The sequence below is a fragment of the Harmonia axyridis genome, chromosome 7, assembly GCF_914767665.1.
Source record: "Harmonia axyridis chromosome 7, icHarAxyr1.1, whole genome shotgun sequence".
Lineage (NCBI taxonomy): Eukaryota > Metazoa > Arthropoda > Insecta > Coleoptera > Coccinellidae > Harmonia > Harmonia axyridis.
In genome coordinates, this window is record NC_059507.1 from 33,075,318 (window position 1) to 33,147,406 (window position 72,089).

General features: G+C 34.1%; 1 protein-coding gene across 1 annotated transcript; it reads right to left on the reverse strand.

The window, feature by feature from the left end:
* Positions 1-7,010: 7,010 nt before the first annotated feature.
* LOC123684922 (achaete-scute complex protein T8-like) lies at positions 7,011-30,942 on the reverse strand. Its single transcript, XM_045624440.1, has 2 exons — positions 29,689-30,942; positions 7,011-7,247 (listed from the first exon to the last, which is right to left on the reverse strand). Exon 1 carries the CDS (start codon positions 30,712-30,714, stop codon positions 29,701-29,703), a length of 1,014 nt encoding a protein of 337 aa, XP_045480396.1. The 5' UTR covers positions 30,715-30,942; the 3' UTR covers positions 7,011-7,247; positions 29,689-29,700.
* Between the last annotated feature and the right edge of the window lie 41,147 nt (positions 30,943-72,089).

A 72,089-nucleotide genomic window follows, 5' to 3' on the forward strand; every position in this document is an offset into this window, starting at 1 on the left:
TTTCTAATGGTTGGATATCAACCTCATCCAAATATTCTTCAACAATTTTTGCTATATGCGATCTTGAATTTTTGTGCATTAAAATCAAGTCATATCCAATAAATGGAGCATAGGGAACTACAGCTTCCTGATGAAGAACGTCTTGTAACGGGTGTTTTTTTTCGAGGTATATAACTTTAAGTTGGCATTACTATTCAAGATGGCAACCGATTTAACAGCTGTTGAGTGATTTATTCTTAGTTTGGTTTGGCAATTCATCATGTATAGACTCACGCCTGAACAACGCTTGAAAATAGTGCAATTTTATTTCGAAAATAATGGGTCTGTGCGGAATACGTACCGCGCACTACGTCCATTTTATTTTGTTCAGCGATGAAGCGCACTTCTGGTTGAATGGCTACGTCAACAAACAAAACTGCTACATTTGGAGTGAAGCTCATCCTCAAGTGTATGTCGAAACACCGTTACATCCAGAAAAACTGACTGTTTGGTGCGCTTTATGGGCTGGTGGAATTATTGGTCCGTACTTCTTCAAAAACGATGATGGCCAGAACGTTACAGTCAGTGGTGATCGGTATAGAGCCATGATTATCAACTTTTTCATTCCTGAATTGAACAACCATGATGTCCAGGAGCTGTGGTTCCAACAAGACGGCGCAACATGTCACACAGCTCGTGCCACATCGATTTATTGAAAGACACGTTTGGTGACCGCCTAATTTCACGTTTTGGACCTGTGAATTGGCCTCCAAGATCTTGTGATTTAACACCGCTAGACTACTTTCTGTGGGGCTATGTAATGTCAGTGGTTTATGCGGATAAGCCACAAACCCTTGACCATTTGGAAGACAACATTCGCCGTGTTATTGCCGATATGCGGCCACAAATGTTGGAAAAAGTCATCGAAAATTGGACGTCCAGATTGGACTACATCCGAGCCAGCCTTGGCGGTCATATGCCAGAAATCGTATTCAAAATGTAATGCCACAAGATCATCTTGCGGATATAAAAAATTCATGTCAATCGAATAATCCGTCGTTGTTTTATTCCAATTTGAAATTCAATAGCTCTAAAAAAACACCCTTTATGTAATGTTGAGCATTGAGAGCTCCGTTTTTAATGAATAATAATTCGTACTGCTCTTGATATACCGGCCCATACAATAACAGAAGCCATCTTTGTTTTTGTTCCTTAATAGAGCTTTGCGTGTTTAAAGAATTCCAGGTTTTTATTGAAATACGTGTATCTTAAAAAAAAATCAAGATATCAAGGTGAAATAAAAACTGGAAGATGGCAAAAAGGATGGTCCTTATAATGAACTGAGCGTTAACTTTACGAATTTCCCGAGCTGTTCCACAGGATGATTACAAATACATGGTTTATTCTCACCCTGTGTAAAATAGGCCAACAAGATTTTTGGAAAACTTTTCTTGAGTTTCCTTCAATTACCAAAGAATTTATCTTCAATTTGGCGAAGAAGTAATTGAAATCGATGAAAAATTACGAAAGTTCTTGGTCAACGAACTTCAGCAAAATTTTAGGTGGCCGAGTTGCCGATGAGATATTATCAAAATGAAATATTTCCTATTTCAAGAACTAAGGGCATACATTGGAAACATTATGTAAAAATTCAAACAGCAGAATAGTTATTTATAATACAAGTGCAGAAGGCATTGATATTCTTCCACGAGTTCAAAATTCAAAAACGAGCCACGAAGTGGCGAGTTTTTGAATGAACGAGTGGTAGAATGAGCCTTCTGTACGAGTATTATACATTATTTTCTCTAATTCATTGCATTTTTATTGAAATTAATGAAATATTTCCATAAATATCATTTAGTGATTTTTGCATTGAAAAATGTTGGTTGGCAGAACTGATTTCTTCAAGGCAAATTGATGAATTGACAGATAAAGCCGTTGCGGAAAGTTGGGAGTACCAACATATAATAATAAAATATAACCATGAAAACTGTGCGTTTCTGATATATTCTCGCACGATTTTGTTCTACAAGATGTGTAAGAATGAACGGAATAACCACAGAATGAGAAATAATATTTTCCGAACCACGTATACCAGTTACGGTCACAGAAAACACTAATTTATAATTTTACGCCATAAACTCCGAATTTACGTCCGGTGGTTTACTCATTTGAAGGGAATTACAGACCGGGGAGAAACACGTGTTGGGGGTGTTTCACCACCGTAAAGTTTCGCTTCGAAAGCCGGAAATGCATTAATGAACTGTGGCACACTTCAATCAGGAATTATGAACGCCACACGTTCGGCATATTATTAACGTTGCTACCAAATTCCTTCCTGCTACCGCTTGGTCGGAGTGGAGAGAGAGTTTTTGCCACTTTTCCGTCAATAACCATGGGCTTCCTGTTGAAAAACTCTTGTAGAAAGTCGAGAGGGCCAAAGTGGGTTGGTTTTTTTAAAAAGGAAATAAGACGTTTGTTAATAAACTCACGGTATATTCTTTGTTGGAGAGCTAAAGTTGAGTTTTGACTAGAGATGACAAGTTTAAATGTTGTCAATCTTTCTGAAAAATAATTCAAGTCAAATCAAACTGGAAAATGGCTACAGGTTTGAAAATTCAAACTGTTTGTCAAACTTTTTTGAAAAAGTTTGAAAAATAATTCACTTAGTGGATATGCCTTGAATGGGTAAAATATTTATGTTAAATATAGTAATTAGGCACAAAAATACCTACATTAGTCTAAAACAGAAAAAATACATTATTTCAAACTTTTTTCAATCAACACCAACACAATTTTTCATGAAAAGTAAAAGTTCTTACTTCAGATCGTCTTACAAATTAAGTGAATATTGTGAACAAGAAATCTGGCACTAGTCTCTAGAGCACCCTGATAATAAACATTAAAAGTACAATAAAAGAAACCGCATATTTTTAACTTTAAGAATAAAGGAGCTGCCGTCCAAAAACTATTTTGACACTTTTCGATACAACTTTTTATGTTATTTCTACCACAAGTACTACTTGATCCAGAAAGTGGTGCTTCCTGCGGAAACTCTTCTTCATACAATTTGTTGTGACTCTTCATCAAATATCGTTGAAGAAGTAGTTCCACTATTGGCATTTTATACCGTTGTTCTTTATTTTTACATAATTTGCACTTTTCAATTTTCATTGTTTTGGAATCACCTGCTGCAACATCAAAAAAATATGTATATTTCTTTTATTGTTGATAAATTCTGCCTCGTATACAGTTTTTGCAGGGAGGGGTATCTTCCAAATGAGACTCACTTTATTCTGGATCGTATTCCGAGCTGCATTAGTTATTTGAAAAAAATTCAGGGTTCAAACATTTCGAGTTCAGATATAACGCACAACAGATGAAATAAGAACTATAACTAAGTTAAGACACGTTGGGCAATGTGATATTCAAACTTCAAACTGTTTAAAGAAATTTGATTTCAAGCCAAACCTAAGGATACAGAAATCAAGTCAAACTTTTTTCACATAAAAAGTTTGATTTTCAAGTCAAGTCAAGTTTGTGAGTAAAATCGAACTAGTTTGACTTGAATGCATCTCTAGTTTTGACATATCGTTTATATTCTATTTTACAGGAAGGCGCTATTTAAACATAAATTGTTTGTGTAACGGTATATACATATATACAGGGTGTCCCTATACTTTTACGGAGATCGTCAGGTACGATTTTAGTCAAAATTTGGTTTCTTGGGTGGTAACCACTGCTCTATCGATCTAAAATATTTTCAACACTGCCGCTCATTTCGAAAAGTACTTACAACTTTGATATTTCAAATAGAATACTCTGTATATTATTACTTTTTTCAGTTCATCGTAGCATCTTAATTATTTATGAATTAACTTTCTTCTCCTTATCTTCATCAGTTTTCGAGTAATTGATTGATTTATTTTCTTTTTTGCAAAACATAGCTCCACTCAAACATTCATCACTTTGATACTTGGAATCCTAGAAAGCTGAAATTTCGGGTATGGACCATCAATATTCCGTGTACCATTTACGTGTAATAAAATACATCCCTAATCATATAGAGTTGTTCAAAATCACAGACCTCAACGAGACAAAGTAAGTTGAATTTGACAAGGTAGAATTATAGTTTTTGTATTAAAATATTTCAATGCTTTCCTCCTCAACATATGTTTTTTTCATGTCAATCAATTTTTATTAGGAAAAAAAGACTTTTGAAACAAATAGTTCCCAATATATTATTATCTACGTACCTACATATAAGTAATGTCATAATGAATAAAATATTGAATTTCTCCTCAAATTTATCAAATTTTGCATTTACTTTCTCAATAAAGATATTTTTGTCACACCATTTCGGTAATTATCGAAAATGGAACCAAAATTACTTTAGGATGAATTATTAATGGAACAATTCTTGTCTTATGGTTTATTCATTCACGAATCGGGATATGGTTATTAACTTTGAATAATAAGTACACGTGGTCAAATATGGTGCGTGTGCGGGACACCTTGCACAGGTGATTGCATAAGATATTTTAATTGGTAGCCAGCCACCCTAAAAGCTTGTCCTGACGTAGATATTTCGTTTCCGGGTCAGACGAGAATTTTGTTACTGAGTTTTTCAATCGTTCGAAAACATTCCTAGACAGAAGAAATTCGGAATGGAAATTTGACCAAATAGTGTACCAAAAAAAAATTACAAAGATTCGAGTTCTTATTGAAGATTTATAGCCTTAAAACAATACATCTATATCTATGAACAATATACATCTATAATTCAAAAGTTGAGGAAATCATTTAATTGGCTTCTGAAGTTCTTGAATGAGCCTTCATTAAAGCGCCATTGGAGACCACAAAACTGGCGGTAGGTACATACGAATTTTTCATGATTTATCATGATTTATTTTCATGATTTATCATGATTGTAGGTTACTTCATCTAGATAAGGGGTTTAGTTGATCCGATATTTTACATATGCAAACTAAATCTAATGTTACGGAAGTATTGGCTTATTTTTCTATGGTTTACTTGAAGTCCTAGTGAAGTTATCAACATGCCATTTTGAACACAGCTTGAAATACTTATTATTCTTCCACATTCAACAATTTAATTCGGTCCTATATGTTTCAATTTGTTTTTAAGATATTCTGCCTGTGTTATGTATGGTTTGGTGGTTGATGCGATCAACAATAAATTTTGCATCAAGCTCTTCAAATTATCTGGTTCTTTATCTGCTCGCTAAATCTCAATTGAAACAGACCCATAAAATTGAGTTTTATCATACTTTTCTAGAATTTTCTCCGGTTCTATTTAACCTATCAACAAAAAATTTGGCAGGATACTTGAATTTTTTATTTTGCAATTGCAAAAACTATCGTTTTACAGTTATTCTTCAATAAAATTTCATCTATAACATGAACGACAAATTCTTGTTTTGAATTAATTGTGATAGTCCATGGTCTTCGACAATTCAATGTGACTGTCCAAAGCTTTGTCTCTCAGTGTTTTAAATTTTTAAAATTTTTTCATGCAGTTGAAATTTGTGCCGAGACTGTTGAGACATACGTCATTACGTTATAAATAAATTCAATTCTAAAAAAAAAGACCATCAAAGTAGATCCTAAGATATCATTCCATTTTCGGATTCAAACTATAGGATCAAAATACACTTTGTGAAATATATTAAGTTTTTGATTATTTTCACTACGACGGGTAAGCTAGTGATATTGAGTTGAGATATATTGAGTCGTTGATCAATTCCTACTTCCTTATTTATACCTAGGCTATAATCTGATACAGGGAACAATGTATCGATAAATTTTATTTTTAGTGTATCTGAATGAGGTTCACCCCTCTTTGAATTGTGTATTAATACGATCTCCTGTGAACTAGATCGAAAGAAGGGGTGGAATATAGCATATATTGTATTCCCATACAGATTTTTAACGGTTTTTCATTAACAATTTAATCCTACATTTGTACTACTGGCGCTATTGGTTGTACTTGATGAGATGCTTGAAAGGACATGAAATTTATTTCAATAAGAATTTTCGAGTTATTAGGGCATTATATTATTTTTACTCCCTTTTACTATTTCGTCTCGAGTGAAGAGGTAAAATTAAAACATAATGTTGTAGAAGATAATGTATTTCAGGAAAATATAAAAATATAAAGGAATATTTACACAATAAAATATTTATGAATTTGCGAAAATTAAGAACCCTTTGGAAGATTTTCTAGAAATCAAAGCATTGTGTTAGAGATGACTAATTATTATAAGTCATCAACAGGAATATTTCAGAATGTTTTCCAGACTTTATATCTCATTTAGAAAATACAATAAATCATTCAGAAATATTCAATGCATTTAGGTGATTTATAGAAAACCTTCAGTATTATATGTATATTAGCACAAACATTGTGAGAAAAGGACTATAAAATGTTGCAGATTCCATAAATAAATGAAAATTCACACTAATAAAAGAAATTCATGTTCGAAAAGCAATAAATTTTTCAGGAAAAATCTTTTATGATAAAGGCACAAATATCAACAGCCATACAGTAAGAGATGAGCTACAAAATTATTCTGAAACTATAAATCTGTTTGTTCAATCCATATTGGAAAATTATATACCTATTCATTCATAAGAAATTCCTCATTTCATCATTTCCATGAAATCACTCAACAAGTTGAGAATTCATAGCTATGAATGGATGAAACTTCACTATCGAATTTCAAAAGAACTCGGTTTTATGGTTTCTGATTGCAATTGATATTATTCAACTCAATCATTGAACCTCCAGAGGTCATTAATGAAATTGGAGTAAGGTATATTGATATTTTATAGGTGATTCCTAAAGTAAAGTTTTCTAATTTCTAATCACTAAAAGACTGAAATTATAATTTCTTCTAATTAAATCGATTTCCATTCAATATATGAAGGAATTGTTTATAGTTATATATTTTAAAGCTCATCTCAGTTCAACTTGGAAATATATCTGTATTTTCAGAGTTCAATAATTAACACATTTTCAAAGGATAAATTCACAAGCATTATTGTTCCGAGATCATATTTGCGAAAAGTCCATATCAAGAGGAAAATCATTTTTCACCTATCCTAATAGTCATTTTGTTCAGTTCCAACATTTTATATATTAATTCAAATTTAACTATTCAACAACAAATATACATTTTATCCTAAAAATACATCACAACGAACTCTTCGTTTTAGACTGGATTAACAGCTGTTGGACTCGAAGATCTGAAACAAACAGAAAATTACATCAGAAAAGTTGAAAGTAGTAATAGGTATTCAAATATAAAATAGGCTAAAAATTAAAAATAATTATCTCATCATCATATTAATTTTTTATATTTTATTTTATATTATTCAAGTAATATATACACACTAAAATAATACATATTTATTGTTCCACATACGAAGAAGTGGTGAAATAATGAATTAATTACTACCAAAAAATATAAAAATAAACCATAACTCATATGAAATTCATAATTTGAAATCGTTTATTTATTCACCTTGAATATTTACATAAATATAGAATATTCAATTTTACCCCCTAAAATTGAACACTCGGCCAGTATAATATGTGAGATCAGAGTCTCAATTAGACTCTCGGAATAGAAGAATCGTATTACAAGAAGTGGTACCTGGCACCATCAACTGGTAGTCAACAGTGTCTACACCTCCACTGTGTAAATTCACTTAAGTTGACACTTTTTAGATACATAGTAGAGGGTTTAATTACTCTAAGATAAAATAATACTTATTCCATTCAACTCAGTGGTTTCAGATATACCCGAAGCATAATTCTTCCATATCTTCCTCCGACAGTGAGAACTTACAATTAAAAATTTAAATTCGACTAATCAATTCTTCACACGTAAAATTCTAAAATATGTATCTTGAAGGTAGCCGTCTGAAGCAGAGTATCTTTATAACCTCCCATATATTGATAGAACGCTCGAAATCCCTAGGTTCACCCACGATGGATAAGATATCACCAACGCTTATTTATCAAATGCTACTAGGTACTAAACTTGAGATTATTTTCTTCTTTCGCTAAGGACCAAAGATAATACAGATGAGGGACATAATGGACTTAATGGGAGACCGTTTGGTTTTGTAATCGTAAAAATTTAATAGAAGGTGCCGAATGAGTGGTTCCATTTGGATCAAACTTGATAATGTTGAGTAAATTGTCTACAGTAGAGGTTGAATGGTCATCTAGTTGTCTGGAGACTCCAAGAGTGGGCAGGAAGCAGTTGATTACTTATGGTGGTGGTATTTAAATGCTGAAGATCGAGAAATCATATCTTACAATTGACAAAAATGTATCGATTTTTGTATCTTGAGTTTGAAGTCGGAAAAGCGTATATCCAAAGTTGACCGGAACTATTTCGAATATAGAATGTACCATACCAGAGATTCACGGCTTGACTTGATTATCAAAATGAAGAGTGTTTTTTTTAGAGCTATAGAACTTTGAATTGCAATAAAACAACGAGGATTATTCGATTGACATAAATTTTATTTTTCCGCAAGATAATCTTGTGGCATTACATTTTAAATATGATTTCTGGCATATGACCGCCACGGCTGGCTCGGATGTAGTCCAATCTGGACGTCCAATTTTCGATGACTCTTTCCAACATTTGTGGCCGTATATCGGCAATAACACGGCGAATGTTTTCTTCCAAATGGTCAAGGGTTTGTGGCTTATCCGCATAGACCAATGACCTTACATAGCCCCACAGAAAGTAGTCTAGCGGTGTTAAATCACAAGATCTTGGGGGCCAATTCACAGGTCCAAAACGTGAAATTAGGCGGTCACCAAACGTGTCTTTCAATAAATCGATTGTGGCACGAGCTGTGTAACATGTTGCGCCGTCTTGTTGGACCACAGCTTCTGGACATAATGGTTGTTCAATTCAGGAATGAAAAAGTTAGTAATCATGGCTCTATACCGATCACCATCGTCGTTTTTGAAGAAGTATGGACCAATGATTACATGAGCCCATAAAGCGTACCAAATAGTCAGTTTTTCTGGATGTAACGGTTTTTCGACATACACTTGAGGATTAACTTCACTCTATCTTCTTGTTTGTTGACGTAGCCATTCAACTAGAAGTGCGCTTCATCGCTGAACAAAATAACATGGACGTAGTGCGCGATACGTATTCCGCACAGAACCATTATCTTAGAAATGAAATTGGACTATTTGCAAGCGTTGTTCAGGTTTGAGTCTATTCATGATAAATTGCCAAACCAAACTGACAATAAATCACTTGACATCTGTTAAATTGGTCGCCATCTTGAACAGAAATGCCAACTTAAAGTTATATACCTCGAAAAAAAACACCCGTTAGATTCGTCGCCTAACCTATTGCTGGTTTTTGTAACTGTAAGAACAGCTCTGGAAAATTGTCTTTCAACAGGAGCTGAAGATGCTGGCGTTGATAAAGAATCCTTGACCATTATGGCCAACTCTGGAAAGATATTTCTGAAAAAACCAAAATCTACCAATAGATCTAATAGAAATGTGAGTACACTACTAACAAAGTCACACTGGCGAATTCGTCAGTGGTACCATGGTGCTAAGCTTTAAAAGTAATAAACCAACATGATCTGTTACAATGGGAGTACCTCAATAGAGGAAGGAATATAGATAGTGTTGTCTGCAGGGTTTTTGCTTTTCTAGGGTCATATTAGATCCTGAGTTTACGACAGTCCTAAGATCTCATGAATATTCGATTAATGTAAAAGTTGAAAAACTGAATGAGACAGGGCCAAACAGTTTCAACAAGCCTTCTTGGCCATGAATTCACCCGTAAATTAGCAACATATTTACCCCTTGCCCTCATACCTGCGCACCTCAGTCGGCAATGAACAATCACTAGGTTCTCATTAAAGTAGCATTATTAAGAAACCGGTATTTTAACTTTGCTCCACTACTTGATTCGATCATAAATAACATGTGAGAACCAACTTCTTAAGCAGTACCTCCCCGTGTTCACTTAGGACCTTCCGAAAAATTATCATATTTTACACATAATGCAATGAGTAGTCAGTTGTGGATCCCTTGGTTTGAAGCCTTATAGGTACATGTGTACGGTAATATATCTTCGAAATGTTACAAGTAACACGTCCTCGACTCCTGGGTATCTTTTTTGCGGTCGCATACTGTATGGCAATTGATTTATAGGGAACATGATTCAAACAAATCAGTGTATAATTTTCATTCCGAAAAGTCGTTGATGTCGCAAATAGGAGCAGACACCAATTCATCCACTTTTTTTATGTTGCTTGTACTGGTTTGGTAGTCGACTGAACTTTTTGTTGACATGGGGTTTTTGCTTCCGGCAGAGCTGCGTAGCTGAATATTATGTTTTTATTTCGAGTAATTCATTTTTACGAGTTGCAGCCTTTAAAATTGATAGATCGTGTTCTCGAGATCAGTTGATGAATGCGACGAAAATATCCGTTTTCTGGGAAAAGTTTGGAATGACGGACTGAAGAATTTTGAGGGCTCATTTCCTAAATGGAGCATTATATTATTTCGTCGTGAAGTCTATGTTTGTCCTATTTTAGCCGAAAGTATTCTCGATTAGGTTCGATTCAATGATGACGAATCTGTGGTCAATTGAATTATGTTCTTTGGCTTAAAAACACGCTAATTGTCAAACAGGATAACCCAAAAATGATTAGAAAAGGTTATACTTTTCTGTTGAATCTCAGTCAAAATCAAATATATCCGTTAATAGACAAAATCTGACTTTTCTTAAATAAATGGCGATTCGGAATTTGGTTTTCTTGAGAATCTCAAACAGACAACAGATATGACCACGTAGAGATTTTGCGAGTAGCTCAGTGATTCCCAAACTTTTTTTTTCGTATGGACCCCTTTCATAGCTTTACTTCTTTCGGTGGATCCTCGCAATATGCAGAGTTAAAACTATTTAGAGGGACACTACAGGGATATCGAAAACCGTTATAAATACAGGGTGGATCAAGTTACAACAAAGTTGCGTTGTTTAGTGTGTTTAGTGTGAGTGTATTGGTGCGAACAGATCCGAAATATCTCCAATGGTTTCCAAGATATCTCGAAAAAACTAAAAATCGAGATTTTCTTTTTTTTCTGTATAACTCATTTGTTTGTGGGGATGACTTCACGAAATTCGGTCCGTAGACATTATTTAATATGGAGGTTCCAATGGTGTCCTCAGGTTTTTTTGTTTCCCATTGTTTTAGAGACGCGATAGTCAATTTTTTTTTGGACGCCATATTGATTCTCCTTATGGGGTGATGGGGAACGTTTTTTTTCATTTTCTTGTTTAAGTAGTGAGCTGGTTCCAGAATTGTCAAATAACTTGTTACTTTCTTCAGTTGTTATGTGAAATCATCACTTGAGTTTTGTAAAAACTTGAATCCTGTTTGATAAGTAACGTCCTATTAATTACATAATCATGCTGATACCAACACTCCACATAGCGTAAAACTGGCAATGTTAGTAGAAATTGTTTTACATTATTTAAAGAAATCAAGTGATGGTTTCACAAAACAATTGTCAACAAAGTTATTTGATAATTATAGCTCCAGCCTACTATTGAAAATTATTGGAGCGTGTATCTTTCAAGCTTTGTGCACATTCTCGAGTTATTGCGCCTTCTCATCTCTCTCTCTCATCTCATCATAGCAAATTAGGGCTTAACATCGAAGAACAAACTGTTAATTCAGTGAAAACAGATAAGTTGAAATTTTATGACGATCCTATTTTGAGAAATATAAAATGCAATCAAAATATCGAAGAATTATCCGATTTTTTGGTAACAACAGATCCGACTAGCTTCAAATTCAGTTTGTATTTGTGAAAAAAAAAATACTCGAATGAAACAGCCAAATTTAAGGAGTATCGTATCCCCATCTAGATGATAATGACATCATAACATATTGTATCTCATATACGCAGATGATTTGTTTTTTCGGGACAAAATTGGCGCACGAATGAACAATCTCTCAAAAGCTCCCGACTCCAAGTCACTACTTTGTTCAATTTTTTTGTCCATTTAAGTTTAAGATTCCACATATTCTGAAAATCGGTAATTATAGATGGTAAATATAGTATCATAGTTTTCTCCTCAAACTATTGCAAAGATCTAATAATTCAACTAATAAACCAATAATCGGTCTACAGAGTGATATAATAATTCGAAATTGTATCAATTTCAAACTAAAAATGAAATGGATATTGCTAGAAAACTATACAATAAGCTATTCATAATTGCACCTCGATATATCAAATGATATCAAATTTTTATTAAGAATTGTTAGCCATAATAGTTCAGAAGGTATAAAATTTGAAAATTCTTCTCGTTATTCAGAAATAATGCAATTGCTGTAAGAGCTGTTGCTGCTGCATAACTATGAATGAGGTAAAGTCGGCCTTAGATTCATCCCTAAGATTTACATGAATTTGAATCAGAAACTTTAAATGAATAATTGGTGCTAACAACCTCGCGATATTAATATTTATTATTGAATCTTTCCTATAAAGAAGAGAAATATTTGGTGCGATTCGAAGAAACAATATACTCCTGCTGTGAAGTTAAAAAAAATTAGTGTGCTAAATCATGAAAAAACTTTAGCCAACACGAAATGTAAAAACATTTTTCATGCCATTATAACTTCCGATTTCCAGATCTGTCGAATATCCGTATAATCTAACTATAATTTATTTCTTTCACGGCCAAATTGTCGACCCAAAAAAGTACTTAATCCACTTCCCGCCTCAACGGCCTAAGCTTCAAATTTGTACGGAACCGAGCAAAAAAAAACTTCCCCTTTCCGGCAATACAAAAACCAGATCCGGGGATTTGTGAAAAAAATTCAGAATCATCGAGGCGCGACCAAAGCTCATATGAATTTTAACGGTTTTTCCACCTAAAATACGTCAGATTTCACGTTTGTGTCACGAGGGTGAGATCGAGAACCTGCCCTCGAAGGGCCATAAGCATATAGGTGAGGCACAAAGGTCCCATACGGGAATCTATTCCCACGTTTGGCTGGTCCGAAAACTTGTTTTTCGCTTTACAGGTAAATTCGGTACGTCCTTTATATATGTAGATGTGCTCTCACTTGATCTATTTTTCTTGTGAATGACGGGGATTTCTTAACGGAATTCGAGAACGAGATTCTTTTGTGTTCGGGATTCAAAGCGATTTTTCAGTCTTATGATCGATCGACAAATAAACAAGTAGCCTGAGAAAATAAGGGTGAATTTCAATTTTCATGGTTCTCGAGAAAGTCATGTGGGAATTTACATATTTGTGTGCTTTGGAATAAGTCCAAATCCTGAATGATATTAATTATTGGATGTGAGAAATATATGGAGAAATTACCTTTATGTGCAAGTTGATTTTCGAAAATGCAATGAGAAATGTCTTGATGATTGGATCAATCTTCAGTTTTTGTATTTTATTTTGAAATGATAATACTTTCAAAGCTATCCAATGAATTTGGATAAAAACATAGGCCCGACGGTTTTCATGGAACTTTGATTGACCGATCAACTCTTTGATTGTAGTTTGAAATCGTGGAAAGTCTCAAGAATGAACTGAAGATGTACCTAGAAATGAATCACTTGATCGGGAAAATCACCACGATGAAAGTTTTAGGGATCCCGCCATTTGTGTTTTATTCCTAGAACTTTTTGGACATAAATTTTTAATTAAAATGTGACAAATTTGAAAAATATGAGAATTTTAATGAGTGAGTTAATTGATGCTTAGAGGTGATATATTTTTTCAAGGATGGTTCAATTTTAAAAAATGAATCAAAATGAACAAGGATTAACATTTTTGAGCTTAACTTGACTTCTAGTCAAGCTCAAGTCAAGTAGTAGTTTTTTAATCTCAAGTCAAGTCAAATATTTAATTATCGAGTACTTGAATCATATCAAGCTACCTGATTTGTAGCAGTTTTATTGTGCAGGGTCACGTCAATAAAAAAATGATGAAATGAGAAGGAACCTTGCAAAAAACCTTTTCATTTATTAGACTCATTGTATAAAACAATCGAAAATATCAACTTTTTTGAAATAGAAACATAAATTGAATCACTATAAATCACAACCAAATAAAAAATACTAAAAATAAAATTTCTCAATATTGAGAAACAACCAGGCTTTTTTTGATTTCATAATTTTCCATCCAGGATCTTAGACACATGAGGCATCTTATAGATTTGTCGCCTAACCTTTTGCGGGTTTTTGTAACTCTAAGAACAGCTATGGAAAATTGTCTTTCAATAGGAGCTGAAGATGCTGGCGTTGATAAAAAAATTCTTGGCCATTTTTGCCAGGTTTGGATAGATATTTCTGAAACTACCAAAATCTACAATAGATTTCATAGAAATGTGCGGAAAACTACTAATGAAGTCACACTGGCGAATGCTTCAGTCTCTCGGCGGTCGAGGAATCCCCTTATTTAGTCTAAGCGCGGACGAGATTGCAGAAATATATGCCGTGCCACGTGTGCTCAAGTAATGGCAAGTAGCTTGATAACAAGTCAAGCAATAAATATCTAAAATCAAGTCAAGTCAAGTTCAAGTATGTAATTTTACACGAGCTTGACAAGTCAAGTAGCTGATTAAAATGTCAAGCTACTTGGCTTGATGAATCCCTAATTGACATCATGGTCGATGATATCAAAATCAAGAATCATCGACATAAAATCAGGAACTTTTGAGCGCCAATTACACCTTTGGAGACCACATCTAAAGTTAAATTGTCTCACAAAAGCTCCTGACTTCATGACAAAGTTTCCCCATCTTAACTTTATGGATCAAGATGTTAATTTCAATCATTGAAAGTAAATTTTATGAATCTTGGTAGAGTAGGTAAGAAGCATATATCAACTTATATTCTTTCATAGGAGATCAGTGATTGAACTAAGGACTCTACTCTTCGACACACAACAGAACATTTTCTCATGTTTTCCTATAAAATCTTCTATAGATTTACCTCCATCATATTAGACAAGCAATCATAATGCCATTCATCTGTTAACAAATTGAGTCAACACATATCTGAAGGTTTTTGTCATTTTTTATTTGGAGGAATGATGCCACATTCCAATAGTTTTTGTATAATCTGCCAGTCTTATGCATTTTTATTTGGTCCCGATAAAATCTTCCAAAGTTGAATTAAATAACTTGACCTACATCCAACCAATCAATAGTTTAGCATGCGAAAATGAAATATATTGTTTTTATGAAAGGGATTACATTTTTTTGAATTCCTTAAAAAATAAATGTAATCTACTTCCATTAGTATTGAAAGAGATCAGCTAAAAAAGAAATTCTAAAATTTTACCTATACCTGTACTGAAAATCAAATAATACTTGAATGTTCATATTAAAAGACGTGAGACCAACTAACAGCATCTTGAGAAAGTATAATTTCATAGAAACACCGTAATATCAACGCCAGTCTCTGACATACCTCAACAACTCATTCGATATGTAGTAAATTTCCGAGAGAGTATAAAAGAACGGAGCGATAAATTCAGATTATGAATGAATCAAAGTGAGCGTTACTAATCCTTTTTTAATAAAGATATTCTCGAGAGTCTGAGAACATCCTATCCGACCATGAATAAAATGACGGCCATCAAAATCGAGTTTTTCATATGTATATGAGGCTGCCGAGCATCTCTTATAATTTAGCCATTATGAACATTATGAAAAGATCAGAAGGGCCGATGAAGACTTTTGTGTTATCGCCTCAAGTCGCTGGAAAGTTCGAAGCGTCTTCGTTGGCGACAAAATCGGCCTAAGTCTGATGTATGACTCAAAATGTTGTGACAGGTCTGGAGTGGGTGAATGTAATACAATTGTTAGGCATTTCTAAGAGATATTATGTGTGGTTTTTTTTCTACATTACCTTATTTATGGCTCAATCGGATTATATTTTCTATTGATAAACCTTTGAAGCGTTTTTAGTAGTGTATAGTCAGAAAATACGAAATATTTGAAGTTAACAGTGGAATTTGTATCTACAATCTTTAATAGTGTTCAACGCATTTTCGAACATATAAAAATTAAGAGTTACTGGGTAAATTCAAAAAGATTATGCAAGTAGAAATATTAGGCTACTCCTATTACACGATTTATGAAACTATACTCTGACTCTTAGTTTTCTGATAAATACAGTAACAATAATGAATTCAATATCCTTACTTTTTAACATTTTCACACCTACCGTTATGGGTAAATACTTAAAAACATTTGAAGTACTTCCTCCTTCAGAAATAAGGGAGTTGGCAAAAAATATTGATTGTCAGATAATTTCGAATGTTTTATTCCCATTGAGATTAATCATTATGCTTCCTAGGCAGGAAAGTCGTTACTTTGGTGCCTAGGCAGAAAGAGTATGCTGCAAGAAGTTGCTGATTGATATATGTGTTTGCTAAATTAATATTCGTTGTCAATCGGAAAAAACTATTTTTCTGTAAGTTTTGAAAATATATTTCCCAACTAACGAATGAATTCCTATACTGGATGGTTTTTCAAGAATAAGAATTTGACTTTCAAATTTATAAAATCAAGAAATACTTAAAATAAAGAATTAAGAAATTGAAATGGTGGGAACTTTTTTTTGGAATCTGGAAAAATGTATTTAGGGAGCAAAATAACAATAATCAGGTTTCTCAGACATTGAAGCACATCTCTAATTACCTTCCTTGGCAAGGGGAGAAAACTGATTTTATCTAATTTCAAAAAGGAAGGACGTTTCCATTTCACCTAGTTCCCCAGATTTCACTGGCTTTATCTGATTGGGACGCATCCCGAAATAACTTGGAGCACTTGTAGGTAATAAATAAACGGAGACTGTCTGGAATGAGCATCCAGTGTCTCAAGGTGGAAGACACTTGCGGTTGTAACTGCCCCTTTTACTAAGGACTTCCGCAATAATAGAACAGCAACAAGTCCCATGTGTTCTTGAACATCATAACATCTGGCACACTTCACCACTTTCTTGCAGATCGGCTTAGGAACTTTGCTTCCGTTCCGTTTGTTATTTGCTGGTAATATCATGGTTGGCCGATGACGAAATCCGGTAATTTTCTGCAAAAATTGTTTACTACTTCGCCTTTCAACATTATCAACTGCGACTTAATAGTTATTTACTACATAGGCATACAAATTTGCTTCCGCCGTTTTTTTTTTCGAAATTCGAGGCTTTATTGAAAGAAACTGATCATACATTTATGATTCAAAGTATTGTCCATCGCTGGCTACTACTTTCTCCCATCTTTCAGGCAGCGTACAAATCCCGCGTTGAAAAAATTGGTCATCTTTTAAAGCGACCTTCGAATCGATCCACTTTTTACTTCTTTATAAGACCGGAAGTGCTTGTCAGCATTAAAATGAAGTCAGCCCAATAAATAGAGTAGAGGAAACTACACCTTCCAAAAATAAATAAATAATAATTCGGTAAGTGCTGTTCTTGATATACTGCCCTTTTCCTCAATTGAGCTTGGCGTGTTTATAGAATTCCAGGCTTTCATTTGAATATCTATGTGTATCTACAAAAGAAAACAAGATATCAAAGTGATATCATATAATGATATTCATAATAAACTGAGCGTTAACTCTACAAATTTCTCGATCTCTTCTACAGGATGCTAGGAAATTGGACTAAAAATACATGGTTTATTCTCACTCTGTATAAATAAGCTATCAACATTTTTTGGAAAAATTTTCTAGAGTTTGTTTTAATTCTAAAGAATTTATCTTCAATTTGGCGTACCAACAATTGAAATCGATGATAAATTACAAAAGTTCTTCCACAACGAACATAAATAAAATTTTAGGTGGCTGAATTTTTTTGGCGGTAATGATGAATTTTCACACATGTATAGTACAAAATACTACGTTTTATCTACAACTGTCTATAATGAATAAAAAACACAACTTTGTGATTAATGATTGTGAAACGGAAATTAAAATATCTAAGTTGATTTCAATTGTCTTGAGATCATCAAAATACGTTTCTCTATTTCAGTATCGTAATGAGTTAATTACAGTTCTAAAAACAGTGCTGTAATGAACTCATTACAGCATTGTTTTCAGTTATATTTTTCGTTCTGTGGTTGTCTACACAGACATCCAATCCTATCAAAATTCAATACACGTCAAATTGTCAATATAATATAATTTGGATGTAGTAAAATGATTTGCAACTTTATTCGAAATTTCTCTTGAATCTGTTGTTGTTAAATCGATTTCGTCAGACATAACTCACGAATTTAATGCGTAATTATAAATTATTTTAAAATTCGAAACGTACGATTCAAATTGAAATTCCGTAATCTGTCAATTTTCGTAACAGTCACACCAACTGCCAAGATACAATACAAATGTCACTAGGATGTTTAATCTGAATTTTTTAATCGAATTTCGACTATATTTCACGAAACTTGAGGTCTATCAAGTTTTTATATGGTATTTTATATATTTAGTTGATATGACTGATTTAAAAAGACTTCCATCCTAAAAAGAAGAAGCAGAACCAGTTATTGTTCAAGTATCTACTCTCTCTGAGACCATCAAATCTATTTTACTGCATTCTCAGATGTGTGAATAGGAATATTGAGTAAATATACCCTTTAAATCCAATTAATACCCATTCAATGAAAGAACAATTGGAAAATATATTTTATGAATTGGAAATCAATGAGTATCTATTCGTTCACCAATATCCATTCATCTCTATGTCCCAACCAGAGAATCATAATATCCTATGCCAGTAAACATAATAAATTCTCATCATTGACGATTTATGACAACAGCCTAGTGCAACTGTAGCAGCGTCTTCTATGGTCGTTAAAGTAAAAGCGGATCTGTGGATCCGCTTTGTTTTTTGTTCAACTAGGAGGCAAGCTCAGGTATCTGATACGTGATTTACCGTACAAGACGCTACGGTTGTCTTCATGGTCTTCATTAGAGATGATTTATTGCCTGATTGTTCAACGGAAGGTTATTGAAAAGAAGACGTAGTTATTAAAACCAGTGAAGAGAATATGCCTTCAATGGAATGGAAGTTGATTCGATTAATATTGTTTTCCAAAGCTACGACGAAAAATCATTTAGTGTCACTTTTTCATTTCTCAAATTACAGTTTTTTCTATTTCCTTTATTTTTACCAATGTTAAAGGTCACTTCACATGGATGGTTTCACTATAACAGGTTTAATTTTGAATAGTCCGCTAACTGTCTCATTTTTAATTTGACAAGTAAAAACTACGACATTAATAAAACTGAAACGTTTATAGCGTTTATAATTTCAGAGAAAAGCCTTACTAGGTAAACAGCCCAAAATAGGGATTCATCAAGCCAAGTAGTTAGACATTTTAACCAACTACTCGACTTGAAAATCAAGCTCGTGAAAGATTACATACTTGAGCTTGACTTGCCTTGATTTTAGATAAATATTGCTTGACTTGATATTGAGCTACTTGATATTACTTGAGCTTGATATGCACGAGTCGCACGGCATACTTATATAGGGTCTTTTTTTTAGAGCTATAGAACTTTAAATTGCAATAAAACAACGATGGATTATTCGATCGACATGAATTTTTTTTATCCGCAAGATAATCTTGTGGCATTACATTTTAAATATGATTACTGGCATATGACCGCCACGGTTGGCTCGGATGTAGTCCAATCTGGACGTCCAAATTTCGATGACTTCTTCCAACATTTGTGGCCGTATATCGGCAATAACACGGCGAATGTTGTCTTCCAAATGGTCAAGGGTTTGTGGCTTATCCGCATAGACCAATGACTTTACATAGCCCCACAGAAAGTAGTCTAGCGGTGTTAAATCACTAGATCTTGGAGGCCAATTCACAGGTTCAAAACGTGAAATTAGGCGGTCACCAAACGTGTCTTTCAATAAATCGATTGTGGCACGAGCTGTGTGACATGTTGCGCCGTCTTGTTGGAACCACAGCTCCTGGACATCATGGTTGTTCAATTCAGGAATGAAAAAGTTAGTAATCAGGGCTCTATACCGATCACCATTGACTGTAACGTTCTGGCCATCATCGTTTTTGAAGAAGTACGGACCAATGATTCCACCAGCCCATAAAGCGCACTGAACAGTCAGTTTTTCTGAATGTAATGGTGTTTCGACATACACTTGAGGATTAGTTTCACTCCAAATGCGGCGGTTTTGTTTGTTGACGTAGCCATTCAACCAGAAGTGCGCTTCATCGCTAAACAAAATAAAATGGACGTAGTGCGCGATACGTATTCCGCACAGAACCAATATTTTCGAAATAAAATTGCACTATTTGCAAGAGTTGTTCAGGCGTGAGTCTATTCATGATGAATTGCCAAACCAAACTGACACTTGACAGCTGTTAAATCGGTCGCCATCTTGAACAGTAATGCCAACTTGTATTCCAAAAGGGAATGAAGAATGAAATGTGTTCATCCAATAAATTCTTTCACTTCATCTGCCCATAGATTAATAACGAAGTACAGCATATGCACCTTTCTTTTAGAGGCTCCCAAACGGGTCTTATGGAAGCTGAAATTAAAATAATGGACCACTACTACGTTGTCATTACTCCGAATTACAGGAATATTCAAATTAACACCTCCGGAAAAGCTGCTTTCGTCGAGGTGTTAAGAAGTATCTTGAAAATTACTGTTCTGAGATTTCTGAGCATTCTTGAAACGAATACATCACATTACGAAGTGCCGAAAATTTTAAATTCTAGTAATTATCGCATTTTATTATACAGATTTGGCTGAATAACAGGAAGATATGACTATAAAATGAAGAAAGTGCCCAAGTGCTTCAAAAAGGTGAGAAAAAGCTAATTGGCTGGTTGCATATAAGGTAAGTAGGCTGTTCATTATATTATTGGGTAGCTACTGCTATTTTGAACTGATGGTTATTAATGACTAAAAACCGAGGATTACAGAGGACCTAAAAAGTTTTATGTCGTTTGGTAAATCTAATTTGAATTCACGAAAATGAGAATAGTTATTTATAATACAAGTGCAGAAGGCATTGATATTCTTCCACGAGTTCAAAATTCAAAAACGAGCCACGAAGTGGCTAGTTTTGGAATGAACGAGTGGTAGAATGAGCCTTCTGTACGAGTATTATACATTATTTTCTCTAATTCATTGCATTTTCATTGAAATTAATGAAATATTTCCATAAATATAATTTAGTGATTTTTGCATTGAAAAATGTTGGTTGGCAGAACTGATTTCTTAAAGGCAATTTGATGAATTGACAGATAAAGCCGTAGCGGAAAATTCGGAGTGCCAACATAGAATAATAAAATATAACCATGAAAACGGTGCGTTTCCGATATATTCTCGCACGATTTGTTCTACAAGATGTAGAAGAATGAACGGAATAACCACAGAATTAGAGAAAAACTACTATTGCAATGAAATATAAGTATTCAGTAATATTTACTTAAGAACACAATCCATTCAAAGAATGAGTTTGTTCTCGACAGAACAACACGCTTGACAACTTTTTTTGTTGTTGTCTGTGAACTGAATAGAAATTTCCATGTGAACGAAAACTCTTTGTTCAAATATTCGACTCTGAATGTACGGTGATCTTCCGATGAACACAGGAACTAATGTCGATATATCCTAACCAAACAGAAGTAATAGCGCTGTGAGAAATCGAAAAGAAACGTTTTGTCAACTCGAAGAGACTTTTTGTATTCTTCTTGTGGGTTTATTCAGAGCAAATATTTATTTCCGCATGCCTAACAGCCTAAACATGTGTGAGATTCTAGCTTCTACGTACACGGAAGGAAATTTTATATTCGATGCGAAAAAATTTCAAGGCAAATTTTAGAATTCGAAATATGTTCGATAATTTTGAGTATACAATACAATATTTGTTGATTTTCTGATTATGCGAATATAGGTAGTACCTACGAGTTATAACTCCTTCATTCAATTTTAATAAAGCCGGTTCTTTCACCCAGAATGGCGAGTTGCTTCAAACTTTACATACATAAAATCTAAAGTGTGTTTTTTTTAGAGCTATAGAACTTTAAATTGCAATAAAACAACGATGGATTATTCGATTGACATGAATTTTATTTATCCGCAAGATAATCTTGTGGCATTAAATTTTAAATATGACTTCTGGCATATGACCGCCACGGCTGGCTCGGTTCTAGTCCAATCTGGACGTCCAATTTTCGATGACTTTTTCCAACATTTGTGGCCGTATATCGGCAATAACACGGCGAATGTTGTCTTCCAAATGGTCAAGGGTTGTCTGCATAGACCAAAGACTTTACATAGCCCCTCAGAAAGTAGTCTAGCGGTGTTAAATCACAAGATCTTGGAGGCCAATTCACAGGTCCAAAACGTGAAATCAGGCGGTCACCAAACGTGTCTTTCAATAAATCGATTGTGGCACGAGCTGTGTGACATGTTGCGCCGTCTTGTTGGAACTACAGCTTCGGACATCATGGTTGTTCAATTCAGGAATGGAAAAGTTAGTAATCATGGCTCTATACCGATCACCATTGACTGTAACGTTCTGGCCATCATCGTTTTTGAAGAAGTACGGACCAATGATTCCACCAGTCCATAAAGCGCACCAAACAGTCAGTTTTTCTGGATGTAACGGTCTTTCGAAACACACTTGAGGATTAGCTTCACTCCAAATGCGGCAGTTTTGTTTGTTGACGTAGCCATTCAACTAGAAGTGCGCTTCATTGCTAAAATGGACGTAGTGCGCGAAACATATTCCGCACAGAACCATTATTTTCGAAATAAAATTGCACTATTTGCAAGCGTTGTTCAGGCATGAGTCTATTCATGATGAATTGCCAAACCAAATTGAGAATAAATTACTTGACAGCTGTTAAATCGGTCTCCATCTTGAAGAGTAGTGCCAACTTAAAGTTATATACCTCGAAAAAAAAACACCCGTTGGAACTTTTACTTTCATTCTGGAAGATTTCACAGTTACTGTTGAGGTGAGATCCAATATGTATTGCTTGATGCATAGAGTTTGCTTACAGAAACGCCAGCAAACTTTTTATAAATCTATATCCTTTGAAGTAGTCAAGTGTTATTGGTGCCAATAATTTCTCTGACATAATGAAAACTATATCTATGCCTCTGAAATATCTAAATCTCACGAATTAAAAATGGAGAAGATGGACAGTCAACATATAATATCAGTCCCATAGAAATTTCAACACGACCAAGAGTCGACCAAACAGTGAAAATAATTAACATTCGAAAAGAAAATAACCTATCTGATCAGGCCCGAAAAGGTGCGATACTACCTACCATCACAATGAACTAACCAACCTGAAGATAATGAAGAATTTTCGGAACAAGAAGTAGGGTCAGGGAGTACCCAAATTGCATAACGGAAATTCTCACATGAGTCGTAAAATAAAGTCTTCCCGACCTGGCGGTGTGCTATTATTCTAAGTGCTTCAAGCGACTTAATTCATTTAAGGTACATACTTGAACGGTTCCGAAGATCTTCCGTGCCTTATTGTCCGCCGAAAATCCAATCCGAACAGTGGCGGAGGCCAAAAAACGAGTAAAAGAAGAACCGAAACCTCTTCTATGCGAACATCTGTGATCATTTTCAGTTGAGAGAATTCTACATATTCTTTTATTTCTTTTATCGCTTTTGTTCAGTTTGAATAAGAGAAGGACACTGACGTGAAATCAGGAGCTTTTAAATGATTGTTCGAATTCGAATTAATGATGATTATAATAATAATCAAAGTTTTTCATGTTCCCAATTTGTAGCGAAGTTTAATTAAGATTCGATGAACTGGTATAATCATCACAAGAAAATAGGACTGCAAGAAACATATTTTACCTACAACTGCCATGAAAAGTAGCGTATTCTGCATAGCTTACTCATTTTCAAAACTATGTAGTGCTCATACTGTGGGAAATATTATTTCTCACGGCACTTTGCCCACACCTCGCTTGGTAGACCAATGAAATTGGGCTTTTTAGTCGTTTTTATGGATACGCAATAAATTAGCACATACTGTCAACGAAGGCCATTTTGATTTTAATCAAGTCCATTACTTGAATTATTGAAATTTGTGCAGTTGTAGGAAAAGTATAGTGTGCAACATGTGGAGAAAGTCCTTTTCTCGCTCGTGTGTTTGCGGCACTCGCCTTTCAGGCTCGTGTCATAAACTTCCACACTCGCGAGAAAAGTTGGACTTTTCGCACTTGTTGCACGATATACTATTATCTTGAAAACAGAGCGTTTGCGGGTCCATATTCATAGCACTTTTTTTTCTTTAAATTATCAAAGTAATTTCACATTTTCCTTTGTAACCCAAATTTGGGGACATCCTGTGAAACTCCCATTCATGAATTCAATTGAGATATTTGGACTCTGAACCTACCTTGAAAATTTCAAGAATCTAGACTTTTCTATTCCGAGAGCCCATTCCGAGATGTCAGATGGACAGACATAATCAATTCTGAACTTGAATTGTCCAATAGTGATGAAACGATGAAAGTTACCTTCAAAAAAGTCCGCAAAAAATATTAAAATTGAGCTGAGTATTTTGATGGTTTCTTTTTGTATTTGACTATTAAATTCGTCGAACCGAAATTTATGTTTTGTTTTTCTTTGTACCTTTTTTTTTGCAACCGAAACATAAATGTGGTGAATGTGGAGGTAATAACTAGTGGAATATTAAAATAGAATTGCATTGAATGGGGAAATTTTCTACTTTGCACTGTTCCTAATGAGTGAATTAGAAACAAAATAATTTACAAATTGAAACCTTACCTATATAGGAAAATTTAATTTAGATATTATGCGATGAAACCAATGATCATTGAACTTGACTGTCCTACCCGTCACTGTTCTCTATATGGGATCATTATACAGATTGTACTAGTTGTGAAAAGATTGGCTTGGCCCGAGATGAACTTGAAAAGTTTTATTCAATTCGCTTTCGTTCTAATTGTAGGTCGTAGACTGATTCAGACTTAATCTATGCCAAAAAATCATATGGATCTTTTGAACATCAAAAGGGACAAGGTAGTCCCAGTTTTATCTTCAGGTACCTCCCAGTTGAATAAAAGTGAACTGGATGATTGACGTTAGGGGGTATGTGACAGTGAAGATGGAATCAAAAGTAAAAAGTTACCTACACTCCCATGTGACCCCAGAATGAGGATATTTATTCATGTAACTCAATATTCAACCCTTTGGGCTCACAGTTTGTTCGGTTCTAACCTCAAACATATTGAATTACTCTGCTCTCAAGGGCCTAAAGTGAATCATTGCATTTAAAATCCTGTGATAGTTGGGTGAAATAAGAGGGACCCAAATTTAATTAAATTCTCCAGAAAATTTTTATTAAGGCTTTTCAGACAGTATTCAATATCAGGTTGACTGAGGGTTCAACGAAATTTGATGGACCGATTAAATTACTGATTATAGATTTTATTCTATGCTGGATCCAAATGTGAATTTGAATCGAATTAGAAATGATTTGATACTGACGATTTACACACCGATAGTTTTGTAAATTATATAATTAATATACTAAACCTTTTCACAACTGACATATAAAGTTCTTAAGTAATCAAAAAGAACTACTTTTCATCGAAAATCCCGGTAATAATTTCTGCAATGCATATTTCAAACTTGCATGTTTGTGCTTAATTCTCTTTTCGAAAATTGAGCTTGACTTAATGAGGATGATCACTAGTCGTGTAGTTATGGAAGGAAAAAAAAATCACCTCAGTTTATTTATCTTGGAGAGAGTCAATAAATTAATTATTTATGTAGTGAAGAGAAAAACACGCGATGTAAAGGCGGTGGCAGAGCAATATATGCACGCTTTTTAATGACCTAGACATGATCTTTCAACAGTTTTCATGATAATATGCAACTAATTAACTAAGCAGTTACTGTACAATAATTCCATATTGAGAAAATTATATACATATACAATGCATATTTTCTATTTTGAAGATACTAGATATTCAAGTTGTCATTTTCTGTTACAATATTATCATCATCAATATGTCAAGAGAATAGAGATAGAGAACATATTTCTTTAGGTTTTTAGTTTAACTCCCTTTTAGAGAAAACAAGTGGCCTAACCTAACCTAACTCTTTAATATGGCGATGGAAGCTTTGGGCACTATAGTTCTATATATTATTATTAAACTCCATCTACTTTGTCGCTTGAAAATCTAGGTACAGAGCATGAAAATCAATATTTCAAATTCAAATAATTATTTCACAATATACCAAATCATCAATAGCTCAATTCTGGTTAGAGTTATGTTGCAATGTAGTTTTCCTCGCTACAATTTTCTATTATTTATCGATTTAATTATTTCTATTATTGTTACTACAAAAAATTCTTCATTGAATCTGAATTTGAGAAAGAGAAGTGAATATCGAAAAAAAAGTTGATATTTCATTGACAACAGATCCCACCGAATTGTTATTATGGATGAACCATTAAGATTTCAAGCTATGTACGAAATTTTATGTTGTTTACGTCACTAGACTCTAGAGTCAATAATATGCCATCAAAATCTCGAAAGAAATTCCCAATATTTCCGTAGCAACATAGATTCGATTCGATGGAAATTCAGTTAGAATGCAATATGTAAAATATAAACTGGAATGTTCATGCAAAATAATATCTTACGTAGGTATACCTCTTCAATATTAATAAAAGAAAATAAATAATCAAAACACTTTACTACACGTTTCTCAATTTTGAATAAAGTTGTATAGTCAGTAGTTTTATTTATTTTTTATTAATATTGAAAATATGTTTCACCAAGGAATATGCGAGGAACCAATTTCGAGTATACATCTTCAAGGGAGCTCAATAGCTCCTGATGTCAAGTCAGTGCTTTTGTAGCATTTTTAAGACTGAATCCATACTATAAACCTGAAAAAACTTTTCAGATATCACAGGGTTGAGTTTTTCCAACGAATGATCGCAAACGTATAGCAAATAATGACCCAAAATCGGTCTCTCTTCTTGTAAAAAGCGGTAAAGCACATAATGACTGACGTACGATAATATCGTTTGCTTTATTTTTGCAGTTGTTTGCAAAATAATCGTACCGAGGCAATTTCTTCCAGCAGCGTACTTTTCAGCGAAATTATAGCAGAAAACAGTTACGATGTATTTAAGAAGCGTAATTATACGCTGTACAAGAGACTTTTTGCCCAATAAAATACGTCCAGAAGCAGGTTGAAGCGGGTCAAGGGTGTGATTTACCTGATTTTCAATCATCTCGTCGATTTTATATATGATTGAGTCGGGAGCACAGGAATTTTGCAGATGGAAAAAATGACGAAGCATTATTTCAGCGTTAAAATGGGGTTTGCCTGAGTAGAGTGTTCATAATTTAACGAAGATTAACGCAATAATATGAAATGCTCAGTTAAGTAGCTAATTCAACTCGATCCAATTTTCTCTATAATGCACACACTCTGCAACATTTTAATCCATTGACAGAGAAGGTAAGACCTTGTTTTAACAAGGGAATACTACATTATTTTATTAGAAGTATTGCGTGGCAATACGCAATGTTTTACAATTTGGTGTTCAAAATATAAATACAAATTGATGATAGATTTCGCAAAATGCAGAAAACATCCAGAGAACATAGATTCATCATTATACTCCATACATAAAGGGATAGTCAGCTTAGTGGAAAGCAATCGTTGAAAATAGTCCAAAATGATCAAAGTCTCAAATTTCAGCTAGCAAGGTTATGTCATTCGCATTATGAGACTATGGTATCTATGTTGTTCATTGACTATCCAAAGAAGAAACCATCAACAGTGAATATTACACAACGTTATTGGATCACTTGAGTGCAGAAATGAAGAAAACTCGTCCTCAAATGCAAAATTCTCTTCGACCAAGACAATGCTCCTTGTCACAAATCAATTAACACCATGGTCAAATTGAACGAATTGCTCTTCCAACTGCTCAATCACCCAATTCATTTTCCAGATCTGCCCCTCAGTGGTTTCTGGCTTCTTGCAGACCTTAGAAGAACGCCTCAGGGAACGAAATTTAGCTCTAATGACGAAATAATTTCCAAGGTTGGAGCTTATTTCGAAAGTAAAGATGAATCTTTCTACAAAAAGGATATCGATAAGTTAGAGAAGAATTGTAGAACATGTGTCTTCCTTGAAGGTGACTTTGTTGAAGAATAATATGCATAGTCTCTCTAAAAGTAAGTTTACCTTTAAGATACTGAGAGGATGAAGTAGTGGCAACCTTGAAAACTAGAGTCAACAAGACAAACTAGAAGAGGCTAGCAACACACAACCACCCAGTCTGGAAGACCGCACAAGAGATGTGGTCAAACTTTCTAAAGTCACTGAGGAGTCTACAGCAATTATTCTGCACAATTTGCAAACGATGGTGATCTAAAGCTGTCAGACACGAATAAAAAACAACCAGGCCATAGAACAAGGCTCTGACAAAGTTGTGATTTTACAGATTTGTTTTGCAGAAATTGTCTACCAGCAAAAAGGAAACGCGGGGCTCCGTAACACAACTTCAAAACATGATTCACATGACCTCCAAATCTCATGTGTCTATCAGAATATAATACCAAATTCTTCGACTCCAAAACCACATGGCTTGATCTGAAACCACCAGAACAACATTACTTTTTTTATGTCCCATGAGTTTCTTCCTACAAAACACAATTGATTTTGATTTGGCATATTTATGGGTAAATTATGATGAGCAATGCATTCATCTATCTGCTTTAAATCGCAGTTCATCATCTCAACTGCGCTGAGACAGTTTTCAGGCAAAAAATCTTAAAACTACTGGGTACCATCCGTAAAGAATTGAACAATGAAATTATATTCATTATAAGTGCAATATTACGAAAATACCATATACATATGTTCTTGTGCATTCCCTATTAAATTTCCTGTGGTCGAAAAAATTCCGAATGCAAGAATTCAACATTGAAATTAATGAACCGCCCATAATTATCCAAGCGAGGAATGACAATAAATAAAACACATTGATGGATTCCGTTCTTATATCGCAGAATATAAATCATTGCAGCTTTCAAGATACAAATATATCTTTATTGATTGATGCAACGAATATTCGTGAATGGATGTCCATTATTCTTGAAGATGACATCATGGACATCTACTGCCTACGATCCTGCAATTCTTTTGCTGATAGTTGGTAGCTGTTTGTTGTATTATTAATTGCTTGGTTGTCCGCAATTTTCTTCGTGGATTTTATTAATGATTGAATTGATTCATTATATATTATGGAAAGGCTTCCGCTATATTAAGAGTTGCACCAGGATGTTTTTTAATGCGTACGCCTACAGCTTTGCTCCCACATGGAGAATTTAAATACGGTTTATGGTAAGTTGGCCGCGACGTGATAAAGAAGAGCAGGTTTTACTTCATTATAGTTTAATGCTGCTAATATCCTCAAGAGACACAGATAATTCGTTTATGTCAACCCAAGAATATTTAGCATTCAAGAGTCTAATTTTGCATTGCACTAGGATCTTCATGAAGCACAAATCTTTCTGATTAAACTAGGTATAGCATTTTTCTAACAAATATTCTTACCTTCTCTCAATCCTAGCTGCCTGAAATCGCCGTATGATTGTCCCACCACTGCATAGGATTTGTCATACCCTTGTGTACATCAGGAAAGTGAGTCTCGCCAGAAGAAGACAACACAGACTCATCGAAGTCTTCCTGCTTAATGTTCTCCAAGTTAAACTTAGCGTTATCGCTCACAAACTGATCGAAAATGGGGACGAAACACTTGGATTGTTGGTACCTTTGAATGTTCTCAGGTGAAAAGGATTGATCACTGTAAATTTCAGGTGAAAGAGAGTCTCTACTATCGGCACCATTTAACAGATTCATGTCTTGCACTTTAAAGTCCAAATCTGAGGGATGGATGAGGTTACCGTCAGAAAGTAAGTGTCCTGCAGCACTTAAAGGCACTAAATTCTCACTGTCTTCGTACATTTGAGACGGTAATATTTCGTAAGTGTTTGTTAGTGTATTTATACGAACGTATTGAGGAGGTGGTGAGGAAGTGTTGGACATTTCTTCGTCGGCACTTGCAGACATATCGGAAAACTGATAACTCGTCTTTTGGTGGTGTAAATTGGGGGATCCCGAGTAAGTTGGACTGGGATACGAAGCCTTGGGTAGAGATTCCACTTCGTGGTCATCGAGGGCAAGCAGATCTTCTAAACTCCTTATGTACTCAACAGCCATACGTAAAGTTTCCACCTTGCTCAGTTTCTTGTTGTTTCCCCTGCCAGATTCGTAGGAGGCGGCTATGAAATTGGGTATACGTTCTCGAAGGTTCGCGAAACCGTTGTTCACTTGTTTCACACGGTTCCGCTCGCGGGCGTTGCGCCTGGCAACAGCTAGAATTTGAGGATTCGACTTCATCCCGTCCTTAGCAGAGGTTTTCATGGTTTTTTTCCGAGCAGGGTTCGTCAGGAGTATCTCATCCTTGGAGAAGTTCTTGGCGGGGAAGTGCTGCTGGTAGTCTTTCTGCTGGTTGTTGGACTGTTGGAGCACATTTTTGTGGACCGTGTTGCAGGCGATGATGTTTAACGATGATGACATTCTGATGAAAGTTAAGTCCTCTTAATGAACCGCAATAAAAATAACATTACAGTCTTTCGGTCCTGTTTTAATTAACGACAATTGAAGATCGCTTGGCTACGTCACGAGTTCACAGGGATCACTTCTATTACGGACCACAGTGACGTATGTTTTTACGACCGGATGTAGGTGATGACAGAAAAGGCGCGAATCGTGTGGCACGCGCTGTTCCGATGTGTTCTTCGATTCTTTGATTCGAACGACTAAACTGACGGTTCCGTTTCTATTCCACCGTCATTTTCAACTTCTGCTTTTGCACATGGCACGAGGCACAACAAATAAACCCCTCCTTTTACGGGGTTGGTTAAGGATCACAGCTGTTCGTCGGTGACGGGACATATAGGGGACTTTCGAGACCCAGGTTAAGGTTCATATGTGCATAGCGGTTGGGACGGTCATTGAAATAAACCCGTATGAAAAGTACATCAATTGCAGTTTTTGAATATTGTATCGATCAGGTCGTTTCTTCAAGGAAATTCGTTTTATTTAAAAAATAGTCATGAGACTCGATTTTCAATACAAAAAAATTTATGATAAGCACTGACTGTCAGGACCTTTTGAGTGCTCATTCATTCAAGCGCCCTTGGAGACCACAGAGTTATCTATATTTGAGATGGGATTTATTATGTCAATGTGGTCTGTTACTTGATCTAGAGTTCTATCTTATTGAAATTGTCCATGAATATTTGGGTGATAACTAAACACAGATAAACTGAATTTCAATCTAGGTCGATTTTTTGTTTTTGAAAAATTGGTAATTTTTTATCGATTTTCCCTTCAAATTTTCTGTGGTTCCAATTGAGCGAAAAATTTTGCATTAAACTTGAAATTGCTAATTTACATCTGAATGCATAATTTCATGTTTTTCGCTCAACTAGAACCACAGAAAATTTGAAGGGAAAATCGATAAAAAATTACCCATCGAATGGGTGGTTTTGAAACTATCAGCCCATATTGCGTACTAATTTTGCGCAAACGAAGTTAACCACGAGTTTCGAGATCCAAACCTGACTTAAAAATAGCAAGTATCTGGGCATTCTGTTTAAGAGTTGTCGTGTTTACGGCCCGATGGACAATACAAAACAAAAAAGTATAAAGTTCTTGGTCTGTTACATGCAATGTAACCATTTTTCTCTTTTTGGGAAATAAATATCCAGGAAATGAAGAAGTATACAAAAATTGAAAATGCAATCTTGAAATGTTTATTTTTGTATATGTCGAAATATGCACATCGTCTCCACATTTTTAATGAAAGACTTTTGTATTCAAATTTATCTGTTTCGGATAAAATGCTTTGATTGTAACCTTGCAAAAAGAGTCCTTCGTTCTTCGAACCTTGCTGCCATAAACCTGAAAATTAGAAATAAAACAGTGTATCTCAGAGAGGAATGAAATCTGAAATCAATGATTATTTTTTCCAGTGTCCAAGCCAAATAATTCAATTTTGAAATAAATCGATTGGCGATGAATTGTTTATACTTACACACAAAATTCTAAAATACCTACAAATGGACAATTTCTAAACAATACGTCAAATATTAGATCTTCAAAAAAGGTATTGTTAAACCTAAAGAAACGAAGTGACCTTTTGAATATGAATATGAAAAACACAAGGATCATTCAAAGCAGGATCGTTTCAAAACAAATGTGCATCTTCATACAGTATGAAATTTCTAGATCAAAATTTTTCAAGAGAAAGTTATCAATACTATTCCAATATATCAAATACTGTTGATACATATGGATATAATATATCATAAAAATTGATCATAACTCTGGACAATCCTTTTCCATCTATTTATAATAATATGAATGACTATAGATTCATGAATGCGGTATGAATTTTTTAAGTGAACTTTCATCGATAAAGAATTGTTTGAAAAACAAAAACCTGCAGGCAAATAAATATTATTACCAATATCAATATAATATCTGAATCGAAAACATAAGATCATCAATAAATTAGTATATCGAGAAGCTATATATATTTTAACCTGCCAAATTATAGTTTTGTGTGATTTCAATCAAGAAAAACTTGCCATGTCCTTTTTAGGCAATAATTAAATGAAGTTGTCATACTCAATTCGAGAGAAACAATGTGGTGTGATGCAACATGTTTCAATTGTTTTATTGTCCTATTCTCTCACAAACCAAATATATAAATTAGGAAGATTACAACAGGCATTTCATTCTACCCTACGTTTAAAAATTTTTCAATTTATTTTCGAATCACTCTCGTAAATAGGTAATTTAATGATCAAGTTGATTTTTTCTGGATCGAATTCTTCATTAGGTACCGTAAAGTTCTCATGATTTTTAGGATGTTTAAAAGTTCTTATCTGTATCAAAGTTGTTCAAAGTTTTGATCATCAAAAAAATTATTTTTGTATTTTTCATCGTCGTTATCTTCATACAGTTGTACGAGGAGTAATACTGATTCATTGAAATTTTGATTATTGAAATGAAGTTCAAGTTTGAAAATGATTGTTCTGAAATACCTCAGAAAAGTTTTGAGGTCCTCCGGATGTCTTAATTCAAAAGCTTGAAAAGTCATGTAAATATTCGACTCACTTAGAGAACACTCAACTTCAATTTCCTACGAAAATATTTTTTCATGTGAAATGAGATATCTCCGACATTTTCAGTAGAACCTCAATTCGCAAAAAAATATACACTGCGCAAAAAAATTAACACACATTATGGAAATCTCAAATTTATTCTACAACTGAAGGTGTTCTCAATGATAATTATTTTTATCAGAATTATGCATGCATATGTTATCCACTTTCAACGTTTTTCTTCAATACAGATGTTTTTTCCCAGCAGCAATAAAAAAAGATGAGACTATCAGATTTTGAATGTATTGGCTCCATTCTTAAATCAGTTGTTCTCGATCAATTCTAGTGATCAATAGTTTTTCTTTCGTTTGATTTTCTACACTCGATCGCTATGCAACGCGAAACACGCAATTTGACCCAAGAGGAATGTGCCCAAGCGGTAGTTTTGCGAGAAGAAGGGTGGACATACACAAGAATTGCAGAAAGGTTTGGAGTTTCCCATACAAGTGTGTCCAGAATGTTGCAGCGATTCAGGGAGACAGGTATGATATGAATGTCCGAAGACCAGGACAGGGTAGACCACGGGTAACAACTGGCATTCAAGAACGTTACTTGAGAGTTTCTTCGTTGAGACAACGGTTTGCAACCGCTCGCCTCCTTCAAAGTCAGCTTGAGCAAACTCATGGGGTGCAAATTTGCACTCAGACAATAAGAAATCGCCTCAGAGATGGTTTCGAGGGAGGATCGATTATGGTATAGGGTGGAATATCTTTGACTGCTCGCACAGACCTAGTGGTCGTTGATAATGGAGCTATGAATGCTGATAGGTGTATAAGGAACATTCTTGAAGAAAATGTAGTGCCATTTGCCCCGTACATTGGTGAAAATTTCATTTTTATGGACGATAATGCCAGACCCCATCGTGCGCGCATCGTTCAGGAGTACCTTGAAGAGGTTGAAATCTCTCGAATGGGATGGCCAGCAAGAAGTCCAGATCTCAATCCGATTGAGCAGGTTTGGGACAACCTTAATAGAAGGCTGAGAAGTTCAGAAAATCATCCAGCTACTCTTAATGACTTAGGAATCCAACTCACAGAAATCTGGGAAGAATTAAATCAGAACATTTTAAGATCACTCATTTTGAGTAAGAACCGTCGTTGCCGAGCTGTAATTAACAAGGGGTGGAAATACCAAGTATTAAATCACTTATCAGCATTCCAGTATTTTGAAAATTGTTTATTTCACTTCTTTCACATAAGATTCAGTGAAATCTTGAATTTTTCTTCCATTTAATGTGTCTTGTTTCGTTCAAAACCTTCCCGAGAGAACATGAAAAATAAGTTATAAAGTCAATGTAGAGTTAACTTTCATTAAAATTGAGATTTTCAGAATGTGCGTTAATTTTTTTGCGCAGTGTATATTTGGAACTAATTTTATAAAAGAATTTCATACAATATTCGACTCAATTAGAGAATAGTCAACTTAAATTTCCCACAAAAATATTTTTTCATGTGAAATGAGATATCTCTGACATTTTCGGTAGAACCTCAATTCGTAAAAAGATAATATATTTCCAACTAATTTTATAGAAAAATATTATAAAGCGTCCCAAAATTTTGGCACCAATAATGAGGAAGGCAGGTGTACAATTGAAATTAAAAAAATTCTAAGGATCAGTTCACGAATCTAATATCTTTTTGAATTATTAAATATTCAGCAAAACGACCTAAACGACTGTGAACTTCTTCTCTAAGCAACCTTGAAGTTCCTCCGGTCTGTTTCTTAGGCGCCCTACAACCACATGACGCTAACGAATCCACTGTGCAGCAATTACGACCATATGTGGCACTTCACAAATATCTATTTTTATAACGTGGCACTACATTTGATCCACCATTTGGCATCCACGGTATAAGCCTGTTACGTCGTCGTTGGACTTATGTTGTTCTTCGGCAAAATCATCGTTCCATATGGTTCTTGTGTTCCCGATAAAAAATTCGGTTTCACTTCTTTCGTGTTGAGGAACCAACGAAACTGAAGACTGTTGCAGTTCGAGGTCAATTTCGTTTATGTTTCTAATAGACATAGGAAGGTAGGTAAACTCACAACTTTAAGAATAAAATCGACAATTATAAAGTGACAATAGTACATTGAGTAACAGGCCAATTGAAAAGTCCCCGGTCCACCATAGTAAAACACATTTTCTTGGCAAAATTCGATTTTATTGTTCAACATAGTTGCCTTCGAGGGCGATACAGCGATTATAGCGATCTTCCAACTTTTAGATTTTATGAAGTTTCCTAGACAATAGATCCGTTTGTATTTGTGACAAAAGTCAGAGTATCATTACTTCTTTCAGTTCAATACCTAGGATCTAGTATTTGACTGTTTGTGTTTCGAATTTATTGCTTATAAATTTTAGAAATAAATCAAGGATAAGAATGCGTAAATTTACAATTACGTTTTGAGGTTCAACTAAATTGTTTAATTTCAGTGTTCACTTTGTAGTTCATATTATTCCTAATACATTTTTAGGTTTAATTCTTCGGAACCAATTCCTTCTCGCACATATGAAAACCTCCTTCAAAGCATGTAATATCGATTTCAGCTGAAACTGATATTCCACTCTACAAAGTTCCCATGACCAAGATTCAGTTCCACTAGAAATGATACCACATGTTAGTTTAAGTTGAAAGAAAAGGCGTGAAAATATCTGGTTTGCTCGTTTGCGAACTAGAAGCATAACGAATTACCAAATGGTTTGAATAGTTTGGAAAAATAAAGATAAATAAATGAATTTTTCATGAATAGATTGTTTCATAATTAGTGAGTTGCGAGTTGAAAGCAAATAATGAACCATTTCGAAATTTGTTTCATAATACAAATATTAGGAATGAGCTCTGAAAATAAGAGCATTGTTTTACTCAATATTTTGAATATTGGAATCGTTGGAAATAATGGATATCACTTATATATGTACCTACCTGAATGAAATACCCCTAGACTTTTTGTGAATTGTGGGGTTACTTGAAAAGTGTCGTGTTTGAAACAGTATCTACTTCTCTAGAAGTTCAAGGATCAAGTTATGATTGAACTTGAAAGACTTACTAGTATACAGGGATGGTTTGAACTATCTTTCGTAATTTCAGTTCGTAGTTTTTATGTAATTCAAGACAACCAAGAATGATATTATTAGGTATAAGATAGTCACTCATTAAAAGATTGACAAGTTACTATTAGGATATCCTGCAGATCTTGGCTATAAAAGATTGGTAAGTTAATGTTGGGCTAGGTAGGTATTTGCACATGATGATGACCTTTGTATTGCTTCATATAAATAATGGTGACTGGCTGGATAAGCAAAGTGGTCCAAGTGATAATGAGTTAAAGCATAGGCGTAGCCTACGAGGGTCTTTGGACATTACACAATCCCTATTGCTATTAGAGATTAGGAGGGGGTTGTCACCCCCTTAAGCGTGTACCCACAAATCGGCAATCACAAGGTGTCCCCCACTAAATCCTGAAAAACTTATACTTAAGGAAATATCCTATAGGACTATTCCGATATTTTTATGATATCCTGGAAGATTCTGAATATCAAAAAGGGAAAGGATGATCCCCAAAATTTGGGAGGGAAAGTTCTAACGGATTACTATCCGTAGGGACTGTGAGGTACTCTAGCAGTAGGTACCTGAATCTATAATGGTATCAAAGCAGGACCGTATTTATGAAATTTATTTTAGACGAAGATTTTGTCTCACTCATAATAATGTCTCACCAGACGTACTTTGTTGTGACTATTATATTATTTGACAACTATACCTATTATAGTGTAGGCTTTGTTATTTTTTCCTATAAACACTTCAGGCACATCTCTGTCAATTGAGTCACTTATGCAAGGCAATTGAAAAAGATCTGGTAGTATTTTTGTGATGTTATTCGAGTTATAATTTATCCACTATTCGTGAAGTGAAAAGCCACTTTCAAAATTATAACCTTCTCAGCGAAAATTGATTACAGATACTAGTATCTGGCTGATAGAGCTTTTAATGTTAAATAATGTCATCATCCCAAGTTTTTGATTTGATATTGTTTGATATTCCAGGAATGACATTGCAGAAATTTCGTTTCTCTAATTCTGTGGTTATTCCGTTCATTCTTCCACATCTTGTAGAACAAAATCGTGCGAGAATATATCAGAAACGCACAGTTTTCATGGTTATATTTTATTATTATATTTTGGTACTCCGAACTTTCCCCCACGGCTTTATCTGTCAATTCATCCATTTGCCTTAAAGAAATCAGTTCTGCCAACCAACATTTTTCAATGCAAAAATCACTAAATGATATTTATGGAAATATTTCATTGATTTCAATAAAAATACAATAAATTAGAGAAAATAATGTATAATACTCGTACAGAAGGCTCATTCTACCACTCGTTCATTCAAAAACTCGCCACTTCGTGGCTCGTTTTTGAATTTTGAACTCGTGGAAGAATATGAATGCCTTCTGCACTTGTATTATAAATAACTATTTTCATAGATTTTCATCTTGATATTCGTACATCGGATTATTTTATTAGGGAATTTATACGTTATTGTTAATTTTTGAAGTTTGTGTTTTACAATGCAATTGCATTTATTCGTCTGCTGTACCAAGAAAAAAAACTTCCTAATTAATATTAATCAGTTCCTCCTACATCTGGATATTCAATCCAATCTAATTATATCCTAAACCCTGCTACTCAACTAATTTATATCTATCCAACTATCCTAAAGCTACCCTAACCTGCTTACCCAAAGAACGCACTTCTTATGTCCCATAGTGAATCAACGTTTCATATTAACTCAAAAAATATTGAAATAAATACCTAATTATATCAGAAATTCAGAAACCAAACTACAAGCTCGCCAAACGACGTGAAAAAACCAATGACACTAGGAGAGCAAAAGTTGCCAAACCTTGGATTTCAGCAGGTAGATACAGAAAGTGATAAATATTCTGCTTATTATAAATTCGACAATTAGCAAAAATATTGGATTCTAAATATTGAAATTAGCATATTTAGTCGGGAATCACTCGAATAAATATATTTCATTCAATATGATATACATTCATAATGATATAGTAAAATTGTGGATTTGAAAATATAGCACAATCCGACAACGTAATTTAACCATGTTGGGGATATGTGAAAATTGCGTATACTTCCTCTATCTACTTTTATTACTCTATGTATCTGTCAAATTTGTGATACAAAAAACAGTTCTGCCAACCAATATTTTCCAATGCAAAAATCACTTAACGATTTTTATGGGAATATTCGATTAATTTCAATAAAAATTCAGTGAATTAGAGAAAATAATGGATAATACTTGTACAGAAGGCTGATTCAATAAAAATCTGGCAAGTTCGTGGCTCGTTTTTGAATTTTGAAGTCGTGGAGGGATTATTTTCTGGAATCTTTCTGAACTTCATCATCAACTACTAATAAATCAGATTTAGGGTCCGAAGTCCTAGATCCACCGCTGTACACACATCACAGGGATACCCCACGCCAGATGTTCAGCTTTTAGCTTTTGAGCTCACATGTGATGCCCCGTCTCTTTCTAGCAGTACTCCTATTGTCCAAACTAGGCGCATTAGAAAGAGACTACCCCGACTACCTGGCATATATCCGACGCGCTGTGCCACACTTCATGCCACGCGACAGTTAGAATTCAGATTTGCACAACAATGCAGGGCATTTTCTATTATTTTCGATAGCGCCAGTCGACCTTCAAACCAGTGCGAATGGTTGGTTGGTGTTTGCCCTTAAAACGTGCTGATCTGTGGTCTGGTCGACTTTAGGGGGGATTCCGGTGTTATGGAACTGAGAGTAAGCGCGGGACTAATTGATTTGTGACGATTCATTTATTTTGAACCGGGGTGTACCGAACGCCGGTGGTAAGTGAATTGATTGTTCATTGGTATCCGTCTAGATTTGGCGTGATTTTGCTCTACATTATTAATTGAGGAGTAGTGGTACTGTAATATTCGAGAATATTCCCGGTAATAATGATGGGGATATTTTTCAGTGGCGCGCCCTCCGATGAAGTTGGAAGGAGAAGTAAAAAGAGTAATATTTGGTAACAGAAAAGAACTTGGATAATTGAGAATTTTTCCCAATTTCAAGCTCAAGCCTGATGTTATGCTGAACATTGTTCAATGAAGAGGGTGTGCCATCTAGCGTTTGCATTTTGAAGTAGTAGTTATTTAGAATCTGGCAACACCTCCAGAAAGTTAGGTTGATATTAGCAATAAGAAAACCTTCACTACGATAGAAAAAAGATTGGGAAAGGAAGTCTACCATCTCAGTCCTCAAAAAGAATACCATGAAATGGTATACAGAAGGTTCTAAAACTCCGACGGTGATTAGCGTTGGAGTATTTGGGACTGGCACCAAATGCTCATTATAGTTAGGCAGCCGTGTAAGTGTCTTTCAGCAGAGATACTTGCATTAGAAGGTTTATGGAAATCAACCTAGCAAGAAATTATCAGAAATATGATATGACGATACATTCTGATAGTCATGGTGCAAGCAAAGAACTGAACTCACATATCATCGATTCTAAGATGGTAGTGGAGTACCGAAGTAAATTCAATGAAATAGGAAAGAATAACAAGGTCTTTTTAATCTGGGTTCCCGGCCACTCGGGAATTAAAAGGAATGAAAAGACCAATAAACTTTTCAGAAAAAGAGCACAAACTCATTTTATTGGCCCAGAATCTTTCTGTGGTAAAGGCAAAGGTACCAACAAGAAAGAGAAAGGAGGGAGGAGAAGAAGGAAAAAATTAAAAGAGAAAAACTCTGATAGAATCATCCTGGATTGGATCTTTCCAAAAAGTTTCCTCAAAACTATGACACTGCGAGATCCAAGAAGTATTTGCTCTTAGCAAAAATATACTACACCTCCTGACAGGGCATTGTCGCTTTGGAAATCACCCCATGGGAATGGGTTTAGCAGTAAATTACAAGTGCAGTTTCTGTGAGGAGGAGGAAGAACCTCCGTATGGCGGAATGCTTCGCCATCACTAGCCTACGCAAAATCTGCTTCGAACAAGAAACTTGTATAGAAGTGAGGAAGTAGCCTCCTTGAAGCTATCCCAGATACTGGAGCCTATATCATGTTATGGCGAGAAAAGTTCTGATGAGGGGCGCAATAGACCATTAGGTCGCAGTGCACCTGAACCATCTTAATCCTAATCTACTTCAATAGTTGAAATTATTGAAATGGATCGATTTACGCTTAAAAACTGGGAAATATTGGAACTTTTATCTACGGCTTAGTTTGAAGCTATTCGACAACTGAATTTGATCCATTTGCGTTACGTAATGACTGGAAGACACTTAAACAACTTATACTTATACATTAACTGACACTGCTTTTTCTATATAGAATGGAAGTCACTTTTAGAGTAAATGACACAATATCAGCCCAAAAATCAGCACCAAATAGTGATACGTTGAGGATGGAGAAGCTTTTCAACATCATTCTTGGATTTTCCTAGCTCCAAATGCGGCAGTTCTTTTTATTAACGTACCATCCGAGGCGAAAATGGGCCTTATTACTGAAGATGATTTTTTTATGAAAATCCGAATCATATTGATACATTTGAAGGATCCAAACAGAGAAGATATGACATTGCTGGTGATCGCCAGGCTTGAATTCTTGTGTTAACTGAAATTCAAAAGTCTGCCTCAAGACTTAAGATTTAATGCAAAATACGGTGGAATGTCGGAAATTCCTTAATTTCCAAGATCAACAAGGAATCAACAAATCAACGGGAGGACATTCGAGATGAATATCGAAAAAACCAGCAAGACAGATCGAGTTGCGTTTTTGGGTGTACCTATATGTAAAATTACAATTTTAAACTGCGATTAAAATTGAATGATGATTGCATGAAACCATAGAAAATTCAACATGAATATCTGTAAAAGCCTTCAACTTCAAAGACACCATATCCAATCAAGAAAAAAATAAAATAAATATACCTACACATATAATAACAGTTTTATCATTGATACAGAATTTCAGGTGGATCGCTTTACTAGAATTATACGAGTAGTATTGAAGAAAATTACCCAATATTTAAGTATCAACAAATTTATTTTTATAAATCTGATAAGGATCATATAATTAAAACATTTTAATAAACAAAAACATCTAGATAAACTAACTAGCAATCTAATCATAATAAATCACGTATCAAGTACTTAGTTCTTCATGAAATTACTTAGATATAATTATGAACTTAAATCACACACTCTAGTTGAACAATTGTCATTTAATTCACTACAATTTCCTGCAATTAAATGTTATCATTCTTCATTTCACGTGAATTTCCATCAAATATCTAAAGACCGAACGTATCAAATATTTGAAATGATGATTTTTCTACTAATGCATTGTTCAAAACTCACTAATACAAGTATTAGTGAATTTTGAAGACTGTCAATGTATAGTAATAATATTACCCTCCATTTTCCATAACTTCAAAAAGTGTTTGGTCGACCACAGAAGCTACTTCAGTCGGCAGTGTCAATAAAATACTTCAGAAATTCTTCTAGTTAATTGTATCGATCTCTTTCCGTTGAACTTATTTCAATACTTGTAGTTTCATGGAAAGATAATATTTATACGTCGAAAACAACTATTTCTCCTCATCTTATTGATTGTATGTTATTTCTGCTAGCATTGGTATGAAATGGTTTATACTGTGATTAATCGTTATCGAATGGAATCAGCAACGGTTAAGACGCTTTGGAAGATGAATATTTTCCTTCCTAAGCAGGAATGCATATATCAAATATCAATATATAATTATAATTATTATTAGCTAATTGAATAACTGTCAGCTTGTACCTTTAAATCCACTGATGAGCCAAGATAGATACTAAACAATTTATTTTCAATTATCCGGTCATTTTGATGCACGAGTGTAATTCGGGGGAATATTTCCCGAATAAACTGTTACATCACTTGTCAAACTGAAGTAGAATGGAATTGCCATAGATCCGAACTGTGTAAGATTCATAGAAACTATGCATCTATGAACAGAACAATTATCGCAGTGCTGTTTCGCTTCCTACAATGCAATTATCGTAAGTAATTGCACAAGTGCATCAAAATTACCGATAATTTTGCATGACAGCGTGTTGTCATAAAAACTGCATGAGTTCATTTTCATTTTTGGAGAAAGAGCCCTCCACCTTCGGTGTCGGGCTCTTTCTCCAAAAATGAAAATGACCGAATGCAGTTTTTCAAAGAAAACACGCTGGAATGCGAAATTATCCGGTAATTTTGATGCACGAGTGTAATTCGAGGGAATATTTCCCGAATAAACTGTTACATTACCTGTCAAACTGATTTAGAATGGAATTGCCATAGATTCGAACTGTGTAAGATGCATAGAAACTAAGCATCTATGAACAGAACAATTATCGCAGTGCAGTTTCGCTTCCTACAATGCAATTATCGCTGTAATTTTCGATAATTGTTCTCCAGATACATAGAATTTTTGACAGGAGGAAAATATTCGCTGTAATTTTCGATAATTGTTCTCAATACAGGACTACGTGTGCTAGGTTCAATAGTTTCCAACAGGCCAATGTTTTCCCCATTTTTTGGAGATATTCTTCATGAATTTTCAATGATTCTGATGACGCCATCAAAATGAAGTATGAAGCTTTTCATTTTAAATTCACGAATTGTTGTTTTATATCAACACCCAGAATCTCAATTCCATTTGTTTCGTGGTTATGGAAAAATTGGGTAATTTTATTCGAGATGCTTGTTAAATTTTCTCAGGTTCTGGTTACTCGATCAAAATAAAATTTTTCATGAGACTTGAAATTGCTATATCACAGCTAAACGCAGAATTTCATATCGATGGAATCTGCAGTTTTTGAAAAAAATTGAACTTCACCACGTATTAGGCCAATTGAAAAGTACCCGGTCCGATGTACAGATGGCGGTGCAAGTATTAAATCCATATGATTTGTAGTTGTAGCAATGAAAAACTCACTACTCATAAAGACAAGCTTCACTTTAGCAAAGACTGACCTTCATTCTCTTGCAGTGGTCACAAAATACCCGATCATATGGTACACGACCGACCCTGTTGAAAGGTACAGAAAAGAGGATTACGTGCAAGCTATAGACGTGTTCCTGCAGAAATATAAAGATGCGCAACAGAGTTGTAGTTGTAGTTAGTACCAACCTTCAAACGATGTCAATTTGACAGCAGTCCGACCATTATTTTGTGAGATATTGCGTTGTGAGTGTAGCTACTTTCGTTATTTGAAAAAAGATGGAACAAAAAGAATTTCGTGTGCTGATAAAATATTGCTTTCTGAAGGGAAAAAATTCATTTGAAGCAAAATCTTGACTTGATGAAGATTTTCCGGGGTCTGCACCAGAAAAATCAATCATCATTGATTGGTATGCTAAGTTTAGACGTGGTGAAATGAGCACCTAAGACAGCAAATGCAGTGAACGCCCGAAGAGGCTGTCACCGAGGAAAAATTTAAAAATGTTCACAAATAATTTTGAATGACCGTAAAGTGAAGTTGATCTAGATAGCAGACATTGTGAAGATATCATCTGAACGTGTACATCATATCATTCACGAATATTTCTACATGAGAAAGCTGTGTGCAATATGGGTGCCGCAACAACGTGTTAATGATTCTGAGCAGTGTTTGAAGCTGTTTAAGTGCAATAAACCTGAATTTTTGCGTCGATATGTGACAATGGATGAACCATGGCTCCATGATTTCACTCTGGAGTCCAATCGACAGTCAGCTGAGTGGACTGCACACGATGAACCGAATCCAAAGCGAGGAAAAACACAACAGTCAGCTGGCAAGGTTATGGCATTAATATTCTGGGATGCGCAAGGTATAATATTCATTGATTACCTCCAAAAGGGCCAGACCATCAACAGCGATTATTATATAGCGTTATTGGATCGTTTAAAGGATGAAATCGTTAAAAAGACGGCCCCATTTCAAGAAAATAAAGGTACTGTTTCATCAAGACAATGAGTCGTCTTACAAATCAATGAAAACAATGGCAAAATTGCATGGATTGGGCTTCGAATTGCTTCTGCATCCACCGTATTCGCCAGCCAGATCTGAACCCCAGCGACTTTTTCCTGTTCTCAGACCTCAAAAGAATGCTCGCTGAAAAGAAATTTAGCCCCAGTGAAGTAATCGCCGAAAATGAGGCCTATTTTGAAGCGAAAGACAAATCGTATTACAAAAATGGTATCGAAAAGTCGGAAGATCACTATAATCGCTGTATCGCCCTCGAAGGCAACTATGTTGAATAATAAAATTGAATTTTGACAAAAAAATATGTACTTTGGTAGACCGGGGACTTTTTAATTGGTCTGTTATTCGTCATCGGTGTTTTGAACCTTATCGTTTGCGCCAATAATCGGCTTAAAACTAAAAAAAATAGAGACATCATGAGGAAGTCATTGAACAATCTGTACGGGGAACGAGCGACCAAAAACTTCATTATGTGAATGAGTTAATTACACCAACGTTCTTGGCCCGTCAGTTACAAAATCATAAAAACAGAAACGACAGACGAAAAAACCGTACATCATCCACCCCGCGAAAATCAATGATCATAGCCTTTAAACCGTCCACCGAAACTAATTACCAAAAGAAAAGATACGGCTTCAACACTCCCGAATATTGGCTTTGTGAAAAAACACCAGTAAAATCACTCTAAATATATTTTCGCCGGCGTAAGACTGTACGAAATGAATTACTCAAGACAAGGAAATAATTCAGTGTTTTAACCAATTAAGAAGAAGAATTAGCCGTGACCAATTTTATCGCTTTTAAAAGCGTTTCGTGAAAAATAAAAGAATGACAGTGAGGTTGTAAATTTTCTTTCATTTATGAGCAAGGTTTTAAGTGTCTTCAAGAGTTCATATGTTTCGATGTATTATTGAGCGGTTGTTGGAATGAGTTAATTCTCTTGCGTCAAGTATGAATGCCTTTGTGGAAGCTTCATTTACAGGTTGAATCAACATTTAGTAAACAAACTTTACTAATGGATTATTTATTAACTTTTGTGGAAGAATTGTGAATAAGCAGATTCTGTAACGAGGTTAGAATGAAAAGTCGATGCAAGTGTATCACTAGCATTGGATTTTCATTATTTGTTATAGTATATCCAAAGTCACTTGAACTAGTCTATAAAAACGCTTGGCCAGAGATAATCGCAAAACAGTAATAAACCATAGGCGCACACTTTTCAAACCCTTGAGTTGAAAATAATATTTTTGTGTAAGTATGGGACTCAGATGTCGATTCTTTCAAAAAATTTGTGACATGAGTAGCTGTTGCAGTTACATCAGAAATGATACTATGTCATTCTACGGTGTTATAATTTGATTATTCTTTATTCTTGACCTGTAATATACTATCAAGGAACGTTATCAACGATGATGAACTGATCGTTGCATAGAATTATAAGAGCACGATGTTTGGGATGAATTCGGAAATGTTCTGTCTGAAGATAAGACAAACTAGGGTAGAATAGGTGCATGACCTTGAGATCCTTGAATGACATCCAATTTTTTACGTCAAATTAGCAGCTACGTTACCGAATTGAATTTTATTTCTTCGTTATTGTAAGGCAAAATTTATGTCCCTCAGTGGAAGCAGAAGGCTAAATTATAATGATGTACAGGGTGATTCACCGCGATGGCCTATTAGACGTTTATGGAAATTCAATAATAATTTTGTGCTGAAAATTTATTCAATTTCCTTCAATACCGAAAACAGAGTACTACTTTCTTATTTCAAACGGCACACACAGTATATTATTGCATCATCAGATAGCTTGGTTGGTGATAATTTCAGCAATATGGCAATACTTGAGTATAAGCTCAACGGTTCATAAGTTAAAGAGATTCCTATAGATATCTTATGTAAAGTTTTTTGGAAAAAACCTATATTTTTTATTCATTCAGTCAATTTTACGTAGGTATAAAAAGAGAAGGGTTTCGAGCAAATCCTAAACTTAAAGAGTTATCAAGAAAAAACTAAAGAAAACTGCAATTTCTCATTGAATAGAGTAGTCTATGACTTCCAGAAAACATAAAAAGAGACTAAGAAGACGAAATTTCATGAATTGTAATAAATTATTCGTTAAGATGGTTGAAAATCCATAAACCAAAAAAAATTTCAATTACGAATAATTAATGACATTTCATGAAATGTCAAATTTAGTTATCCAAATTTCGATTTTAGTTTCTATGTTTTCCGGAAGTCATAGACCGAATCATAGACTACTCCACTCAGTTAGAAATTGTAGTATTTCCCCAGATCAAGTTTTTCCCCGGTAACTCTTAAATTTTTCGTATTGTACCGCAAACACACGAGCGAGAAAAGGACCTTCTCCACATGTTGCACACTATACTTTTGCTACAACTGCACAAATTTCAATCATTCAAGTAATGGACTTGATTCAAATCAAAATGGCCTTCGTTGACAGTATGTGCTAATTTATTTCGTTTCCATAGAAACGACTCAAAAACCCAATTTTATTGATCTACCAGCTAGGTTTGGGCAAAATGCCGTGAGAAATAATATTTTCCACAGTATGAGCAATACATAGTTTTGAAATTGAGTAAGCTATAAAGAAGACGCTACTTTTCATAGCAGTTGTAGGAAAACACTTTCATACTATAGTATGTTCTTAATAGCATAAGACCGTTTTATGAGCATGTTTAATAGGTTGAGTACAATGAGTATATAAATAAATTGTTAACAATCCCACATTCTTGCGGATCCGCGGGATTGATAATTATCATCCCGCGGATTTGCAGGATTGGATGCCCTAATCGAGAAGTTATTCTGCGCGTCCCTATATATTTCTGTCAAGTTATTCCATAAGTTGAATAACATTAAATCAAATTGAAATATTCACTTTTGCGACTCATTCTTTCCAATTTTTTTTAACGAATCCCACGTACCGTGAACGTACAAATACTCGATTTGTTGGATTGCACGAAGTTTCTTCGTTCAATAATTGGAAATATTTTTTCGGTAATCGTGCTAGCGATCGTCTCTCGTCAAGTCGGTAAACTAGAATGATTGCGCTTATAAATAATGGAAGGATCCCTGGTAGATGATTTTAATGACGGTCGGACACCGAAACCCGAGCCAGATAGTGATCGCCTCTCACAGCAGGCAACGTCTCATCACTCAAGAAGGCGGCGGTTGTTATACCACATCTACGACTTCTGAACTGACCTCGGATATAATTCACCAGGTCAAAAATTAGGAGGTAATGTCTGACTACCCGTTTTGGGTATGGCGGAATGAAAAAACGCTGTGAATTGCCTATACAAGGTCTTTTTTTTTTGAAGAACAACTGCCAATAGGTGTAACACAAAATGTCCACTCGTTCTCTTTACTAAAAGCTCAGAGTAATAAACATAGATAGAGGGAGCATATTTCATTTCCAGTAAGCAACTTTTGTCCCCAACTATTAAATTTGACATGAAGCGCGCGGAAATGAAAACATATCAGTGATACGATATTTCACTCAATTCCAAATATGTGATCAAATTTGCATATTTATTATAGGATCACTCAAATTAATATATTTCAATTCAATATACCTAATATACATTCATAACGATATAGTAAAATTGTGGATTTGAAAATCCAATCTGACAACGTAATCTAACCATGTTGGGGACATGTAAAAATTGCGTATAATCCCTCTATCTGTGTTTATTACTATTAGTGATAACTAAAAATCAACAGTTCACAAGATATTTATATTCTTGTGATTTTTGAATGATTTCTCACCTCACATCACTTTTAATCAATTTTTTCTACGTTGACCAAATTTGATTATAATTTTGGATTATTTTCATTTGAAACATAATTTATGAATACATTTTCTACTGAAATTTTCAGTTTAATTACAATAAATAATAATCAATTCCATATTTCCTTTCTTTGCTTTTTTCCCCTTTCAAATCGAAATCTGTTGAAACAAAACTAGCGTCTGCATTCTAACGAAAACTTTTTTAGAGAATAAATAAGGAATTTGAGTTTTTAAAATAATTTTGTCAAATTCATATTAGACATTTATTATTCTTTTCTTCATACACCAAATCAAATCATTATACTTATTCTTATTCAACATCTAATACAGCATAGTTTTGCTTTCAAAGGGACTTCATAAAGATCAAATAGGATAACACAATTGAATTTGATGAGTGTCAAGAATTTGCTATAATCACTGATACTGTAGATGCAACAAATTGTGGAAGATATTAATATACACTCAACTGTTTTAGATATCAATAAGCTTTAGCTTGAAAAATATTACCAGCTTTAGCCCTTTATTTTTTTCTACCAAAGTGTGAATTTTATTCTTCATCAAAATATTCAAAATGTTTTATTTTTTGTAACAGGAGATGAAACAAGGAGCATTCTTAACAAAAATGTTTACTTCTTACGTCAAAACTGAAATGGTCAATTTTATATTTGATTTCATTCCAATATTAATCTGAAAAAATCTGTTAAAAGAACTAAAATTATGAATCATGGTATAAAACATAAATAATTTCGGTGTTTGCATCCTCAACAAATATTAAGAATCGTAGTCTAATCAACTTTTCAAAAAAATTAACCATATTTAAATATGCTGAGGATTTCATATAGAATCTGATAGAACCTTCTTTGGCCATCATCGACTGCAAATTGTCCAAAGAAGTCGACAACGGATGGAAAATTGAGTTCATTTCTTCAACGTAGGTACCACTCAACACCAAACAGGTGACATTTTTTTCCACTTCTAAAATACGTATTCAAATTTGGATTTTTTCCATTCCAAAAATACAGAGAAGATGACAGGTACTCCATAAGATAGGATATTATTCGTACCTTTGTTCTATGAAGCCATTTGAATAATCAGTTTTTCCAAGAAATGGTCGCATGGATTGATATGTTGTCCAAAACTTTTCTTATCACTAGAACGAAATCTAGCTGTAGGTGCAATATTTGCCACTAATTGTCAAAATGATTCAGTTTAGCAGATGCATTCCATATTTATAAGCACATTTATATTAAAACCTGCTCAAAAGACGATTGTTTCCAAACATCAGCATAAAGAACGCAATATTTGTGCTATAACAAATCAGATGTTAATGGACGAACAACAATTCGTACCGTCAACAACTCTATAAATTGATGCATTCGAAATACCGAAAAAGTTATCAAGAAGTTGACGCGAAAAACTTCCACCTGAGATCTTATTTATAATCTGAGTTGAAAGGACGTTTTCAGTCACAGCTGCTCAGAAATTCACAAAACAAGAGTTATTTTCTTTATATTTTCCACTTATTTAAATTTGTCTGTTTTGTTAAATATTTTTTTTAAAATATCAATGATTCATGAATACCTGGTTATTATTTCACGACAATATATGAGAAGGTTTCAGAATAAAAACCTCCCTCAAATAGTCAGAATTTACGATTTGGATAGTACAAATTTCTAAAATTGATTAAATTTATCTTAAATTTTGGGGTATGGATATAAAGTATTAATTAAAAGCTTCTTGCAGAAGCGGATCATATTATTAGAAACATAGATAATTTAAGAACAATATAGTGAGAAAACTCCGTTACAACACATCACACAGAAAGTTTCAAGCTTTTTGCAAAATTACGTGTTAGTTGTATAATCAGAATAACAAAAATTCAAGTAGAATTATGCCAAAATAATCAGAGGAGAACTGACGATGTTATTCATTAATTACGTCTTATATATATTCCTAATTAGATAGTTCTATGGTCTGTAATAGCGCAATTAGCGATTGAATGACGAATACTCAAAATATAGGGTGTTTTTTTCGAGATATATAACTTTAAGTTGGCATTACTGTTCAAGATAGCGACCGATTTAACAGCTGTCAAGTGATTTATTTTCAGTTTGGTTCGGCAATTCATCATGAATAGACTGACGCCTGAACAACGCTTGCAAATAGTGCAATTTTATTTCGAAAATAATGGTTCTGTGCGGAATACGTATCGCGCACTACGTCCATTTTATTTTGTTTAGCGATGAAGCGCACTTCTGGCTACGTCAACAAACAAAACTGCCGCGTTTGGAGTGAAGCTAATCCTCAAGTGTATGTCGAAACACCGTTATATCCAGAAAAAGTGACTGTTTGGTGCGCTTTATGGGCTGGTGGAATCATTGGTCCGTACTTCTTCAAAAACGATGATGGCCAGAACGTTACAGTCAATGGTTATCTGTATAGAACCATGATTACTAACTTCTTCATTCCTGAAATGAACAACCATGATGTCCAGGAGCTGTGATTCCAACAAGACGGCGCAACATGTCACACAGCTCGTGCCACAATCGATTTATTGAAAGACACGTTTGGTGACCGCCTAATTTCACGTTTCGGACCTGTGAATTGGCCTCCAAGATCTTGTGATTTAACACCGCTAGACTACTTTCTGTGGGGCTATGTAAAGTCATTGGTCTATGCGGATAAGCCACAAACCCTTGACCATTTGGAAGACAACATTCGCCGTGTTATTGCCAATATACGGCCACAAATGTTGGAAAAAGTCATCGAAAATTGGACGTCCAGATTGGACTACATCCGATGCCAGAAATCATATTTAAAATGTAATGCCACAAGATTATCTTCCGGATAAATAAAATTCATGTCAATCGAATAATCAATCGTTGTTTTATTGCAATTCAAAGTTCTATAGCTCTAAAAAAAACACCCTTTATATTGATTTCAGGTCTGTGTTATTCTCATTTTTTGATAGCATAACACCGAAGTTTTATGAGTTGAAATAAATAACTCCCTGATGGAAAAACAAGCATAAGTTTATACAAAGGAAGGTGCTCGATGGTTTTTTCACAAAATCTAGATTAGGTATCCGAGAACCATTCCAACCAGCAGTAACGAACATTCAGTAAGAAGTAAATGCCAGAAATAACTACAATTTTTTCCGGTCCATGATATCCAACCGATCAGAAAACACGGCCAGTCTCATTTTCTTCCTGAAATATCTCTAAAGGACGCAAGTCGGAAAAAATTAAGCACCGATAAAAGGAAACGGTTCTACAGCTACTCTTTCAATATCAGATATAAAAGAGGCTTTTCAGAAGCTGCGATATAAATCTCAAATATCCGATTCCTTTGGATACAACCTTTTGTGACTTGCTCCTGAAAGCGATTTCTTTTGGAACTTGACATAATTCAAGAGATAAGAGGTATGGATGGAATGCTTCACATATTCCGAAATTTCTTGGAGTATAATTTGACAATTCGATCCAAATTAGGTAGGGTTGATGTCGGTGGCTGATAAAAAGGGAGAAATGTGTTTGTAGGTACAAGGGAAGGTGAGCAAATAAAAAGACACGCGGGGTTTATATTCCTCAATTTTAATTGGAATGAAATTGGGTCCAGATATTTGATAATTATCGTCAATCGTGTTAACAAGCACATTTTTCCAATCTACAGTGAGATTGGAGATTGGTTGCAATCAGGTGTTAGTTCGTGTTCTTAGATATAGGGAAAGGTGAGCAAATAAGAAAATACAAGGGGTTTATGTTTTTCGGTTTTAATTGGAATGAAATTGGGCCTAGATATTCGATAATTTTTGTCGATCGTGTTAACAAGGCGCTTTTTCCCAATCTGCAGGGAGATTGGTTGGAATCTTAAGGGTGTCGGTTATCAGATATTAGATACAAAAAAATGTTCAAAGAATTCGGTAGAGTCACTTCTGTTCGAAGTTGAAAAATTTCAACCTGCCACTATTTTCCACTGAAATATAGAGGGGCAACCGAAAATATTCAAAAAATTTTGATTATATAAGCCATGCATATATCATATGGAAATGATATATGCCATAGAGCCATATAGTGTTTCATCATTTCATCAGAATATCTAAATTATTCGAATATTGAGCCACGAAAGATCTGAAACCATAAGGTTTGACTCGATCTGTCCTCAAATTCGATTCTGCCTGTCCAGCTAGCCGGCAGTATACATGATTACGATTTGAAATATTTTTGAGCAGGAAGAAATGAAAAATTTTGTCAAATTCGCAGTGTTTTTGATTCTATTCTTAGATTTTATAGAGAAAAAACGCGTAAACTGTGAAAATTTCAAATGAGGTTATAATTTTCTGTCGAAATGATGAAATGAGGTTTAATATTGAACAAAAAAATAAAACGAAATGGCCACCTCACAAATAATGATAATTTTTGAACTATTGCTCTTTTTTTTTCTCTTAGTTATTATATTAAAAATAAATCCAACATAATCGACGAGAAGGGTTCTTTTGATTGTATAAAAAATTTAATCCTTACAATAAATCATACTTCTCTTACTTATGACTATATTTTGTGAAACAGTTCCCACCAACATACGCTATAATTATTTAATCGTTGTCAAAACTGTTTAACTTTATTCCATTAAATAACTTGTCAAATTTTCGTTCGAAGTGAAAGAAATTTAATTAAATCTCAATCTAGCGTTGAACACTCTTCATCAAGAAGTAATAAATCTGGACAGGATAAATGTAGCTATGGTAATGAGAAAAGTAATTAAAAATGTACACAAGCTACTATTAGACATTCTCCAACATCATTTTCGCGTCAAATTCAACAGGATTCAACTCAGCAGGCAGTAATTTTCTGCGTTGTTTTGAGTGTTGTGAAATTGATGAAATAATTTTGTAACGTTTCGGTGTTTAGTATTAGGACTCAGAATCGCCAATTAACAAGGTTTCAGGTTCATGAATTTCTGCATGATACAGATTCAGATGGAAAATATACCTCAATCATTTTATTGCAACCACCTTCAAGAGTTTTGGCACAGAGGACCAGGCATGTGCCTAATGAAAAAATTGAAACCGTATTTTGTAAAATATGACTTCGTGAATGAAAAAGTCTATGGGTCCAACTCAATCATATGATTAACACAACATATTCAATGAAACACTTTTGCGAGACAAATATTGCTTACCCTCAAAGTAATGAACATAGATAGAGGGAGCGTATGTCATTTTCAATAAGCAAATTTTGTCCCCAACATGAACTATCAAATTTGACATGAAGCACGCGGAAATGGAAACATATCAGTCATACGGTGTTTCACTCAATTCGCGAGTTTCTCCACGAAGAACGCTTTTCTTATGTCCCATAGTGAATCAAAGTTTCAGAATAACTCAAAATATATTGAAATAAATACCTTAATATATGAGGAATTTAGAAAACAAAGTTTAAAGGGGCCAAACGACGTGAAACAACCGATGACACTAGGAGAGCAAAAGTTGCTAAACCTTGGATTTCAGACGGTAGATACAGAAAGTAATAAATACTCTGCTTATTATGAATTCGACAATCAGAAAAATATATCGGATTCCAAAAATTCAAATTTGCATATTTCATCGAGAATCACTCAAATAAATATATTTCATTCAATATAATATACATTCATAACGATATAGTAAAATTGTGGATTTGAAAATATATCACAATCCGACAACGTGATCTCACCATGTAGGGGACATGTGAAAATTGCGTGTACTCCCTATATCTATGTTTATTACTCTATGTGTTTACCCATAAGGTAATAATTTCAGAATGGTTTTTAATAGAAATTATTGTTAGATACTGTTAATCAAAGATTATTTAAATTGAAATTCGTGTACTTGAGCTTTTGACATCTGTCCTACAAAATTATAAAAACGTTTCCATTCTTCAATTTATAAGTCATTACGAGTTAAGAACTCAAGAATAGCATGTTAGCCTATTCATTAACAGGCTAAGATTCTTTTCTTTCCTATATCACCCTTGAGCCCAATATGAACTTGTGATAAACATTATTAAATTATTCTAATGGCATGCATCATGCCATGAAGACATTCCATATCATCACCTTCTCAGGTAGATAGAGAAATTAAAAAAAACTAAAAACGACCCCCTCACAAAAATATAATAATTCACTTCGGGTGGGTCAAGGATTACAATGTCCCTTTAATAACATAAACGTTCGAAACTGCTGGCGACACCATAACATAGACATTTTAAATATTCTTCATTCCCGGGGTTTTATTCATTTTTTAATTCGATAAAGAAGCGTCGCACTTCTCATGCAGAGTCTCCACGTGTGTGGTCGGAATAATGATGTATTTTTGGAATTTTGAAATGCAAATTTTTCGGTTTTCAGTTAACCTGATGAGAGAAGTTGTAATTATAAGGTTGCTTATCATCGTGTATGGGTTTATCGGCCAATTGGCCAATTATAAATGATGCAATGGTCAATTATACATTACTTTCATGAAGAAATATTTTATCTTTCGAGAATAAGGATGCATCAGAAGGAATGCTGTCACATTCGACAAAAAAAGTTTTACTACTTATTACGCACATTATATTCTTTCTAATCATAATTATATTTTACGACTTCGAGCGTCTAATAGGTACTCAATAAATGCATCATTTTTGCACTATCGAGAAGTAAAGAAACATCACAAGTGAAAAGAAAAACTTTTTTTTCAATAAAATTGGAGATTTCTATGTCATAGATTGTAGCTCGAGAGAGGATTCCTTCGACTATTTTTTTTGTCTTAATTTCCACTAATACAAACGCTCAATTTTGAATTACAAATGGTTTCGAGATGGAAAAACTGTATGACAGCATCTGTCAGCAGTTTTTTCGAGTTTACCCGCGGTAATAACTACGAAAACAAAGTAATTATGTTCTCATGAAATAGTCTAGTCAAAAACCATTCGGGAATTTAATTTTTTCTCAGAAAATAATTGAAAAAACACAATGCAAAGTAATATTTTTCAACAAAAAACATTTGTGCAGGTGGCGCAGGTGCAAATATCCTCGTTTTCGGCTCAGATTTTTGTTGCCACCAGCACTACAATAACAATAAACTTTTTTTGATTTAGTATCAGAAATATATCAATTTTTTCACTAAGATGTCAATTCATCTTTTAACGAAAAATATTTCGTCACGTAGAGATAAAAACTGAGAAAGAAATGAGAAGAACACTGACTTGTTGTTCGAAGCTTATGAGCACTCGTTAGTCCTTAAAATCAGTAAACGGATATTAATGGTATTCCAAATTACCAATGTTTGGACAACATATGTTTTTACTTATTTGCGCGTATTGCAATGTTTTTTCCCCGTTTGATAAATTTAACTTTCCAGGAAAGAAATTATTATCTTTTCTAATAATCCAATTTCTCGAATATAATCAATAATAATTGATTTCGCAACTGGCCATTCAGCGAAATCCTGCTGCTTCTACAATTATATTTTATCTAAATTAACTTCAACGTGTGGAATGTAAAACTCTGCAAATCATGAATGAAGGCCCTCAAAGGCTTCTTCATTCCTGTTGTGAAGACAGTAGAAGTCGGTGTCAATTACGCAACAAAGGTAAGGCGATACCTATACAGTAGCTTTTTAGTGGGCCACATATTTAAGACCGATTGATTACTATTCAAGCGTGTATTGGTATTCTGGAATTCGATACTTCTTCACGCCTGAGATAATGATAACACCTGGAAACTGTGTATTGAGATGTCTCTTGTTGGTGAATAGGTCAAGGACAAATCTATATGAAGATGATTCACAGGAAAAGTTTATTTTTATTTTTTATGTATTACACATAGGTACATTATATTCTGTTTTCTCTGCCTTACTTGGGTATTGCCAATATAAGAATTGTCCTATTGAACTTTTTGTTTGGAATGACTTGGACTATGAAATATCAAAAATTCAGTCAATTTGACAGGAGGCCATTTTTCCTAATGAAGTGTGGGGTGTCCTTTCTCAATTATTCCTTGCAGAATGTTTTCGACTTATTCATGAAATTATTTCGGAATAATGGGTGTAAATTATATTAATATAGAACAGAGAACCATATAAAGGGTTTTTTTTTTAGAGCTATAGAACTTTGAATTGCAATAAAACAACGATGGATTATTCGATTGACATGAATTTTATTTATTCGCAAGATAATCTTGTGGCATTACATTAAAAATATAATTTCTGGCATATGACCGCCAAGGTTGGCTCGGATGTAGTCCAATCTGGACGTCCAATTTTCGATGACTTTTTCCAACATTTGTGGCCATATATCGGCAATAACACGGCGAATGTTGTCTTCAAAATGGTCAAGGGTTTGTGGCTTATCCGCATAGACCAATGACTTTACATAGCTCCACAGAAAGTAGTCTAGCGGTGTTAAATCACAAGATCTTGGAGGCCAATTCACAGGTCCAAAACGTGAAATTAGGCGGTCACCAAACGTGTCTTTCAATAAATCGATTGTAGCACGAGCTGTGTGACATGTTGCGCCGTCTTGTTGGAACCACAGCTCCTGGATATCATGGTTGTTCAATTCAGGAATGAAAAAGTTAGTAATCATGGCTCTATACCGATCACTATTGACTCTAACGTTCTGGCCATCATCGTTTTTGAAGAAGTACGGACCAATGATTCCACCAGCCCATAAAGCGCACCAAACAGTCAGTTTTTCTGGATGTAACGGTGTTTCGACATACACTTGAGGATTAGCTTCACTCCAAATGCGGCAGTTTTGTTTGTTGACGTAGCCATTCAACCAGAAGTGCGCTTCATCGCTAAACAAAATATAATGGACGTAGTGCGCGATACGTATTCCGCACACAGAACCATTATTTTCGAAATAAAATTGCACTATTTGCAAGCGTTGTTCAGGCATGAGTCTATTCATGATTAATTGCCAAACCAAACTGAGAATTAATCACTTGACAGCTGTTAAATCGGTCGCCATCTTGAACAGTAATGCCAACTTAAAGTTATATACCTCGAAAAAAAAACCGTTAGAATGCAAGGAAATTAACTATGAATTCTATGAATATACATTCTACACCATTCCACCAAACAAAGGAATTCCGCTTGACAAACATTTAACAACGAGATGAACATCCAGGTTGCATCTTCGAACATTCTCAATGTGCGTCCAAACAAGATGAGCTATCTTAATGAACGGTAGAAAGTGTTACAAGGATGGTGTCCCAACTTTTCACCTGGACCCGATAAATCAATACATTTTAGACCACCTCTTACTCAAGAAAATGGCATGAAATCCACATTTTCGTAGATACCATCGAATAAGTGAACTGACGCATTTCAACCTCAGAAGGACTACTGAAATACCCTGCTGTGGATATTTATGGCACTATTATTGACGTGTATCGGATCTACCCGATCAGCATCGATGTAGAAACCTTTATCTCTGCAAAATCAGATCATTTGCGGAATGGACACAGATCTATATATATATATTGAGGCTTGTGCGGTCTTGTTTAACCAGCCGGTATCATTTCGAGGTTTGTGGTGAATTTTGTAAAACATGGATTCCGAACATCGTAACTTGTCAGTCGGCTGTTGTTGAACGTTTTACTTTCGAATGTTAAAAATACGAGGTAGGTCTATATATTTCGGTATTGTGGATTTTAAGGATGTGGTCGATTGGCATCTGCATTAGTTCATCTATAAATCTTCGTTTTAAGGATTTTAGATTTGCGATCTGATCACTGGAATGTTTTTTGTTTTGTAGTCGGTGTTCTATATAGGAATATCAGATTTGGTAGATTACTTAGCCCTCTTATGACCAATTCAGACCTACGTTTTCCTATTTATCACTTAAATGTTGTTTATTAGTTTGATTGTGACATAAATTTCGACCATTTTTTGTTCTGAACTTTTTTATTCAGATAAGTATCAATGAGCTAATAATGATTAGAAAAATTATTATGCATGGAAAAACTTTTTCTCTACTGCTTCTATACAATAAAATATTCTTTCGAATTTGATCCCTAAATGTTAGCTTTCTATCATTTGATACAGAACAGTTAACCTATTAATAACTTTATTTGGTATATATTTCGTCTTCAATCCACCACTTATTATGTAATCTTCAATTGTGAAACCAGTTGGAAAAGCCATATTCTTCGTTGACGAGCTTGTAAAAGAACTTACAAAAAAAATCCCTCGAGATGTTTTACAAAAAAAAATTTCTAATTCTCAATACCTGTTAAATAAATTCTTATGAATTTGCAAAAAAAGAATCAGAATTCTTTTGCAGTTCTACATAAGGAGAAGAGACCAAGAAAAAGTACAAGTCCTCAACGAATCAAAGCACTACTTTATTGTCATCAAGGTATGTAGCATTTCCAAAGTCACTTAACTAGTCCATAAAAAAGGTTGGCCAGATGTCCCTTTTAAGTGGATACCGCGATCCGCTAAATATCGGGATTCATTTGAAAGTATTGCTATGCAAAAATTTTACTGGCCCCAAAGGAATTTCTGGAAACTTGGACAACCCTTGTATAATCGAAATATTCAGGCTTCCTCCAAGTTTCTTTAGATATACTATACCTAGAACTCACATCTCTCTTCCTCACATCACTCATTAAGGGTAGATAAGAAAATGTAAATATTGTCTTCCTCTTTCCCCCAACTAGCTTAGGTCTCACTTATTTGTTTTTAGGAATCTTGATTTTTTTTTAATCTCGTTATAAATGCCTGTAACATCTCTGACTAAAATTGTTTGTTTTGTTTTTGAAACCCTGTAGTGATTGTTCTTCTTTCTCGTCTCGTAGTTACATGTATTCAGTTGGAGTTTAATTTTTTTTATAAACCATACAAATATTATCACGTTTCTCAGAATTACTTCTTCCAGCTGAGTGACATGTACAATATAAAGATCATGTCAATTACCAGATGATGGACAAATATCCATCAAGTACGAAACGGGAAAATTAGTCGAAGAAAACCAACCAAATAAATACCTCAACATCGACCAATCAATCAGATACTTCAAAAACGGAACCAACAATTATTTTACATATCTGAGTAATTGAACAAATCAGAAAACGCTAAGAATAGCGGTTTTATACATAACGAAACGTCGTGGAATCGAAAAGGCCGTAACGCAACTTCTTGACGATTAAAAAAAATGAGCGAGCCTCATCATGGTTGTCGCTCACAAAAATTATGAGCACTAATTTCGCATCTGATTTGCCGACAAACGGATCGATCGACAGCTTATCGGAAATTTGGGCGCACGCTCAAATATGCCAACGTTTTGGAAAATTTAAATGCTAGCCAATTCTCGCGATTCTGAAGAACCCATCGCTGATACGACTGCCTAAAGGTTCCACACACGATGACTTTGCCATCGGTTCTTTATGTCAGGGTAGCTCTTCATGCGTTCGAGATATATTCGTCAGGTGGAGCCTCTGATATATTATAGATTTCTTCTTTTATTATTGTGATTGGTTTCATTATTAATACTGAAACTACTGTGGATTATTTCATATTCGATTAAATATTAATTTTTTGCAACCCATTTCACGCAACTCATACAGTGAAATCTTGAAGTAAAAAGTCGTGTGTGTCGATATATTTTGAAGTTATAGAAAATAATGTAACACAGAAAATACCCTAAAGAAACTCCTGAATTTATAAAAAATTTTGCGATAGTAGATGGCGCAATGAAATTTAAAGATTGGACTTTAAATTTCATATCAAATTTATTATTTCATCTGTTTGGATACTTCTGTGGATCAATTTATCCCATTTAATATTGGCAGCAAATATATCCAATCCCACTTAATTATTTTCATTGTTATAGAACTTACGTTTATGCAGAAAGTTAGACATCAATTCCTTATTTTGAACTGAACCCCCTTTATTTTTTCATGAATAGGAAGCTGTTCAATATTCATTCAATTTATTAGCTGATCAGTATTTATTCAATTTATTCAAAAATACTTTTCATACATTTTTGACATATATTTCGATATGTGAATAGTATTAAACTTTTTACAGGTATTATTCATAATTTTTGAATAAGATGAGATTTTTAATAAATTTTACATTCAATTCAATTCATAAAAAGTATTCTATTACTAAGTAAGAAAAATATGTCTTATTGCCAATGTAACAGGAAATGTTATGACAAAATTTTAACCAAAAAGTTTACGTACTAAATTTAGTTCTTTATAATCGCCTAAAGTTGACCTTTTATGTTGTAAAATTTAATGAAACGAATACCAAGTGATTTGGAAGTATTGAATATTGCTGTTTATATAAATCAAATTAAAAGATTTACAATTCGAATAAACCCACTACCAATATATTAAAATTTGAAATGGACAGTGGGACATAACTTTAAAACATCTGGAAACATTTCAACATGAAATTTAAAAGTTTGAATCTAGCACTTTCATATAACGACATTAATTTTTGTGATAACCATCGTCGAATATTATTTCTTTGTTCAACTAACTTCATTCTTGGATCATTTATTAAAATCAATATAAATTATCTTATCATTTTTTCATGTTTCTTTTGTTTTATCCGTTTGCTGCAAAACCTAACTGATACCTGAAATATATTTGATTCAGAAATGAATTTCAGAGTAGCAAATGCCAGAAGTGAAAAAGCAAATACTCTCTGTGTGAAATGTAGTAATGTAGGTAACTATTTCTATATAAAAAAATTCTACGTATTGAATATTTTTAATGGGAAATCTTGTCAATGATTTGCTATAATTCAACATCTTTTGAATTGGTAATTCCATATTATATTCAACCAACATTATTGTTTAAAATTCTCCATTAATTTTTCCGAAGTACTATTGTAGGCATAAAAAACGTGGAATGTGTGGGCGCTTTAGATGATTCCCCATAATTTCATCAGTCAAAACGAGTATCAGTCCTAACAGACAACTCTATTAACTCTACGCTCTTCACTTTCGGTCAGAGATATTGGCGGCACTATTGAAGGATCGCGATATTAACGGATTCTTTGAGTGTGTTAAGTGTACCATTGTTTTTGGTTTGTTGGGTATATTTTAAGGGTTTTTATCTGAATGATATCCGACTTTGTTTCGTAGATGGTTCATATATTCCCATTAATGTCAATCTAACTTCGGTATTGGTTTCTTCAGCCGCCTATCGGCGTTTGGTAAACTATTCGAGGCGTGAAACCTGCCAAATATAATTTGAAAGAGACCGACAAGTGGTGGAGAAATTTTTTCTTCGAACTGATGACTTTCGATCAACACAAACCAGGGTTGAAGTGGCGTTCTGGGATTTAGGAAATTGTTAAATAGCTAACACATGGCGTTTTGATTCTCCCTAGTTAATTCTGTAGAGTATTTATTTACAACCAATTGCATATGATGTATAAAACCCTTGAAATTCATCCTGCTATATCTTACAATTGTACCTGCACCAGAAATACAAAATATTAAATTTTCTTGGATACGTATTTTTGCTCATTGTGCAAACATAATACTTTTGACATTTGTTGAAATGTGAAAATTATGTTCAGTCAATTATTCCAATAAAAAATTTTCCTATAATATTCACATTTTCAGGTTTTTTCTCCGCGTGAAAAAAGTAAGCATAAACTTAAGTTTTTCAATTACAGAATTATTTCAAAATCACTTGATTCATCTCATCTCAAACGTTTTTCGAAATATATCACCTTTAGATTATTCCCATTGGCATTAACAAGTAGATTATTTCGAAGATTTATATCAATTGTACCTACAATGAACTAGTTTAGTGATGTTGATAATACTATATTTGACACGATAGAATTAAAATATAGAGCAAAACTGATAAATCAGTGAAAAAATTCTGAAAATCCATCAATAAATGACTGAGAAATAGATTATTTAAATTTACGTATTTTAGCGCGGAACGTCTTTGGTCTCCGACTCGTCTGTGACGTCACGCCACTTGCCTGTGATCGCTACACCATATATTACGTTTAAATACTTAGCCACGCCAAGGCTCTCGCGCCGTTTGTAGTTGTACAGTGTAGTTTTAACTCGAGTTTTGTTTTTATGTCACCATAATGGAAGAAGGCTTCGTGAAAGGACAAAGTTACTTTTACTCAATAACTTATTTCAAACCAACTTACACCTTAGAATTTTTATTATCAGAAATAGACAGAAATTACACCAATGAATTCGTAAGCACTTGCGAATACCAGTCGCCTCGTGTAAGTGGCGTGACGTCACACACTAGACTATGAAATTATTCTTCCAAGCGCAACTTCAAAGTCCCATAACTTTTTCATTTCTGGAGATATTTCAATGATTCTTCCACATTTTTGTTTCATTTTACTTAAATTTTTAGAATTAATCCTTCACAAAAAAATGAAAACTAGTCCATTGTTGTTGTTCTGGATTTTAATTCTGAATGGTGAATTTAGTAATACTAACTCAAGACTTTTTGTATCTTTAAACTTTCAATATTAGTATTATTGTTATTGAAAATGCCTTGAAATTTTTCTGAGGTATAACAACACCAGTACACCCTGAAAACCTAATATTTGTTCTAATTTTCTCTGGAAGAGATATAAAGATTATTAATGATTGGGACATAGTACTGGTCTTTGTAATACTTTTAATTCATACTCATCTAGAGTTCATATGATAGTTTTTACCAAATTTGAAAAAGAATGAAAAATTAACCTTAACCTCAATTAATCGCCACTCTTAATTTTTAATGTCAACTATTTTTTTGATACTATTATTTTTTGAGTGGTTTATAATCAACTTATTAAATTTCCTTGATAATATCATCCAGAACTGATTTTGGCGAGGAGTTCTCGAGCCTATTTTGAAGATGCGCCCCTTTCTGAAGACAGCGGTATTTCATCCTGAGGTCACTGATGGAATTAGGGATTCACGGCTTGGCTTGATTTTCATGCTACTTTGCTTGAGCTAGACTTGACTTCACATCAATGAAGAAATGATGAAGTGAGAGAGAACCTTGCAAAAAACACTTTTATTCATTAAACTTATTGTATAAAAAAACCGAAAATATCAACTTTTTTGAAATAGAATTATAAATTAAATCACTTTAAAGCATAACAAAATCAAAAATATTGAGAAGAATAAAGTTTTTCAATATTGAGAAACCTCCAGGTTTCGCTTGATTTCATAATTTTCCATCTAGGATCTAAGACACATGAGGTATCTTATAGATTTGTCGCCTAACCTATTGTGGGTTTTTGTAACTTTAAGAGCAACTCTGGAAAATTGTATTTCAACAGGAGCTGAAGATGCTGGCGTTCATAAAAATCCTAAGTTTGGAAAATTTTTCATGAAAGTTACAAAATCTACCAATAGATTTCATAGAAATGTGAGAAAACTTCTAATAAAGTCACACTGGCAAATGCCTAAGTCTCTCGGCGCTCGAGGAATCCCCTAATTGAGTCTATGAGCGCACGAGATTGCAGAAATATATGCCGTGCAACGCGTGCATATCAAGCTCAAGAATTATCAAGTAGCTCGATATCAAGTCAAGCAATAAACATCTATAAATGTCTAAAATCAAGTGAATTGTTTTTTTTCTCCTTATGTATCGATGTATATTGCGAATGCATTGTTACAATTTTTCACCCTCTTTGTATATTTTTTTTAATCTTTAAACACCACTGTAACTATTAGTGAGTACATATTTTTGGGTTGGTCCTGTCATGTACTCCATTTGAATAAATAAATAAATAAATAAATTCAAGCTCACGAATGTAATTTTCAGCGCGTTTCATAAACGCTGTTGGTAAGTTTTTTCAATCAATAGCATTCATCAATATAAACAGCTATAAAGTATTAAAAGACGCTCAACTTAATTCAGATGAAGAAATTACATCACCCAACAATTAATGCCAAGCAATTAATATCAAGAATGTTAGGGGTGGTACACACCCTTATAATCGCAATTAAATTCTTCTATTTATCGGGCAATTTCGATTTCAAGCCTCAGTGACCTACCTCGCGATACACCACTGGCAATCATTGATTCGTCTATCAGACGCCCAGTACTTTCGACGTACAGGGGGGGCCAGTACAACTCCAGGTGTCGGCAGCTGTTGGCAGGAGCCACTTTCACCCCCTTCCTGCGTCTAACCCCCCCTAGCAAGCCCATGATGGTTCAACTTGTTCCACCACTGCGTATGCACCGGTCCAGAAAAAAAATACAATGGAGAAAATATACTTGCTCATGGTCGAAGTGCACTTAAGGGTGGTTGCATTACTATAAAGCATGAAAGGGTGAATTTATTCTGGAATGAATTTCCATTTTGTATGTTTTTTAGTGACTGATACAGGAAACGGATTTAGTACTGCGTGACGTTTAGATTATGAAGGAGTGGAGAGTTTGATTTAGTGGTTTTTTTGAAAAACGCGATCCGAGTGGGAAATCAAAAGTTGAAATGACAATAAATATTCGGAAAATTGATTCGGCTTTTGAATCCTTAGAAACCACAGAAATGTGCCTATAACGATCGTTCAAGGAGATATTCTTTTCGTTGCTTGAAATTATTATGTTATACAGGATGTTAGTGAAAAAGCACGACAAACTATATGAAAAAATTAAAGTAACGAACAATTTCTGTTCGCAAATGCTTTGTAGTTGAGATACGGAGTGTCACAATTTTTCCCAAAAACTGATTATTTATTTATTGCTCGGAAACCTGTAGAGATATTCAAATCAAATGCAGTGAGATTTGAGAGTTAATTATTGCGCATTTGTTATCATTCAACTACAAATTTTATTTTCATCATTGGCATTGCAGTTAATGATATTTTTTTTCGATAGAATAAAATGTTATGCCACTGAGATATTTCAAGCTAAAAATCATTCTTGAAATCCTTTATCAGTTTGTGACTGAATATTTCTCATATCTTTTTCGTATGGGGCGCCGTTTTAAGGCAAAAAATGTGAAGCATCTTAACGCGAATTTTTCATTTCTTCAATAAATCATCTATTAATACATAGATAATGTTTTTAAGTTACGATGTTTCTTGTTTTGGATAAAAATGGCACGCCATAAGAAAAAAAGTCATGAGAGATTTTTCATCACTAATGAACGAGAAATTCATAAAGATTTCGAATGATACATTTTCGGAATATCTCACTGGCTTAGATACCACTTTTTCTATAAAAAAATAAAGATTAATAAATAAATAGTCAGTAACTTCAACAACGTATCTAGGAAAATCAAGCATTTGTGAACAAAAGTTTTTTTTTCATACGCAATCACAAGTTTGTCTGTTATTTTATAACAGATCCAATCCAACGTTGGACTTTTTAGACATATTTAGTGGATGAACGCGACAAATTTGAGAAGAACATTCTACAGAAATATTGGGAAAACTCAATATTATAAATTTTGAGTTTTTTTCCAATATTTCTTTAGAATGTTCTTCGGTTTTAGAGATGTGATCTAAATGAAAATCTGCATAAAGATTGAAATTTTTATTGAAATAATTTCAGAAACTTCATCTTGATCGACTAGGTAGTTTTGAAATATCAGAAAACAAAAGAGTTATCATGACGAAGTGACAAAGCGTTATTTTCCATAAAAGAACGTTCAAAAATGAATAAATGTGGCATTTGATATTTTTTTCTGTGTGTTATTGTCATTTTTGATATACAGGGTGTTCTGATTTGTTTCCGACAAACTGAAATGGGTGAAAGATCACATAATTTTAAGCAAAAAAGTTCCTATGAACATGGGTCCGGAAATGCTTCGTTTCCGAGATACAGGGTCTTGAAGTTGTAAAACTAATTCGCGTTTTCTTTAATATGTTTTGACTGCTTCGAAATCCTTTCATGAAATTATTCCTATTCAAATATTTAATTTAAATTTATTTTGAAAATTTCTAAGGCGGAATGCATGCGGATTTTCTATTGCCCACTAATAAGTAGAAGTGGTATGCTATGTAATTGTTGTTTTTAAGTGTTCTGAATATTCTGTTTCCTGAAATATTGAGTTGTTGGGATGTTTTACGAATACTGAGTTTTTTATTTTCTTCGAAGGTCTTTGGGGACCCGGGCCCCCTGGCGTCGTTACTGCTTAGTTGTTACAGAATTATATTTCTAGATAAAATATAGCATATTAGGTACAAAATTTCTGCAAGAGATCTTGTAAAATGATTGAAGGTTCATAATTTTTTTCAGAAAAATTCGTAATATATTGTCATTCAGGTCCATTCTCTGGTTATGAACGATACCTACTAATTATAATTAGAATATGATTCCTAATTAATTTACATAAGTATTGAGCACCGTCAAAGTCCTAGAAAAGTGACTCATTCTATTCGAAAAACTGAAAATGGTTTGTTCTTCCAAGGTGGCCCCCTCATACCTTCGTTATATGAAGCAAAATAAGGAGAATTTTCTATTCCCATTGTCTTCTCGGAATTTTTCAAAATTAAATTTTGCCAGAGTCTATAGAAAATTCACATTATATTTCTATTTATATTTTCCAGCATATTTAGTGACAGTTTCGGAATATGTACCTGTTTTTTAAACTCTCGGTTTAATTCTCTTATAATAGAGCGATTAATAATATTCATAAATCCAATTCTAACAGGACTTGTTACCCAATCAACACCACCAGGTGGACTAACACACAAGTGTCCTCCATCTGCCCCAACACCGGTTGATTCGGACAAATTCAGCAAATACATCCCTCCAGTTGGACGTATCAGGTTATATCAGCATGACAGACATCACAAAAACACCACCGCGTGCAACGTGCAGTGTAACTAGTTCCATATCAGTAGATTCGGTCAGTTTACATCCTCCCTTCATAAAAGACTGACCGACCGGCTTGCACATGGACATTCGCGAGAGTTGGCATACAGGGGGTGTGTTCCACCCCACGCCCAATTATTATTATTCATGCATTTCAATGCAGAGTCATCCAAAAATCAGGGTGTAGATCTCTCAATGTGCACTAGGTGCACGTGCGCTCGTGCCGCTCGTCATAAAATGCCGATGCTGGGGAGGAGATGTCGTTGTACAATGAGCATAGGAAAAGGGGTGGTTTACTATGTTTTGTAAGTTGCGAAAATTTATTGTTGGGCATAATGAGAGATCAACAGGGGACTGTTCTGGCGAAAGGTGTACTTATAATTGTGTACATTTATTTGACGCGCGTAGCGTGCGTCTGGTATATAGGGGATATGATTAATCTGGTGGACCCTCGGTGTATTTTAATCGTTAAAAAATCTAAAATATAATCCGCTAAGCGTTCATTTTTCTTATTCGACGTATTGTTGTTAGGAGTGAGGTTGGGACAGGGGATGTAGGATTATTTGGGATTGGAATGAAGGTACAGAGCAACGGTATATCCGTTGTGAATTTGAAACTATGATTCACTTAATCCTCATAGCGCAAAAATATCGCAACTGGATTTTGAAGAGTTCAAATTACACAATCGAACAATCAGTAACGTTTTTTCTCTATTTCAGTATCGTAATGAGTTCATTGCAATACTGAAAACAGTGCTATAATAAAATATAACTGAAAACAATGCTGTAATAATACAGCATTGTTTTCGTAAGTAATTGCACAAGTGCATCATAATTTTGCATGACAGCGTGTTGTCATAAAAACTGCATGAGTTCATTTTCATTTTTAGAGAAAATGACCGAGAAAATGACCAAATGCAGTTTTTCAAAGAAAACACGCTGGAATGAGAAATTATCAGGTCATTTCGATGCACGAGTGTAATTCGGGGGAATATTTCCCGAATAAACTGTTACATCACTTGTCAAACTGATGTAGAATGGAATTGCCATAGATTCGAACTGTGTAAGATGCATAAAAACTATGCATCTATGAACAGAACAATTATCGCAGTGCAGTTTCGCTTCCTACAATGCAATTATCGCTGTAATTTTCGATGATTGTTCTCCATTTACATAGAATTTTTGACAGGAGGGAAATATTCAGTTATATTTTTCGATTCTATCAAATTCCAACACGTCAATTGTCAATATTATATGATTTGGATATAGTGAAATGATTTGCAACATCATTCGCAATTTCTCTCAATTCTGTTGGTCGATTACTTCTCACATAATTTACGAATCTAATGCGTGATTCAAAATTATTTCAAAATTCGAAACGTACTATTCAAATTCCGTAATATGTCAATGTCCGTAACAGTCGCACCAACTGCATAAATACAATACAAAAGTCACTAGGATGTATAATCTGAATTTCTCATTGAATTTCGACAATATTTCACAAAACTTCACTGAAATAGAGAAAAAATTGACCAATACTCGTGGCAGAAGGCAATTTTGTTCAATCAGAAGTGTTTTTTTCGAGCAAAATACCCTACTGAGAAAACATTGTAAGGATTCTGTTTAGTTGTTTTGCCATCTGTGATTTTTGCATTCGTCATCGGTATACTCTAACTCGTTGTTTTCTGGTTTTTGTATCATTTTCCTCAAAAAATACTGCAGTTATCAAAGAACTGAATTGAGTTATTCGCATAGAAAAATTGTTATTTGTTGGACATCAGTTTTTGACTGAATTGGAGGTACAAACGAAAATGACAGATAACTTGGATCATTTTAAGAAATAAAGTTCTATTAGATGGGTCCGGAAACGATTTGTTTTTGAGTTACAAATGTTAAAGTTCAATTTTTTTCCTCATAGCACCTTCCCTTCACAAGATATTCAACTTAAATTTGGCATAGATATTCCAATATGCTAATTTTGCATGCAAATCTACAGGGTGATATTTTTTCTGGAAGAATGCCCGCTTCTTTCCACCAGAACTTTTTTTCGTGAACCACTGGTGGTTAAGAAAAATGTGAAAAGAAAGTGATCCAGGACTACACTTTATGGTTTCTGGTCGGTTTTTGTCAAATAATTCTTCAGTAATCATCAAGAAAATTCAAATTACTATAAGACCCTATGATGTATAAATAATTTATTATAAGTTTTGGTACTTATTTACCAAATCTGTAGAAAAGATCAATAAAGATTCAATAAACTGTTATGTGCATCACAAAATAGTAGGACTACAAGAAATACCCTGAATCTCGAAAACAAAGCATTTACATGTATAAGACATTCTATTCTTAAAATTATTCAAGGAATTTCTCATTTTTCTTCATACCTTCAATTTAGGAACAATCGAATGGTACCTATGAATGAATGAATCAAAATAATGCTAATAATTCGAGTAATTTTTGGTTCAAATTTCGTTATCAAACCTTCCTTTATCATATCACAGATATAAGTAAACGTTGTCTTAAAAAAAAAGTTTTTCGATTATCCCTCACAAGAAAAAAAAAAGATCTACGCCCTTGCTCTTTAAGCATGATTTTTAAAGGTCGATCATTTGGCGTTTTTAAGGTACCCAAGGGAATTCTGTTTTGATAACTGGCATTATGTACCGGGTTTTTCACCATCATTTGAACCCCCCTTTAACTTTGTTACTAAAAAAGGAACAAAAAAATGTTTTCAACAAGAGTTTCATGAAATCGACTAGTGTTTTCTAAAATGATTTCAAAAAATTAAATATATACAGAGTGGGCAACATATTGCATGCAACTTCATTTTTTCAAATGGAACACCCTGTATATTTTTATATATTTGACTAGCTCTTTTTCCCCTGATTTCGAAAACATAACATATGTTTGGTCTATCTCTTTTATTCTGAGTACCACAGAGTTTCAAATTTTAAGAACCACCTAGCATGTTCAGTAATCAGTTTTCAAGTGGTAGGCTGCGATAACTCAAAATGCCCTTTTTAGAGTTCCAATTTATAGTGAAAAACGTATGGCATATATCGTTAACAACGAGATAATTCAAAAAAGGGCATTTTGAGTTATCACAGCCTACCACGTGAAAACTGAATACTGGAGCATGCTAGGTGATTCTTAAAATTTGAAACTCTGTGGTACTCAGAATAAGAGAGATAGACCAAACATATGTTATATATTCGAAATCAGGGGAAAAAGAGCTAGTCAAATATAGAAAAATATACAGAGTGTTCCATCTGAAAAAATGAAATTGCATGCAATATGTTGCCCACTCTGTATATATTTAATTTTTTGAAATCATTTTAGAAAACACTAGTCGATTTCGTGAAACTTTTATTGAAAACATTTTTTTGTACCTTTTCTAGTAACATAGTTAAAGGGAGGGTCAAATTATGGTGAAAAACCCGGTACCTAGTTTGGCTACGTGAACTTTTCGAATGAAATCTTTTCATTGTTGTACAACACTACAGGTTATACCAGTGCGAGTTTATACTGGTTATAATTTCAGAAATTATTTCTGATCAACCTGTATAACAAACAAAATATCGGAACCATATTTTGGATGACCTTTTATATTATACCGAAAGTTGCATTGAAAATATTTCAGCTGAAATGTTGACGAGTCTAATCCCATGCCAACTTTTGGAAATAAAGTCTATCAAGTTCTTCTGAAACGACTAATGAATAATCTTTCGTACCTAAATGACCTGCTTAAAGAAGTTAATTCAAGTAATTAAGATCTCAGGATCTTTTTATTCGTTATATATAAAAAACAAGATCAAACGAATGTTTATCAAAAGTAGGCTGGAGATCTTCTCAAATTTTTTCTTGCAATGTTTACCCGGTACCAAAGTATCCATTAGATTTTTTCCTAGTCCAAAATTAGGAACCGGAATCATTTCAAATCTATTCAAACCACCCCCTGCGCCGTCACTCAATTTGAAAAATTATAGAAATCCAGTTCATCTTGGGAGGTTCTAATTACCGCCTGCATCCATCACTTCTTGAGAATAACGAAGGTAAATAAATAAAGGCTACCGACTTGGAATGTATATACAAATACGACTAATTCCATTAATTGTTGGTTCAGAAACGAAAATTGAAAAAGTAATCGGCTTCTTGGACCGCCCCCCCATGGGAGCTGCCGCTGAAACAAATAGAATATTAGTTTCTAACACCCAGCTGAGGACTTCCCATCGAAAAAAGAATCTAGTAGGATTGGACTTTTATGGATGCGAGCTACATCCTACTAATTTGAAAATATTTGACTTCATTAAATATAAAGCATTTTGATATTATTGTAGAAAATGGCTGCAAAAGCACATAACGGAAAGATATAAAGAGTCAAAAATCTTTTATGATCATATATCTGAAAAATATATGAACATTTTTCAAACTGAAGACCAAAATTTTTAATTTAATCAAAAAATCTGCTGTTACAAATAAATTAATTTCACAGGGTGATTCAAATTTGATATTCTATCTTGGAATCTCTGGAACTACAGCGTTTAGAGAAAAAAGAGTGCCAAATTTTTGAGCTCTTCAAAAAACAAAAGAAACTGCGATTAAATAAAAATCGGAATTAAATTTTTTTTATTAATCCGACCATCATTGTAATTGTCACATTTTTCTACCGCTCTGAAATAAAAATATAATACTAGTGAAATAATCCATTGAATATGATGGTTGGGTTAAGTTTTTCAGTTATAATACTAATTATGAATATATTATTTTTTTCTTTGCGCTATTTTTATTTCTACAACAATTGTTTCGTCATACCAAGATTTCTTCGGGTGAGTATTAGTGGATACTGACTTTACCAATTTTTGGGCTAAATACTAAAATTTGTACAAAAATCATAGTAGAGGACTGACAGGGGTTGACAATTTCTGGAATTCTCAAAAAATGTTCCATAGCAAGGATCGGTTCAAGTCTATTTGCTTACTTAATCATAGTTTTTTTTTATTTATAAAAATAATGTCATGCATTTGAGGTGTTTCCACTTCTGGGTCATTTACACATCGTACAATAAAAAA

Bases quoted from the DNA above. Each gene is read 5' to 3' on its own strand.
- LOC123684922 (XM_045624440.1), bottom strand. From the start codon at position 30,714: ATGTCATCATCGTTAAACATCATCGCCTGCAACACGGTCCACAAAAAT.